Source organism: Giraffa tippelskirchi, chromosome 2 (genome assembly GCF_054371585.1).
Source record: "Giraffa tippelskirchi isolate mGirTip1 chromosome 2, T2T-mGirTip1v1.2.pri, whole genome shotgun sequence".
Taxonomy (NCBI): domain Eukaryota; kingdom Metazoa; phylum Chordata; class Mammalia; order Artiodactyla; family Giraffidae; genus Giraffa; species Giraffa tippelskirchi.
The window spans coordinates 2210771-2281762 of NC_137276.1; the positions used below are offsets into that span (position 1 = coordinate 2210771).

Here is a 70992-nt window from a genome sequence, read left to right on the forward strand (position 1 = left end):
TTAAATGTCAGAAATTGAGACTATTATAACAATCTAGCTAGCGTCAAAGACAGTTCTGAAGTTGTTTCCTCATCTGAGAAGAATCCAGGGCCTCTGATCTATATGCTGCACTGGCAATGCTCTATTAAAAGCAGCTCTATGATTTCCGGATCGGGGTTTGCTGGTCATTCTGCAGTCTTGCTGTGCAAACCCCGACCTGCCTGACATCTAGCCTGGCACATGGCCACACACTGGGAGCCAGCCTGGGCTCGGAGCCTCCTTGTCTGCTCTGGGAATTTTAATCCTGGTTCTGTCATTTGTGACAACTCCAGTATCATGCAGGGATGTCAGGGGTGGGGGCACAAGGTGAAGTCTGGAAATGATTGGATGCCAGGTCTCACCTCTCCAGGGAATATCTCCATGACGTGGGCTCCATGGGCACTGATGCCACCTCTTGGAGATGGAGAGAGAGGGGTGGGGGGTGGGAGCCCCGGAGCGCACGTCGCCATGTGGCGGGCACACCCTGGAGTGAGGAACAGAGTCATCTGTCCAGAGTCATCTGCGTCATCTGTCCCCTCTGCCGCCCGGCTGTGCCCAAGCCTCAGCCTGTGGCCACGTCCAGGAGCAGACTGTGGATCTCTGCAGACACACACTTGCCGCAGGCTTCCTCTCCTAGAGCACGTGCGCTCTTGTTCACTCACAACCCAGCGGAGGATGAAGGGCAGGGGCGTGGGCTGAACCTCAATGCAGACAGCACATGCAAAGCCACCTTCCCCTCCGATTCCATTAAACATCATCCGGAAACCAAGTCTGGACCTGATGGCACCTCTGCTATAGAAGCTCTGCTGATCCACTTCAGAGGCCACTCAGTAAGGACCTGTTTCTCACTGCTCACTAGTGGCAAGCTGCAATTGTTCTACCTTATTTGCAAGGGCAGGGGCGAGAAATGAACACGTCCTAAATGAGAACTCTTACTAGAGAGCAAACACGACTTATTAAAGACAAGATGCGGGTGGTCGGACACAGTCACCCAGCTGCAGAGAAGTTGCCAAGGACACGACCGAGGGATTCCTCACTGGTGCATGGAGACTCGGAGATGCCAGGGACCAGCCGTGCCTGCAGGAGGCTGTAATCTCTCAGGAGGTTCTTGTCGGGTGACTATGGCAATAACATGTCTTCAAAGTTGAATTAAGCTGTCTTTATTGCCAGTAACTTCCCAGCATTCCTGGTTTACTCATGCAAATGAACTCATCGGTTCAGGACAAGATAGCCACCATCTAGAATCAAATAGTTGTTTCTAAGGGTTAAAAGCATTTCTAAAATCTCAAGACTATGACAAAGCCCCCAAAACAAGTACTTTCTATTTTTTAATTAATGAACTTTCTTTTCAGAACAATTTTAGATTCACGGTGAAATTGAGTGGAAGGTGAGCCCCCTGCCTGCTGACTGACACGGGCACAGACACCCCCAAGTAACACCCCACCGTAATGGTGTGCTCACTGAGAAACCTGCGCTGACAGACACACCTTGGTGCCCCAAGGCCTGCAGTCTACGCAAGGCTTCACTCTTGGTGCTGTACATTCTGTGAGTTTGCACAAATGTGTGATGGCATGCATCCACCATCACGTTTGGTTTTCAGAAGCCACACTTGCTTTATTGACAGAAAAAGCTTTCTAGGAATTCCTGGGGCTAAGTCACCCAGAACTAGGCTGGTCTGACATATAAGGAGTCAGGCATGGAAAGGGGCATCCTGGAGATTTTACCACAGAGTGGGAAGGACACGGGTGTAAGGGCACCAGTCCCGGCCCCCAGGAGAGGGAAGCCTTCCAAGGCGTGAGGGTGGGGAGAAGGAGGATGGTGCAGCAGGCAGAGTAGCAGCTCCCCAAAATGTCCGCGTCCTACACCCCCAAACCTGTGACTGCACCACATACAGCAAAAGGGCTTTGCAAGTGGGATTAAGAATCTTCAAAAAGGTAGGTTATCTCGGATTATCCAGATGAGCCCCCAAGTAATCACAAGGATTCTTACAAACGATGAATTTTCCCAGGTTCCGCACGTTAAGTGGTCACTGCTCGATCATAGGCAGCCTCTCTCTCTCCTCCTGCCAGGCCAGCCCGGACCTGCTCTTACAGTCTGGAATCACCTGGGCCACGTTCCCTGTTTTTGCCCTCCCTCTAACCTGTTTGTGGGTCCTCGGAAACAGTGTTATCAAAGAAAACGGAGCAGTTCTAAAGAGGACAGGGCCACCTGATGCAAAGAGCTGACTCATTGGAAAAGACCCTGATGCTGGGAAAGATTGAAGGCAGGAGGAGAAGGGGACGACAGAGGATGAGATGGTTGGATGGCATCACCGACTCGATGGACATGAGTTTGAGTAAACTCGGGGAATTGGTGATGGACAGGGAGGCCTGGCATGCTGCGGTCCATGGGGTTGTAAAGAATCAGACACGACTGAGTGACTGAAATGAACTGAACTGTGGGGAGTAGACAGTAAGCCATGTACCTCCAGGGAGGTGATGCAAAGGCCCTCAGGTAGGGATGTTCCAGGAATGTCAGGTGTGGTCTTTCACACAGTTACAACCCTGGAGCCTTAAACAGTGCCTGACACATCATAGGTGATGATAAACATTTGTTGAAGGGATAAACAAAGTCATAGACACTCAGGAAAACTGTTGAATGAAATGAACGTGTGCTGCCTTCTAGATACAGGAATTGGAATATATATGCCAGTTCTGGCCCAGAGGCCTCAGAACCTTGAGGAAGCCACAGCCCAGATATGGACAAGACTCCAGTGCAATGGAAGGCAGGCACCACAGAAGTGAATCCACTCCCCAGAGTCACAAGAGAAATACCCAGCCTGTGTCGGAATGCGGAGTGTTCCTGGAGTCTTGAAATATCCGAAAAGTAAGTAAGTGTTAGTCGCCTAGTCGTGCCCGACTCTTTGCGACCCCATGGACTGCAGCCCACCAGGCTCTTCTGTCCATTAGATTTTCCAGGCGAGGATACTGGAGTGGGTTGCCTTTGCAAATGACAATTATTGTGAGTAAGTGAAGATACGATCTTGTTTGTCTTTCTGCTAAAGAATCCAAAGACAGAGTGTGCTCCCTGAGTGGACCTAGGAAGCGAAGGTCATTAGCAGTTGGGGCTCCAGAAAGAATCTGCGCGAAGGGAATGGTCACCTGTGCCCAGCATCCTTGTCTGCTCATCCCTGACTTGCCAAGAAATGGAGTTCCGCCTGCCTGTTGGAAATACGGGATTCGGGAAAGTAATTTCAGCAGTATTTATAGGCGGCAGCGATCTGATCTACTGCCATCCATCATCTTAGAAATAGCTTCGTGAAGCTTATGGACGGGCTGGAAATTGACATGAAAGCTTCATTTTTTTCCTCCAAAATATTTGGTCCAGTGGACTCTCTTCCCTTATAGTTCTGTCACCACATCTCGGGATCAGAAGGTCATTTCAAGTTCATAACTAGAGTCTTTCTAGTGAAATATTTTCCTCCAAACTCTTGCCCAGGTAGTCTTAAATATGTTATTTAAAGAAAAGCTTAAAGTAACAAAGATTTGCAAATTTATTTGCATAGGTCTTAGCTGAAACACTCAGAGAAAAAGGAAGTGAGAGGAAAGTATTGAAACACACCCATCTCCAGGCTGAGGCCACGCGTCTCCCTCCCCGGGATTCCGCCTGCCTGCCGGGCTGGTTCACGGATGGGTGGCTGCTGCCTTCAGTGCGGGTTTGGGGATGGAGTCACACCCCAGGGCCCGTCTGCCAGGCCAGGGCGCCCGGGGCCTCGGTCTCGGCTCCTGGTGGAGAAGCGATCCTGTCACCAGGCCGGGAGGGCGTGAGAAGAGCAGCAGACAAGACCGCAGATACTGCTGCCACCAGACACCCGTCCCCACGTCTGGGTGGCCGTCCTGACAGATCAGCCTCTTCTGTCCCAGGCTGGAGGCCCGGCCTCTGACCTCGCAGTGGTGGGGGGGCTGCGCTCTCCCCGGGGGTCTCCAGAGGGGGTCCTTCCTCCCTTTCTGGCTCCAGGGGGCCCAGGTGTGTCCTGGCTGTGACCCTCTCACCTGGTCTCCGCCTCCACCTTCACAGGACCACCTCCTCCGCCTCTGGGTCTCTCATGTAGATGCCATCACTGGCCTTCGTTGCTGTTTAGTCGTTATATTGTATCTGACTGTTGGCGACCCCACGGACTGCAGCACACCAGGCTTCCCTGTCCTTTACCATCTCCTGGAGTTTGCTCAGATTCGTATCCATCGAGTCGGTGATGCCATCCAACCATCTCACCCTCTGTCGTCCCCGTCTCCTCCTGCCCCCAATCCTTCCCAGCATCAGGGTCTTTTCCAATGAGTCAGCTCTTCACATCAGGTGGCCAAAGGATTGGAGCTTCAGCTTCAGCATCAGTCCTTCCAATGAATATTCAAGACTGGTTTCTTTTAGGATGGACTGCTTTGATTTCCTTGCAGTCCAAGGGACTCTCAAGAATCTTCTCCATCACCACAGCCCAAAAGCATCAATTCTTCGGGGCTCAGCTTTCTTTATGGTCCAACTCGCACATCCATACCTGACTGCTGGAAAAACCATGACGTTGATCACTGGCCTTAGGGCCACCTTAAAGGAGTATGATCACCTCTGGAGACCCATAGCTACTTTTGTCTTCAAAGACCCTTTCTCTGAATAAGGTCACTTTCGCAGTTTCCAGGTATCAGAATGTGGGCTCGTCTTTGGGGGACCACCGTTCATGGGACTGCCCCAGGATCTCACACTTAAAGACTGTGGTGACTGCGCTCCTGGGGGTGCCCACCAACTCGAAAGAGTAGCATTGGTCCTTCAGGCCGGGGATGCTGGAGGGAGGCTTCCCAGCTCCAGGTCACAGTCACAGATGGATGATGGGGAGGATTTGGGGGCGGACCTCACATGACATTGTGGAAGTCAGTGTTGGAGGCAAGGGGGGGGTCATGGATGAGCCTCCCAGCCCCTTGTCTCTCAGAGAGAAGGCAAGCATATTCTCTAGCAGGAGCGGCTCACTGCGGCCCTCAGAGCTCATCTTGCTTGCTTGCTTGCTAAGTCGCTTCAGTCGTGTCCGACTCTGTGTGACCCCATAGACGGCAGCCCACCAGGCTCCGCTGTCCCTGGGATTCTCCAGGCAAGAACACTGGAGTGGGTTGCCATTTCCTTCTCCAGTGCATGAAAGGGAAAAGTGAAAGTGAAGTCGCTCAGTCGAGTCCGCCTCTTAGCGACCCCATGGACTGTAGCCTACCCGGCTCCTCCATCCATGGGATTTTCCAGGCAAGAGTACTGGAGTGGGGTGCCATTGCCTTCTCCACTGGCCTGTTTTAAATACAGTTTCACCGGAAAAAACAGTCACATCCTTCCTTCAGGCACGCTGCTTGCACACTAGAAGGGAGCTGAGTGGTTGCCACCAAGACCCAGCAGCCTGCCAACCGAAAGCGGCACGGTCTGGCCGCTTACAGGAAATGCTTTCCAACCCCTGACCTCTGACCTATGAACTATGATCCACTACCTCTGCGACTCAGAAGGCCTGACCCCCCCTGCCTCAGCAGTACCTGCCCCCACAGTACCTGTCTCTGCAGTACCTGTCCCCGCAGTACCTGCCCCCACAGTACCTGTCTCTGCAGTACCTGTCCCCGCAGTACCTGCCCCCACAGTACCTGTCCCCGCAGTACCTTCCCAGCAGTACCTGCCCCCATGGTACCTGCCCCAGCAGTACCTGCCCCATAGTGCCTGTCCCTGTAGTATCTGTCTCCGCAGTGCCTGCCCCACAGTACCTGCCCCTGCAGTACCTGCCCCCATGGTACCTGCCCCCATAGTACCTGCCACCGCAGTACCTGCCCCCACAGTACCTGTCCCCGCAGTACCTTCCCAGCAGTACCTGCCCCCATGGTACCTGCCCCAGCAGTACCTGCCCCATAGTGCCTGTCCCTGTAGTATCTGTCTCCGCAGTGCCTGCCCCACAGTACCTGCCCCCGCAGTACCTGCCCCCATGGTACCTGCCCCCATAGTACCTGCCACCGCAGTACCTGCCCCCACAGTACCTGTCACCACAGTACCTTCCCAGCAGTACCTGCCCCCATGGTACCTGCCCCTGCAGTACCTGCCACCGCAGTACCTGCCCCAGCAGTACCTGCCCCCATGGTACCTGCCCCATAGTGCCTGTCCCTGTAGTATCTGTCTCCGCAGTGCCTGCCCCGCAGTACCTGCCCCCACAGTACCTGCCCAGCAGTACCTGCCCTCATGGTACCTGCCCCAGCAGTACCTGCCCCATAGTGCCTGTCCCTGTAGTATCTGTCTCTGCAGTGCCTGCCCCCATATTACCTGCCCCGCAGTACCTGCCCCCATAGTACCTGCCCTGCAGTACCTGCCCCAGTAGTACCTGCCCCCACAGTCCTGACCCTGCAGTACCTGCCTGTCAGCACCTGCTCTTTTCTCCCCTCTTCCACCCTAGGGTCCCCTCTCCACCTACCTGCCCCCCAGGGGCCCTCCCTGTGTACCTACAGGCGTGCACACCTGCCATGGGGCCACTTCCTGGGAAGCTGAGGGTCGACCCTGAAGAGTGAAGGTGTCACAGGTCCTCCAGGGGGAACGCTGGTGCTGGGAGCTCTGAGGAGCGGCCTCCGGGCGGGGGCAGTGTGCGCTTGAGGGGGTGGGCGGTCTGAGAGGCCGGCTGGAGTGGGGAGTGAAGGGGAGGCCTGGGGCCGGACCAGAGCCCAGGGCGCCTTGAGTCCCAGGGGAGGTCTGGGGACCCGGCTCAGGCGGGAGGCGGTGAGGCACCGCGTCCGGGGTGCAGTCAAGTGCGGGGCCCCCGTGGGCCCGTCTGTGCCCACAGTCCCTGCTGGCCGCGCCCCCGTCTCTGTCCCTGCTCCTCTCAGGGGGATTGCTGGGGGTGACCACTCACCACACGCACGATCTGTTATCTCTGAGCTCAGTGTGCAGTTCACCCTCCTTCACCGGGTGAGCCTTTAGAGGGTCCAGAGGACACAGAACCTTTACTGTCGTCCGTGCGTCCAGGGCCCGGGTCCCTGGGAACGGCCCCGGGGCGGTGCTCAGCGGGTGTGAGCACACGCCGGCCGCTTCATAACCTGCATCTGGGTGAGAGCATGAGTCGCTGCAGCTCAGACTCCGTCCCGAGACCCGGGAGCCCTGAAGGGCCAACCCCAGCGAGGAGGGAGCTCAGCTGTGTGCCTGGCGCAGAGAAAACTGACCATCATCCTCGAGACAGGGAGCCCAGGATTTCAAGGATTACCAACTTTCTTGCTGTGCAGATTCAATCCTTTTGTAGGGCCATTTGCAAAGCCAATGTTAAGGCAGCCTTTCCATGGGTGAAATTTGAATTTTCTGTCTGTTCAGCTGTGGCAGGAGCCAGAATGCTGGTGTCCAGGGGGCTGTCCCCATAGGGACCCCCCCAGGGCCAGCAGGCTGAGGCCAGCACAGCTCAAAAGCCAAAGTCAGGGCACAACGAGAATTTACTTTTGGTTATAAAAGCAACATTTCGATGGGGAAAAAAAATCTTAGAATGCCAGGCCGAGAGTTCCTACATTCTTCGGGACTGGAGCTGCTGCCGTCCACACATGCGGTGCCTCTGAGAGGTCATCTGTGTGGACAGCTGTTCCCGGCGGTTCCCCAGCCCCAGTGGGACGCCAGCCTGGGGCTGAGATACAGGCAGGCAGGGCCTTGCCTGTGGGCTCGTGGCTGCTGGTCAGCTCAAGGGAGGGGACAGGAGGGAAGGGTCCTTTTTATGTTCATTTCAAAGGAATGTTGGCTTCTCTTTCAAATCATCTGAAGATTGTGCTTCTAGACTTGGAGGAACCCATGTCGAAGGATCAGCGAGGCTTGCTTTTTTTTTCAGCTAATCATTATTCCACGTTTCACACATAATTGGGGACCCTCTGCTCCTAAACTTTGCTCTTGGCTTGTTCTGCACAGACGTGGGTTTCTCTGAAGCTTCAGATCAGCGCATGGAGTGAAGACCCTGGGGAGATAAGCAGAGCCCTTCAGAAGACTCCACAGCTGTCACGGAACAGCTGTCTGGAAGCAGTGTGCAATCGGCGCCAAGGTCAAGAGCTTAAACCAGGGGTTCCGTCTCCAACATTCGGGCCCCTTTGATGCTCCTACATTCATCCTTAGAAGAGCTGCCTGTTAGTCAAGTCCTGCTTCCTTGTCTCCCATTAGGAGATAAATGCTGAAAGATTAGCTTCCAAATACAGTCAAAGGGATCCGTATCCTTGTCATGTTCATGAAGAACACTCTGCTTCATTTGAAAAAGAAGCCATATTCTTTGTCCTGCGCCCAGACTACTCTGTCACCCCTGGCAGGTGGGTGAAAAGGATGCGTGTGTGTGTGTGTGTGTGTGCGCGCACGCACACACACATGGACTTGCACCCGTGTAGGAGTGGCCCCTGGTCTGCAGGGTTGTATTACACAGTCCTCTACTAGGAATGGTTAGAACCTGACGGAATAAGGTTTTTTTTTTTTTTAGTGTTAAGATGCCTAAATTAGGAACCACGTTACCTTTAAAAGGTGACAAGTCTGCCCTACCCGGGGCTCCCTGGTGGCTCAGGGAAAAGAAGCGGCCTGCAGTGCAGCAGATGCAGAAGACAAGTGTTCAGTGCCTGGGTTGGGAAGATCCCCCGGAGGAAGACATGGCAACCCACTCCGGTATTCTTGCCTGGACAGAGGAACCTGGTGGTCTACAGTCCATGGGGTCGTAAAGAGTCGGACACGACTGAAGCGACTGAGCACACACAGAGTGAGGCCCCGTGGTTTCTGTCCGTGGCATGTTGACCTTTAGGGCTTCCCCTGACCCCTGGATTCACTCACTTCCCCAAGTCTCAGGGTGGAAGTTGACCTGCAACCACAGTTCCCCAAAGGCGCCAAAAACATCATCAATAGTCCCTTCGTTCCTCTTCCTCTTGTTTCCAGGGCAGAATGCGGACCACACTCCTAACAAGACCAAGCTTAACCAGAAGTGCTGCTCAAACTCACCCCTCGATAACGGCCCCGTCGCTGGGGGTGGTGGGGGCCTCAGCGTCCTCGCACCTCCGGGCCAGGCTTCTGCCTGCTTGGAGTCACTGGAGACGTGTCTGCCAGGCCTGGCATCTTTCACTGGGCTTGAGGCTTCGTTCCTGGTGGGGGACGGCAGTCAGAATCGAATGCTGACGGCGCTTCAGGAGGTTCTTTGGAAACTTCTATTGGCTAAGCCGTGTTCTTTAGCAACTGGAAGATAATTGAACAATTACTGAAAAGGAAACCCCGAGTTCCCAGGGACCAAGCTCACGGTGATGCCCAAAGACTCAGTGAACACCTGTGCGGCAGGAGCACGTTATCTTATTGTTATATTTTTTTATGGCTGTGCACGCCTGTGGGGTCTTAGCTCCCTGACTAGGGAATGAACCCATGCTCCCTGCAGTAGAATCGCAGAGTCCTAGCCACTGGACCACCAGAGAAGTCCCAAGAATCAAACTGCTCCGGTGGACCAGCGTGGACCACGTGGCTTGGCCTGTTTCTCGGGAAAGAGGCATCATAACCAGAACCACATCGGTCGGGGAAGCCACTCCTTCGAGCTGCCAGCACGTTCTCTGTCCTGGGATCCTTCCTCCCCATGGAGAAGCCTGGCTTCCTTCTGAGAGGCCTGGAGTGCGGACGTCACAGTGGCCAGTCAAATGCTCTGGTCAGTTTACTCACCTGGGCGCTGATGGTCACAGCACACCTGGTCCCCTTGGGCCACCACGCCCTGGGCACAGTACTGCCGCACCCCAGCTTCTCCTCTGAGCTCCAGGGGCGGCTGGGAACATCCAGTGGCTGAGCACTTGGCGGGCTTCCACGCCCAGGTCACCCCGGCCTCAGAGCAGCACGAAGCTCGCAGGGGTGGGGAGGCCGCCCCTCACTCTCTGGCTTTCTCTCTGGGGCTTTCTCAAGGGGCACAAAGTCCCACAAGCCATCTGGGCCGACGGGGGCTCAGGGCTGGTTTGTCGTGGTTGCAGGAGGAGAGGGCGGCCATGGAAGCGCAGCTCCACTGGAGACCGATGGGGCTCTCTGCAGTGGGGGACCGACACTTCAGAGCAGGAGGTGGCCTTGGCGATCCCAGGGCAGCTAGTCCTCCCTCTTGGGCTCCAGAAGTGGGTCAGAACCAGGCAGGTCGGCCTGGCACAGCCATGCCAGGGGCCCCGTGCAGACTGAGGCCCTGCTCTAGAGCCATGACCACATTTGACTCCAGGCAGCAGAGCATTAATCACATGCAAGTTTTCCTGGGTTGGGGGCCTGGACGATGGTAGGGGTCACATGCCTAGAAGTGGCCCTGCAGATGAATCCCAGCTGGGCGACTGTCCCCCCACTCATTGGGGGCTTGCAGGGGGCCTACCCGTCCTTCTCCCGCCTCCTCGGCCCCCCAGGACTCCGTGATGGGGACCTGATGCCAGCAGGCCCTCCCATCGTCTGACTGCACAACCAGCCGTCACCCACGCATCTGCGAGCATCTCGTTTGTGACGACTTCAGAAGTGTGGTTGCTCCTAAAACAGACCTAGGCCTGAGTGTGGGGTGCAGTCAGAAAGACAGAGGTTAAGTAATTCATCCCTTGAAAATGAATTACAAGGTGATGGTGCCGCCAATAACACGGGCGTCACGCAGGGGTCACAGGGAACCTCGGTCACGAGCGTGTGTGAGTGTGCGGTGTGGCGTGCCCGTGCAGGTGTGAGGCGATGCTTCTGTGTGTGCAAGTGGAGGTGTGCGTGCGTGATTTGTATGGGTGTCGAGTATGCGCAGGTGTGTGGGGAAGGTATGTGAGTGTGCACACAGGTGTGTGGTGGCGCATGCTTGTGCGAAGTGTGAGCAGGGAGGGAAAGAGCCCCGGAAGCCAGACTCCCCTTTGGAAGCAACACGGGCCTGCGGGCGCAGCTGGGCTGGGGCAGCCGCCGCGAGCACTGGTGACGTGAAGGCGGGGCCTGAAGGGGGGCGGCTGGGGGCGTGGAGTGGCTGCAGGCCAGGCACGCAGGGCAGGGGCTGTCAGGGCTGCGGACCGCACCAGCAGGGTCACCCCCGCCCCACCCCAGGGCCCAGCTCTGCTCCCTGCAGTCCTGCCGGGGAGACCCTTCCCTTCTGTGGGGCTGCCTCTGGGACCAGAGTGAATCCTCGTGAAGGGAAACAGGCCGCATCCCTGAACCCCAGCTTTATGCATGTGGCTCGAGTTTCCTGTCCCCGGGAGGTTTCAATGATTGTCATTTCTGTATTTTTCTGTCTTTTTTCTTTCACGTTTCCTACTTTTCTTTCGTGTGTCTACTGTAATGGGTCATGATGAATGACCTTGCAGTCTCCATTTTGTGCAACTGCCCTATTATTCTTAGGAGAGATCAGTAGAATTGGAATAGTTAGGTTAAAGGCTACAGATATTTAAATATGTAATTTCCATTTGTCAAATAGTCACAAGACATTTGCCACAATTTACATCCCTGCTAGCAAGGTGTAAGAATTTCCCCTTAAACCTTCCAAATACAAACAATATCATGTTTGTAATTATTGCCAGTTTGATAAGAAAGAACCATTTCCTCGTGGTTTGAATTTATATTTCTTTGACTTCTGATGAGGCTGAGACTTGATGTACATTTTCCATTTTATTAGATTGTTTTTATTTGCCTGTATAATGACTTAGAGCAATTTTAGCAACTTAGAGCAATGACTCATTTTAAAAACCGTATGTGTGTGCGTGCTAAGTCACTTCAGTCGTGCCCGACTCTTTGGGACCCCATGGACTCTAGCCTGCTAGGCTCCTCTGTCCATGAGATTCTCTAGGCAAGAATACTGGGATAGGTTGCCATCTCCTGCCCCAGGGAGTCTTCCCAACCTAGGGATCAAACCTGCATCTCTTGCATCTTCTGCATTGGCAGGCAGGTCCTTTACCACTTGGGAAGCCTCAAGACAGTGTAAGTCATACTTAAGGGTCAGGGCTCATGATCAATAGAACTGGCCAGGATCTCAGTGGCACTAAGAGCTGAGAAAGCTTGGGCAAGACCCTTCTGTCTCGGTCTGTGATAGAATCACATAAGATGAAATGTGGTAACGTGGAGAAGCCCCAACACAAAGTCAAGTGCACACCAAGTACTAAATAAGTAGCACTGTTTATTGCTGGGATGTTTATAAAAGTATCCCATAGATTAGAGGAATGCAGAAAGCTTAGGCATGAAGCATGAAGCCTTTTCAAAAGCAGGTTACGCTTATAGCATCCAGATCACAAAATTAAACCCTGCCCATGTCCAGAAGACCTGGTCACACCCGTTCTGGTCACTACAGTCGTCCCCTCATCCCTGGTGACCACCATCCAGGTCATCATAATTCATTTTACATGATGTCAGGTTTTATGCAAAAGGGACCACAGGTCATCCCACTCTCTAATGCTGCTATAGCAAGGCAGACCGCCTGAGACAGCTGTGCTGGCAGGTCATGCCTAGGTTGTCTCATGCCAGGCCCCACTGAGCCCAGCTTCCCAACATCTCAGCCCAGGCACGTGGGCAGAGAAGCTATGTCATAACTGGTCGCCTGTCCCAGCTGCTCCGGCCTTGGCCATTCAACCCATAGCAGCCTTTGCTACCTTTCCGGGGAGACAAGCCATCGCCACTGCTTATCCTGAGTCCCGACCCCTGATTCGTGAGCGTCTGCGATGGCTATTTTAACTGCTAGGTTCGCTGGGTTTTGTTAGGCAGCAGCAGGTAACTGAAGGCAGGGCTCCAAAGAGGGAGGCAGAAGCTGCCAGTCCTGTGGGCTGGCCCCAGAAGTCACCTCTGTTGATTCTGCTTTTGGAGGAAGCAGTCAGCAGTTCATGGGGACTCGGCGGGAGGGGCGTGGACCCCCCACCTGCTGGTGGATGAGTGTCAGGGACTACGTGGCCACCACTCACAGCCTGTCTGTTTTAAATCTGGCTTCCTTCATTGGACACTTTGTGTGCGGGTCTGTGCGTCCAAGTGGGGGTGAGAGTGAAAGAGTTAGTCGCTCATTCCAGCTCTACTCTTTACAACCCCATGGACGGCAGCCCTCCAGGCCCCTCTGTTCGTGGGATTCTCCAGGCAAGAATACTGGAGTGGGTGGCCATGCCTCCTCCAGGGCATCTTCCCGACCCAGGGATGGAGCCCGGGTCTCCTGCATTGCAGGCAGATCCAAGTGTGGGAGGGCACTTGTCACCTTCTCCAGAGGTCAGGTCTCCTGTTACCTGTCTGTGGTGCGGTTTTCCAGCCCTTCTGCAGCCAGTGGACATTTGGGGTGTTCCCAGTCTGGGGGTGTGTGGGGAGGGCTGTGTGACCATGTATGTCTTGAGGGAACAAATGCACACATCTCTGTCCCCTGAATACCTAAGGGGAGAATCGCGGGGTGTCCCTACGACGCTCGGCAAAGCTGTGACACCAGCCCGGACGTGATGAGGCCCCCAGAGCCTCAGATGCCCCCGACCCTTTCCCCGCAGCCTCCCCCAGGGGGAGTCTGCTGTCCCAGTGTGATTCTAATTTGCATCTCCTGATGAGTATTAGCTTTGAACACGTTTTTACGCTTAATGCCAGTTTTGTTTCATCAGTGTCAATTTGGATAATCAGATTTTGTAACGTACCTGGCCTGTTTTTAATTGTTTGACCTGTATTTTTCTTCCTGACTGTAGGAGCCGTTGCTTTATTGTAACCATGAGGCACTTTTCATATCATATGAATGTAACTATCTCCCACTACACTACAGCCTGATTTTCCACTTTCTTTTTTTTAACTAACTAATTTATTTTAATTGGAGGCTAATTACTTTACAAGATTTTCCATTTCCTTAGCGGAGTTTTTTGACAGTGAAAAGTTTTATTTCAGTGTAGTCTAAATTTACCAAGTTTCTCCTTGATAGGAAATGTCTATTGTTTCATTTTAAGAAATCTTTGCCTACTCGATACCCTTGAAGATTTTCCCAATGTTATCTTCCCAAAGCTTTACTGTCTTATCTTTCACAGTTAAATTTCAGGTCTACTTGGGGCCTATTATTGTTTTTCTGTGGATAGTATGCAGTAGGGGTCAATATTGGAGATATCCCTGGATCCATCGTTACTATTGAAAACGACCAGCCCTTTTTCGGTCTTCTCTGCAGTTTCACCTTTGTTATAAATCACCTGAAAAAGCAAGCTGACATCTGTATCTGGGCCCTATCAGCGTTTCTGTCTACACCACACAGTCTTCATAACTCTTGCTTTGTGATAGGTCTTAATATCCAGGTAACTCCATCGGTAAAGAACCTGCCTGCCAATGCAGGAAGTGCAGGAGACGTGGGCTTGGTCCCTGGGTCAGGAAGAGCCCCTGGAGAAGGAAATATCACCACACTCACCACACTCCAGTGTTCTTGCCTGGAAAAGTCCATGGACAGAGGAGCCTGGCCGGCTGCAGCCTGTGGGGTCTCAAAGAGTCAGACACGACTAAGCACGCACAGCATCCGGCGGTGTAAATACCTCAGATTTTAAACCGTTCTTTCTTTTCCTCACAGCCCATCCATAACTCTTTGCATGTCCATGTCAACTTTAGAATCAAATAGTTAACTCACACAAAACAATCTTGCCGCTGTTTGCAGTGAGCTGCATTTTCAGTTTGATTGTGCTGTGTTTGTCCAGTTATGGGAAGTCTGGGGGCTCAGATGGCCAAGAGGCAGCCTGTAGAGCTTTTCTGGGGGCTCAGATGGTAAAGAATCCACCTGCAATTCCAGAGACCTGGGCTCAATTCCTGGGTCAGGAAGAGCCACTGGAGAAGGAAATAGCAACCCACTCCAGTATTCTTGCCTGGAGAATTCCATGGACAGAGGAGCCTGGAGGGCTACAGTCCATGGGGTCCCAAAGAGTCAGACACGACTGAGCGACTAACACTTTTCACTCGTGGAGTGATTCGGGGCCAGAGCCCTCACGCCTATTCTGTGCCCTTTTCTTTAATACTTCCTGGCTTACAGGATATTTTAATACAGTTTGAGAAAAGACAAGAGATTTCATTTGTAACTTGAACATGAATGCAACCCTGTCTGTGGTATATGAGTGTGTGTGTGTATGTGTGTGTGTGTGCATGTGTATGTGTACACATTACGTGTGTGTGTTTCCCCCAGCTTGGGGAAGGGGGTAATTTTCCACCCAAACAAAGAAGATGATCATCTTTGGCTATTAACTTTTATTGATGATTTTCAAAACGTAGTTTCCTTGGCAACCAACAATTTTCATATTTTCGAAACATAAATCCAGACATTGTGAAAGTAATCGAGACTCTTTCTGCAGAAGGCGTTATATTTTAAATAATGGATGCCTTCTATCTGCAGAGTTGTGCTGAGCAAGACTGGCGATGCCCTAGCGGAAGTCCTGTTGTCCACCCTAGAAATTCCCTTCTGGTGGGGACACACACACACAACCCACACACACATACCCGGCACACATGTGTGCTTTCATGTTTACACACTCTCAGGTCACCTACAACACGCATGCACATGCCAGACACACACACTCGGGCAGGCACAGCTCCAGTATAAAAAGGCTCGGGGTGTGGGTGGCCGTGGGGTGCCACCCAAGGGTGGCAGGAAGGCGAGCTTGCCAGCCTTGGAGCCAGCAGACTATTGGGGTGAGGAGCTGAGGTCTCTGCTGAGTGAGGGGTCGGTACTTAGGGTCAGTCCCACTCGGGATCTGAGGGGCCCGTTCACCCTGTTGGGGGCAGGCGGCCTGAGCTGGAGACCCCACAGCTGGCCCCTCCTCTCTGCAGATTCCTCACGGGGGCCAGGAGTGTGCAGACTCCTTGGCCCCAGCTGTCCTATCTTGTGAGGAATAACTCCCCAGGGGCCACGCAGAGCCCAGCTCAGATGGAGACTGCTCCCCAAAACATTTGCTCATCTGGGAAGCAGGTTGGGTGCCACAGCACATGAATTATGAATATAATAAAATGGGGTTTTTACATAAACGATGCAATTTCGCCACCAGGTGAAACTTCTGAAACCACCCCCCCGCCCCGCCTCTGAGCATCCTCTGCACTCCCCCACCTCCCGCTCAGCCAGGGTGGGGCTCTGACCCACAGGTTCTACCAGCCAGTCCCCCTCATGGACAGACCCGTGTGATCCTGAAGGCAGCTGACCAGATGGAGGCTGTGCGTTACCCAGAGCAGGTCTGACACCCACGCCAGCCCCGTGTGCGGGGACAAGCCCGGAATCGCGCTCTCCCCTTGGCGGGGGCACCCCCACCGCCAGCCCTGTCCCCCAGGCTCCATCATTCCCCCCGCCCCGCCTCAGTGCGAGCAGACGCGTCTGAGCTACGGCAGCCGCTCTCCGTGCTGCATGCCTGCTGCCAGCACCCCGTGTGTCTCTCCCACTCCTGCACAGGAGCCAGCATGGTCCTTGCTCGGAAATGCTGATGCCCCCCAGGATGATCACCCTCTGGGCTCCCAGCACTGGGTCTCGGCGCTGCCTGTGGAGCCGCTGCCGTGGAAAGTGCCCGGGTGAGTGGGTCTGGCTCTGGTCAAGTGTGACCGCAGCAGGAGGGCTGTTTCAGGGCCTGGCTGTGCCCTGGGCCTGGCCGGGGGCCTGGTTCACCGCAGGTGGCTCCGTGGGGGGCTCAGGAGAGGCAGGGTCTTCTGCACCGGCACAGTCAGGGGTCAGCCGTGGGCTCTGCAGGCTCCAGGGTGGAAAGTCCCAACGGCGATGACAGCCGATTTCCATCCTGATGCTTGTGTGAGCATCACTCATGAGAAACGTGGGGTCACGCCCGCCCCCATGAGCGCTAAGCCTCAGGGACCCCGGCTGTGGCCCCCCCAGTGGCTCACCTGCAAGGCAGGCTTCTGTTCACCAGGCTGCTTCTGGGAGCTGCAGGCTTGGGCCACAGCTTGCCCCAGGCGTGCAGGCCCTGTGCACTCACACCCCCCTTCCTCCCAGGAGAGGATCCCATCCCCTCCCCCAGCTGCCCTGAGGGGGATGATGGCTAGATGCTGAGCGATGATGCCAAGGGAGCGCTCAGTAACCTCAGCCATCGTTACCGGGTCAGCCACTTTCTGACGCCTGCGCATCCTCAGACTTGAGCAGGGAGGGCAGGTCAGCCTCCAGCGGGGCTCGCGGCCCCTCCATCCCTGGACTGCCAGCTCCACCGGCTCCAACATGAACTTCCTGGGCTCCGGGATGCAGTTTGTGGTCCCAGAGGTGACACGCTGCAACAGCACTCCACCTGCCTCCTTGAGCCGGAAACTGCCCAGGTGTCTAGGGATCCACAGTCTCCAAAACAAAGGACAGAGGAAAGGCCTGGAGGGGCCTCGGGAGACAGGCGGGCCTGAGAGAGCAGGCGCTCTAATCAAGCTCCAGGGAGGGGTTTTGATTATAAATGCTGGAAGACTTTAGATGAGTAGCTTACTGGCTTTGATTTAAACATCCCCTTGCTTTTATAAGCTTCCCCTTCCCTAAACAATAAGCAATAAACTGATAGTATCATTTACATGCAAATTAATGTGAAAAACAATGTCTATGACTTTTCATTTTTGCTGTTTAAAGTTTTTTCAAGTAAATTGAGACTGATGACTGAAGTTAACTTCATTTGATTTCTTGGAAAATATGGGCTTAAAAAGAAAAGTAAAAGGAAGTTATTTTCTACCTAGTAGCAGTTGAGATGAGGCATTTCAAATGTAAAGATAAATATTAAAATATAACTAATTATAATTTATGAGAAGTAATTAAGACAAATGTAGCTATTGAAGACTTAAACATAAACAGAGTTTATGCAAAAGTTGGGAAACACTGAATAATATTGCATATTTTATCAGAGACCAGTTGAATGAAATTGATTAAATATGCCCTTGAAATTAACTATCGATCATGTTTAAATTGCTGGATGCAACCCAATTTATTTCCCTAAGGACTCGGACTAAATTTCATAACTTCAGCAATTTCTAAAACCCCTTTATTTATTATTTTACTGATAATGCAGTGTACTAATGTCAGCATAAAACTACATAGCATGGAAACTATCCACAGGCTTATTTAACTGAACGTCAGCTTTGGTGCACGGATCAGAATATTTGTGGTCCAAGAAAAGGCTGAGGACGGAATGCATGCACCTGTCCTTCCGCCTGGTCTGTAGACCCACTGAGTCCCCAGTGTGTTCCTCACGCTTCATTTTGAGAAGGGGTCACACGTTGCTATGATGTGGAGCTCAGTCTCTGGAAGTCGAATCATCGAGTGTGCTCAGGCCCTTGCATTTACTGCGTTTAGGTTCCTCTTCATGTTCCAGTTCGTCTTCATGGTCCACTGTCCTCTTCGGGAAACTTTCTTTCCTTGGACAAATCGCTGGAGTCCCAGGACCCTCTCTTCAGGCATTTAGTGGGAGGCACTCAGATACAAGTTCATGTCAGGATGTCAGACCCACCGTGATGAGGGTCTGGGTCCTAGAGTCTGGAAGGGACCACGCGATGGGCTTCCCCTGGTCCCCCAAGAGAGAACAGCTGAGTGGCTTTGGTTTGGGGACCATGGGCAGGCATTGGAGAATAAAGTCGCTGTTGTCAGCTCCGGCCTCAGATGAAGGTCCCTGCTCCACTGGGAGGCCCCTGTCTCAGCATTACTGACGCACAGAGGGGGTTCCTGAGGACTCATCAGTAAAACCCCTATGTCTGCCCAGCATTTTCCTGCATACAGCGGTTAACCACTCACGTTCCTTGACTCATGGGCCCTCTGCTAGACGTGTCTCCTTTAAAGGGACACGGATGCAGTCCACTCTTAGCCAGGAGCTCTTGCATAGCATCACATGAGTTCAAATTAGCCAAGCAGCCACAGTTCTGGATCCACGGTCACGGCCATCTCTGAATGCTGCTTTACCCTTGTGTCGGACAGTTTCCACAAGGCAAGACGCGGTGAGGCCCGTGACACTGGCTGGGAGCAGCTGGCATGTGAGAGCCTGGCCTCGAGTTCCCAGGAGTGGTCACAGTGGTCACAGGGAAGAGCCACGTGACCTGCAGGAAGGTCGCGGGATTGTGGCCAGGACTCCACGCGGTGGGTTATGCTGTCCCATTGGAGTTTTCACACTACGGTGAGTCTTGTTTTCCATCTAAACTATAAAGAGCTTAACCAGGAAGTGTGGGCACCGAGGTTAGTGGTTTTCAAAGTTTTACCTAGGACCGCTTAAACACAAAGCCTTTCATGGACCGTAGTGGATGAGAGGGATGGAGGTGGGAGCCAGCTCCACGGAAGTCAGGGTCGGTGTGGAGGGTAGCGGGGAGAGGTCACCCCCACACTTCTGGTCGACTTGGGAGCCCCACAAGACCCAACTTGATAACTGTCGGATGACCTCTGATGGTTTCTCAGCTCCGGGAAGTGACGGTTCTGACAGGCAGCATTTTGTATCCTTTATCGTGTCTTTATTTCCCGCTAAGGAACTGAACACTTGCCTCTGAAGTGTTTCTTTCTGAAATAGTTATTACTTAGAATTTGAAGAATATTCCCCTGGATAAATGGGTAAAGCAGGGGAAATGCTGATAATTATTTTCGAATGTCAAATGTCTGTGGCCATTGTGAGTATATGTATTTTAATTATTTATTGTTTCAAGAGAAGCCATCTTAAGACTTAGAAATTTAAAACAACCATTGCATTTTTGAGCAGTTTTGTGAGTCAAGAATGTGGGGTAGACTTGGCTGTGTGTGTTTTCTCTGCTGGAAAGGGTGTTGGCTGGGGTCTGAGCAGCGCCCCGTCAGTGACTCTGTCTCTCTCTGACTCTGTCTGGCTGGCTGGCTCTTTCTCTCTGTGTCTCCCGACGTGGGCTCCCATCATTAGAGCAGGAACTCACGTGGGGTTTGCACTTTTCACAGTCCAGTTGCCTGAGATGGTAGCAGGTGCCCTGTTGGTGCAACGTGAGCAGATGAACAGGTAAACACACCCAGATTCCAGGGGAGACTCAGGGGCACTAGCCTCTGCTCCTGACAGGTGGCCTGGCAAGGCTTCCAACAGAAGAACGGACGTGATGGGAGACAAGGCTGCAGTCAAATTTCAAAACTAAAATCTGCCACCTCAGGCACTCATTCCACTAATAAGCAGAGCACTCAGGTGACCCCGACGCGGACGTGGAGCCCAGAGCATGGAGACCAGGGAGGGCGAGCTGGTCAGGAGCCAGCTGTGTGGAGAGAACGTTCCACACGCCGAGGGAGGCGGCCTCAGGGCCAAGGAGCCACAGCTGCTCCTGAGACGCAGGGACAGTGGCTGAGTCCCCCACGGGCGTGCCAAGGGCCCCAGGGAGAGGTGGGGATGCTGGGGGTCAGCGCACGCGAGGACGGACTCACATGCTTGCTCAGGGGCAACTTCAGCCTGCGGTCCCCCGAGTCTGAAAGCAGGTCCCCAGTAAGAGCAAGACCAAGATGGTGGGTGGCAGAGCGAGCTGAGGAGCAAAGGCCAGAGGGGAGCATAAAGGAACAACAACAGGTACGATTCCTGCCGAGAGACTGCACTCCGGAGGCGGAGAGGGAGCGGGGCCACGCAGCGCGCACGCAGAGTGCCCCTCCCCGGAACGTGTGCTCACACAAAGGAGAAGGGCCCCAATGAGTCCAGTGAACCTCGGCCTTGGTTTGGACGAGGGCCGGGGAAGGATGTCACGCAGCGGGCCGGCACGGGACGGGGTGAGCGCCCCCTCTGCAGGGCATTCTCACCAGGTCACCTTGAGCTGGGGTCTGACTCCCCTCGGCCAGAAGCAGCCAGCGTTGCTCAGATGGCCTCCTCTTCCGCTGCTACTGAGGGTGGGGGGAGGGGTTGCTGGCCCAGGTTATGGGGACACCCCCCCGCTTATTCGTTTATCTGTCACCAGGACTCGCAGCCCAGGCAGGAGGCACCACCTGCCAGAGCCAGGACGCCCGGGGCAGCATCGGTCCTAACACGAGGGTGGGTGCCCCTTGGCTCTCAGGGAAGATGTGATGGTCTTGTTTCAATGATTCCACAGGTGGGCAGAGAAACCCACAGTTCTGGGATCAACATCAGAGCTGTGGCCAGAAAGGGGTAACTCAGAAAAGGCCTCCTGATTAGAGCAGGTGCCTAGCATGCCTCTGTGAGAAGGGACAGCCTGTGGGCTCACAGGGCCCCAGCTTCTCTGCTGCTGGGTCAGGACCCAGACTGTACACCGTGGGGTGTGAGAGGTGAATTACCACGCGCAGAGCCGATTTGCCGCCCTCCACTCCCACGGGAGAAGTCTATGTTGTTAGTCACTCAGTCACGTCCGACTCTGAGCGACCCCGTGGACTGTAGCCCACCAGGCTCCTCTGTCCATGGAATTCTCCAGGCAAGAATAATGGAGTGGGTAGCCATTCCTTTCTCCAGGGGATCTTCCTGATCCAGGGATTGAACCTGGGTCTCTTGCATTGCAGGCAGATTCTTTACCATCTGAGCCACCAGAGAAGCCCCAGGAGAGAAGTATTTCCATCTATAAAGACATTCTTACCAGGCTCAGGAGAATCATGAAAGCACAGTTTTTGGTTTACGGACTGAAGCATAGTACGTTAATTAGCCTAAATAGCAGAGAAATTGCAGCTTCAGCACAAGGCAAAAACCCTAGTGAGACTGTTATTAATATTTAACATAAACAGTTTTGAAAATATCCTAGACACCAAGAAGAAGAAGGAGATCTCCATGCTGCATTTGTGATGCAAATAACAAGTACTCTGATGCAACGTGGAATTCCTGGGTGAGGTGGACAGAACCTCAGGCCCACATCCCTCCAAGCTGAGTACAGGGTTGTCAGGAAGGGCCCAGGTCTCTGGGGGATCTGCACATCCTAGCTGCTCCAGTTTGCTGGGGGCAGGTCTCCCACTCTTAAAGCGATCAAAAAGGAAGGACAGACTGTTAAGGGCACATTTTACTTTCTTTCTAAGTAATGAGTGAAGCTGTGAGTGTCTGGGAGAAGAGTGCCCCTGCAGTTGGTTCTCTCTGAGGAAGGGGAGTGAGCTGGAGGTGGGGTGGAAGGGCAACCAACCCCATCAGAGGGACCCCACGCCCCACCGTCTAGAAATAAAAGGTTCAGACCCGAGTGAATGCGACACCCTCCATCTTCAAGGAGATTGCAAGTCCTTTCTGATGGACGCTTTCCTTGTTTGCAGGCCCTCTTGTTCTCCAAAGGTGACTTTGAATCTCTTTTCAAGTGTGCATTTACCATGATGACTGTGTATAAGATGCTGCTATTCTCAAAATGTCTGTGTGAACTGCTTTCCAGCTAAACTCCAAGGATGTTTGCTTGTGAATACCAGAGTCCCTCTTCCTTCTGGACTCCAAAACAATTCTTGGAAGGTTCTGGTGGTGGGTGGGTGAGTGTGCAGGGTTGGTGGCCCTCGCTTGTCCGCATGAAAAATAATCTGTTAAGAGACAAGTTTGAGCAGTTTTCTGCTCAATAAGGGAAGTGAATTCCCTTTTTCTCTCTAAAGGTGGAATTTCAGTAAACGGCTGTGTTAGTGTCCCAGGATTGTCGTAACAAATGATCTCAGCTTGGGAGTCTTAATAAAAATGTATTCCGTCACAGTCAGGAGGTCACGAGGCTGGAATCCAGGTGTGGGCAGGGCTGGCTTCTCCTGAAGCCACTGCCGGAGAGTCACCCCAGGCCCCTCCTCACTCCGGGGCGGCCGGCAGTCCTTGGCTTTCGGGGGCATCGCTCCCATCTCTGCCCGCTGCCACCGGGCCTTCTCCTTCCTGAGCATGTCTCTGCGTCGCTTCTTCTAGGGACACCAGTCACAGTGAGTTAAAGGGCCCCTGCTCCCGTGGGCCCTCACCCTAACTAATTACATCTACTTCCAGATAAGGTCACATTCTGAGGTTCTGGGTGGAGGTGAATTTACAGAGACGCTATTCATCCTGGTGTAACAGCAAATGTCATATTTGCGTAAGTTCTAAGCCTGTGGCCTTCTTTCCACAGCAGGGAGCACGCAGGGTGGAGGGGTGGGGACTCTCCTGCTCACGGGGTCTCCTCCAGCTGGTCCCCTGGGGCCTGAGTTGTGTGCACCCAACTGATCTACTGTGTGGGTGGCGCCCAGAAGTCCTTCTACTGGACAGGTTGCTCAGAAAATTCTTATCCTCAGAGGAGTTTGAGGAGCACTCAGAGATGCTATTGACTGGAAGAAATCCTGTCGATGTCTGAGTAAATGAAGACTTCCGGAGAGAAAAGATGAAACTTTTCCACACGTGAGACTCAGTAGGTGCTGGAGGCGTCTGCTCCGGGCAGTCCCCAGCTGGTTTCGACATTCTACACCGGCTGATAGTCAGCCATGAACTGTGACCAAAGAAAGGGACCTACATGACCACGAATCAGGGACCCCCATGAATAAGCAGACCCCTGTCCTTCCAGGCTCGGGGGTTCAGGGTAGAATCTAGAGTGAAGGCCTGGGGAAGGGGTCACTGGACAACTGTCAGGCATGGGGGCCTCCAGGCACTGGGAGTGGAAGAGGCTCCGTGGACACTGGGGGAGTGGATTTGGGGGTCCCACCAGCAGACCAGCTTTGCCATGACCCAGAGTTGCAGAGCAGAGGGGGCCACAGAGGAGGATCCGGGAGAGAGCGATGTCCCCAAGAGGGTGCGCTGCCCATCTGGAGGTGTGGACGTGGAGCCACTAGGTCATCACCTGTCGGTGCCCCCTGTAGCCCAGCCAGCAAGGCCAGGGCCTCTGTCACCGTGGCTGAGCACGTTCTAGGTCTCCGGGTCCTCTGTCTCATCCATGGCAGAGCACACTCTAGGTCTCCGGGTCCTCTGTCTCCATCCGTGGCTGAGCACACTCTAGGTCTCCCGGGTCCTCTGTCTCCATCCGTGGCTGAGCACACTCTAGGTCTCCCGGGTCCTCTGTCACCGTCCGAGGCTGAGCACGTTCTAGTCTCAGACACTACAGAGATGCTTTCGCTCCAGCACAGGGGGCTCCCAGCACAGACGGCACAAACCAGGGGACAGAGACGTTTACTCACCTGCCTGAGGACGCAGATGTCTGCGCCCTGGGGACTCGGTCTCACTCTCAGTGCATTTGATTCCTGTTTTGCTCTGTTTGACACATGGCGCCCCTGGGGTCCGCCAGGCTCTGCAGCCTCACTGGAGAAGAAGGACCACTTTCAGCCCTGCTTCCTGGGAGGGGGCGGTGTTAATACGTGAAAAGTTCCAGGGGCTGAGTGTTAGCTGATCCTCCTCGCTGCCAGGAACGTTTCTAAAGGCCTCCTCCTGTTCCTGGATTCTTATCAGCTGTCTGGCGGAGGTCTTCTCATTCACCTTCCAGGTCCTTTCAGGGGCAGGAGAACAGGACACCTGGGCATTTACCAGGGCACGTCTCTCACCAGCCCCTGAGAAGCCACCCAGGAAGGGCCGCGAGGGCAGGCTCTGGGGCAAGGCCACCTGCGTCCGACCCACAGCTCTGCACCTTGCCACCAGGCACGGTGGCCTCGGGCACACCATCTGCACACACCTCTGTTTGCTCACCTGGAAAATGCTGATAATGGCTCATTTCTTGTGTCATTTTTGAGAGAGTTGAAGGAACTAAGAGTGTCCCTTGTGGCTCAGACAGTGAAGAATCTGCCTGCAATGTGCAAGACCTCGGTTCAATTCCTGGGTTGGGAAAATCCCCTAGAGAATTCCATGGACGGAGGAGCTGGGCGGGCTACAATCCATGGGGTCACAAAGAGTCAGACACGACTGAGAGACTGACCCTTTCACACTTACACTTTCAAAGCAATTAAAACACAGTTCTTGGACCAGGGGCCATCATATTGCCCTTTTCAATAACTGTTGGATAATTCTGTCACTCCACACCCCTGATGTGTGTGGACCTCTGGTTGGAATTTATGATTTAACCTGTTCACTCCCAGTGCTAAGTGGGTTACATGTGACTCATTACAGAATGGAGAGGAGGAAGCAGCACCCGGCGGCTCCAACACAGGCCTGTCGCTCATCCAGAGACCAGGGCGAGCACCGCTTTCCTAACGGGGAGAAGAAACCCTTCAGCATCATGTTTCCAAAGACAGTTTTCTCTCCTTTTCATTCAGCATGGCGCATCAGGAGGGAAAACGGTAGCTCTAGGCCCACCCCCCCACCCCTGCACATGAGCCCACCCCCCACCCCTGCACACAAGCCCACCCACACCCACACCCCACCCCTGCACACGAGCCCGCCCCCACCCCCCCACCCCTACACACAAGCCCACCCCCCCACCCCTGCACACGAGCCCACCCCTTCACCCCTGCACACAAGTCCACCCTTCCACCCCTGCACACGAGCCCACCCACACCCATACCCCCACCCCTGCACACGAGCCTGCCCCCACCCACACCCCCACCCCTGCACACAAGCCCACCCCACACCCCGCACACCCCCACCCCTGCACACAAGTACCACAGATGGACTTTCCACCTTCATAATCCTTCCCAACACATGACTCCAGGCTTCACTTTCATGAAGCTGACATGTGAGTCAAAATCAATTAGCTCCTCTAGTCTGGAGCTTCTTTTTCTTAGTCTATTTCCACATTTTCTACCTCTGAACCCATGGATATTGGAAAGAAACCCTAGGGAAGGTATTAAAACATCAAGCCTGCTGGAGCACGTGTGCCTGACTCTTGGATTCACAGTCTCCAGTGCGGAGAGCATCCTGTCTCGAACTTAACACCCAAGGGGCAAAATAGATTCAGTCTGAATGTCTTGGCTTCCAACACCCACGATGTCCACAGATCTGGACACTGATGAAGCCAAGATAAAGTTATTGGAAAGTTTCCTGAAGCAGTGTGCTAAAGTAATCTTACAACCAAAAAGATCTTCCTTGTTGTAAAATAACTCTACCTTTGACGGTGGTGGTGGTGGTGTGTGTGTGTGTGTGCGCATATGCATGTGTGTGTGTGAGTGTAGGACCGGCAGGTGGAAGCAGGGGTCTCTAGGCAAACGCCTGCAAGAAGTTTAGATGATTCCAGAATTAGTAATGAGAGCACCAATGTGCTTCTGGAAAAATAAAAATTGTATACTTTCCCTCATGGAGACAAAATTTTTCTCTGTGCTATTTTCCTATGATTTCTGACTCTGTCTTGTGAGCAAATATACAGGACGTACTTACGGGTTATTTATTATAAATGAAGTAAGTGAAAATACTCTGGAGAAGAAAGAAATATGACCCCCAGGAAGAACCAGAAAATTGAGCTTTCCACAAACGCACCCACGGCCGGTGCCTCATCAGCTTCCACATCTCTCTCTTCTTCAGCCGCTGTTGAAACTGACAAGAAGGTAATTAGATTCTGCTCTTTCAAGAGCCGAAGACTCATTCACTTCAGTACTAAGGTTCCACGGTACCTAGGCCTTTCCTGAGACTCTGCCTGCCCTGTGTCCTCACAGCCTTCCTCCACCCTGACCCTGTCTGGCCACCTGTCACCTGGCAGCGGTGGGGAGAGAGGGGGCCCAGGAGAACTCTAGGGGTCTGCGCCGTGGAGGAGCATCCCAAGTGGGGGCTGGACCCCCGGCTGCCTGTGGCTCTGGGCCTGGACCCTCGCTCTCTAGCCCCCAACACCCCCAAATACATGCCCCGGGCAGGCCTGGCCTGGCTCCACTTGGGAGGGAGCCCCGGGGCCGGCTCTGCAGATACAGCGCTGGGAGGCTCCCTGCACTCATCCCCCTTCCCTCTCTCCATCAGCGCTTGCGTAATTACTCCCTCTGCATGTTTGTCCTGAGTAGTTAATACACAGTTCAGTTGGAAGAAGATGCTGCATTTTAGCTTAGTTTTTACTGATCTTTTCCAAGTGTTTGTCTTTTAAACCAGCATGTTGGAGAACATTTTCCCTGATAAGATGCCTCTCTCCTTCAAGTGCTCAAGTGGAAGCAGCAGCCCACAGATCAGGTACCAACCTGCCCAGTAGAAATGGGTTTGCGGGGGTCCACACTGCCCCTACCAGTCGCAGGGCAGACAGTCTCATTACAGACCAGGATTCCCCTTATGGCGGGCAGGACCCCGCCCGCCGTTCCTCCACCAGCAGCCCAGGGTCTCCCATTCATGGTGGGCAGGATGCCTATTCCCAGAGAACTCAGATCCACCAGCCCAGGGTGCCCAGAGCCTGCCCACCCCCAGGCTGGCCCAGACCCCCAGACACACCATCCCCGCCCGGAGGGGTCCCTTTAAAGCCAGAGCCTCAGCTGTTTGCAAGGCTCCTGGTGATTCACTACAGTCTGGAGTCTGCAGTCTGTAGGCCAACTATGAAATCTTATTCAGAGTACAACCACGGGGTGCTTTTCCTTTTTACCTCCATTGAGAATCAGCTGAAAATTCAATTACCATGTGAAGAATGAAAGGAATCCACTCTTCCTGGTCTTTGCCACCACGTCTGGGAAAACCGCCCATCTCTCCGTCCCTGGGCAGCAGCTTATTCCACGGCCGGAGACAGAGACCAGGTCACAGGGCTGCTATCTCCAAACGGCAGCAAAGCCCCCCATCAGCCCAAGAAGAGAGCAACTGGGAGAAGTCAGTGCCCATCTGCCCACACCCTACACTGGCTCTTGAGGGTAAACGGGCCTGTTGGCAAGCAGAGCACAGACCAGCAAATGGGACTGCAGGACAAGGCAGGCTGGACGGTGGAACTCTTGTCTTGACAGTTGACAAGCAGGTGTTTTGCCAATTATCTTTCAAAGGACACTCTGTCTGTGCCTTTGGGGCTGAAATTACTCAGCTTCCCATCACGGTCTCACCCCAAATCCTGTTTCCTAAAGAGCCCATCATTATTACCCGGCTTCCTTGCCTCTAGCCCTATGACGATTTCAGATGGCCTTTTTCTATCACCATGAATATACTCACTTATTTACAGTTACCTTCCCACCAGCACACAAACCCCACGTGGGCAAACCCAACACCACCTCTTCATCTTGTTCCCAGAACGGAGTAGACAAGAGCACTACCCTCATACGTGCAGCTAAACGGAGTATAGAGAACGGTTATAGGTCTTAGTGATCTTAAAATTTTTGTTGCTGTTGTTCAGTTGCTAAGTCATGTCCAACTCTTTGTGACCCCATGGACTGCAGCACACAAGGCTCCTCTGTCCTCCACTATCTTCTGGAGTTTACTCAAACTCATGCCCATTGAGTTGATGATGCCGTCCAACCATCTGATCCTCTGCTGCTCCCTTCTCTTGCCCTCGATCTTCCCCAGCATTAAGGTCTTTTTCATTGAGTCGACTCTTCGCATCAGGTGGCCAAAGTATTGGAGCTTTAGCTTCAGCATCAGTCCTTCCAATGAATATTCAGGGTTGATTTCCTTTAGGATTGACTGGTTTGATCTCCTTGCAGTCCAAGGGTCTCTCAAGAGTCTCCAACACCACAATTTGAAAGCATTAGTTCTTCGGTGGTCAGCCTTATCTTAACATATTCACATGTTTTAATGTGTAACATACAAGCAATATGTAATATTAAAGTTACATATGCATACATTTACTCATGTCTTTCAGCATATATGGATATATGGGTTTCCCTGGTAGCTCAGCTGGTAAAGAATCTTCCTGCAATGCAGGAGACCTGGGTTGGATCCCTGGGTTGGGAAGATCACCTGGAGGAGGGCATGGCAACCCACTTCAGTATTCTTGCCTGGGAAATCCCATGGACAGAGGAGCCAGTGGGCTACGGTCCACGGGGTCACAAAGAGTCAGACATGACTGAGTGACTAACATACACATATCCATTCAAGAATACATATACAATTCATTCATCTATTCCTATGGATATTATTGAATAACTGAATTTTATATAGTCTTATATTTGCCAAGAGAGAACGGCTTTCTATATAAGAAAATTTTTATAAAGTATTCACTTATATGAGTGCCAGGTCTTAGTTGCAGCACATGGGACCTTCACTTGTTTGCATGTGGGCTGTTAGCTACGGCGTGTGGCATTAATTCCATGGCCCGGGATCGAACCCGGCCCCATTGCACTGGGAGCATGGAGTCGTAGCCCCTGGACCACCAGGGATCTCTCTGTATGTCAGGCATTGATATACATATTTGTTATTGTTTAAATAGTACACTTACTTTCAGAGAGAGCTGAGTTACAGGGACACCGAGTAGACAGTGCTCTGGGAGATGCTGGATGCGGAGGGCCGTGGGGGTGGCCCTCACGTGACGGGTGTTCTGGGCCACAGGTCTGCAGCTCCCTCTGGAGAGCCATCACCTGGATTCTAGCTGAGCCCTCCACAAACCCTCCGAGGCCAACACTCCTCAGATTCAATATTTAAAAGGTGGAGGAGGAGAAGGAACAAAAGCCTGGGCTGTGAATCCTTTCAACAAGCAGTGGGCAGCCACGTTTGGACGAGCTTGTAAATTAATGCCCCGATTGCTCCCTGTAAAAAAAAATTGAATTACAGCTCTTGGAACATGTCTCTGTTCCAGCCAGCCTCATCTGAGACATGAGGCCCGTGGGTGAGCACGCCCCCGGGACTGAGCCTCCACACTCACCGCCCTCGGGCTGGGCAGGAGCTGCCAAAGGCACCAGGTTCCTGGAGGGCCAGGCTGCGCTGACAGGGACGGGGCCAGCACCTGGGCCGCGCCCAACGCCAGCACCACAGGCGGCAACTCCCCTGACACTCACAGGAGCCCCAGTGGTCATCGTCACCCTCTTCTCTTTACAGGTGGACAGACTGAGGCAGAGCGTGGTCGCCTGGCTGGAGATGTAGGAGCCAGACGATAGTAGATCCAGGATTCGAACTCAGGACACCTGTGCGTCACCACTGCAAGCCAGAGGCCTGGGGCACACAGTGGATCCACCAAGAGGCTCAGGGACCCACGCTCAGCTCTTGGGTTCACAGAGCTCCTCCTTAAATCACTTCCAGGGCTGAGAGAAGCCTGGGGCAACGGCGATGATTTAGGCTGCCCATCACCTCGTCCTGACACTCAACACTTGCCGGGTAAGGAAAGCCAGGCTCCTCCTCTCCTCCCCGATTCCTCCAGGAGCAAAGGCCTGACCGCTCCAAGGGTCAGAACAGGGGTCTCACTGGCTCCCCTTTGCTGTTAGAGCCACCGCGTGTGGCAGGAAACATCCCAGGTGTGCCCTCTCCACTTGTCGCCTCCCTTGGGCCCTGAGTCAAGCCCTCAATCGCAGCCGTCATGGTCCCCCACCCCTGACTTCTCCTCAGCGCCCAGCAGCACACACACCAGCTCAGGCTTGAGCCAGCGAGCAGGGCAGACTCACACCCCCTCCTCACCTTCCTCAAGTTCCAGCCTGAGCCCTGGCCCTTGACCACGAGCGATCTGGGCCTGCCTGTCCACCCTCACTGTCCCCAGGCTTCCGGACTCCTCAGGAGCTCCACGGAGATGAGAGGGAACCGTGGGCAGGGTGGGCTCCAGGGAGGGCTCAGCTGGCTGGGCTCCCCACCCTGCACACCAGCTGGTGGGCCTGGGCCGCCTTCTCCTCTCAGCAGAGACGTGACTCCGGGGGTGGGGCAGAAGAGGAGGCAGGAGCTCACAGCTGCACGCGTTCACGTCTGCAAATGCCCCACAAGGAGGCAAGGAGCGGGGGTCCCAGCAGAGAGGAGCAGGGCGTCTGCCTCCAAGAGCTTAGACCTGAACTACTCCGGAGGGAGCACACAGCCTCGGGGTGGGATCAGACCCAGGAAGGGGACAGGTCAGGCTCACAGGCTGCACCCCAAGCTCTTGGGAGATGGAGGCTGAGGACTAGAGGTGGGGACTCCCCATTCTGGGGCCAGGGAGCCCACAGATTTGAAGACAAAGCAACCCCAGTCAGAGCAGAAAGAAATCGCCCCCCTGCTGTGACCACCAGCAGCCTTTTCTACACGTGCGGCTGTGTCCCTGCTCCGTCCGCCAGGGGTGCCGGCCCGGGGCTCAGCTCAGGCAGCCCGCCCCCCGGAGGATGCAGCCGCCACGAGTGGAGGGCGCAGTCTAGGTCTGTGGGCCTTCCTGCTCCCCTCCTGGGGGGAGAAGAGGCCTCCGGTGGCGATCACAGAGCAGAGGCAGAACAAGCAGAGGCCGGCGGGGCTGTGAGGGCGTCAGACCCCTGGTCTCCATTAGGAGAGGGTGGTCAGCCACGCCGGGAGGGGCTGGGTGGGCTGGGCGACTGCCCAGCATTGTGCCGGCCACTGTCTCCCAGCAGCTGGAGTGGGTGCTGGGGAAGCAGACTTTCAGGGTTTGCCAACGGCTGTGGTGTAAACACTCCGGGCGAGGCTGACTTCATGTCACGACAGGCTGGCCTGAGTGTGGAGCAGGATGCGTGAGCAGGTCCAGCACACCTCGGGCAAGCCCCGCCCGTCTGTCCTCTGCCCCAGGACCAGGCAGCCTGTGGCCGCGGATGTCACAGCACCCCGCGCCCCGGCCGCCGGGGTCCCCACCCCCAGGGGCTGCAGCTCTCAGCAGGGCCCCCTTCCTTCGACCCCTCCCTGCACCCCAGGGCTGCCCTCTGCCCATGAAAGCTCACTGAGGGGTCGCGGGTGCCGCTGCAGGCCTCCAGTGGGTCTGTCTGAAACACCTCCATCTACATGAGCTTTAATTTTCCTGAACTCGGCGAGTGCTGAAGTGAAGCCTGGACCCCAGATTTCTGGCCTCGCCCCGCCTGATCCCACCAATCCCGTCCTGGCCAGTCGGAGCGGCTGTGGACATGCCCGGCCACCTCCCGGGGCCAGAACCTGCTGCTCCAGAGGCTGAACAGACACCAGCGGGCCCTGGGCCTCGTGCTTCACAATCTCAACTCCTGTGTTGTTACAGCGCTCCAAGAGGAAGCGCTTTTATCTCTGTGTTTAAGGGACAGTTTTTATCTCTGTGTTTAAGGAAATGGCAACCCACTCCAGTACTCTTGCCTGGAAAATTCCATGGATGGAGGAGCCTGGTAGGCTGCAGTCCGCAGAGTCGGACACGACTGAGCGACTTCACTTTAAGGGAGAGAGAGATTCACCAGGCCAGGGAATCTGGCCCTTTCTCATGGCAGAGGGCAAAATCTCAGCCTGAAGGTGGGTCTCCCGACCTTGGTGCTGCCCCCACACTCTCTGCTAAGGGCCCGGAGGGGCTGCAGGCTCCCGGGACAGGGAGGGGGTGCCTGGGGACTGAAAACTCGGAAGCTTGTCCTGAGCAGGGAGTGTCTGCAGACGGCTCCTCTGTGGTCCAGTGGTTCTGTGTGTCGTGCAGGGGTGGCTGGGAGTGTGGAGCTGATCCACAAAGAAATAAAGAGCACGAGGTGGGAGGTCACAGGGCAGAAGACCCTGGGATGAGCAGACGTCTCCAAGAGAGGAGGCCCAGAGCCCGAGGCCAGTCTTCCACTCCTGGCTGAGGGCCAGACACTCCCAGGGGCCAGCAGAGAAGAGGGGCAGCAGGAGAGGGGATGAGTCAGGGTGGGTGACCAGATGACTCAAACCACCGGCATGCCAGGCTTTCTCAGACAGGTGGGAGTGGATGTGTGGGTGAGAGGCAGGTCCCAGCCCCCCTCAGAGCCCCCCAGGCTTCCTCCAGAGCCTGAGAGTGCAGGGCAGAGGAGCGGGGCCCCAGGGCCCTGTGGGCTTTGAGGGATCATGACATGCTGGCCCAGTTCGACCAGAGAAGATGAGCCCTGACTGTGAGCGATGGGCTGTCTGGATGGCGAGCCCTCTGCACACAGAAGCCTTGCTCACCCTGGAGAAGAGCAGACAGGGACACAGAGGGCTCGGGCCTGGAGCCGAGCAGACCCTTTAAGAAACAAAATACAAAACAGGGCAGTCAAGGAAATATGAAGAAAAAGAAATCACAGCACCTTTTAAATTTCCAAGTGCTGGGAAGGCCACCAATATGACAAAATCCAGGGAAAAGCACAACTTTTTTTTATTAATTAACAGCCCCCTGTAACCTGCTTCTCCTGGCAGCACGCTCTCTGATCGCCTTTTGAGTGGCAATTCTGTAGGCTCATTTCCTAGGGAGATGATGGTCTTTACTCTAGCACAGCTCAGTGAAATGTTCACATTATCATCACTGATGCTTAGAAAGATTTCTTTCTTTGTAGCTCAATGCCGGTAATGTCATGCCGTTTTTTTTAAGATGGTTGTCAAACCGGAAAAATACCTCTTGAGTGTCTTTCGGGTCATAGCGGTGCGGTTGGTGTTGGTGCGGTGAGTCCTGGGGCAGCCACGGAAGATGCTGGGCCGCCAGCCCACGTGCAGCCAGGATGCCAGGCTGAGAGGGGGGACGGCAGTGCCCAGGCCACAGCGTGTCCGCGGCCACCCACACCCCCTGTTGCCCTCGGCCTTGCAGAGGGAATCTGACACCGGACGCTCCGGCCCGCTTGGGTCCACACGGCCAAATAGGGACAGACTCTGTGCTCACGGGGTGCCCGCGACATTGCCCAACAATCCGTTTATTCAGAAACATTGATAGATTAAACCATAATTCTAACCGATTTTGTCGGGCTTCCTGATGCTTCTGCCGTGACTAGGGATCTTTCATTGTTAGTCACTGCTCTGCTGGGACCGAGGTTCTCCAGCAGCATTGTCTGCCCCACTGTCTCCTTGGGCAGCCGTGCAGAGACCCGAGCTGCCCTGGGCACCGAGGACACACGTCCTGCCAGCAGGGAGCCACGGGGAGATGCGGGTGCCCTGCCCGCCAGAGGCAGGAGAGGCCCCCGACCGACCGCAGGGTCAGGGGAGGCGGGCGGGAGCTGACCGAGGTACGAGAGGGTTCTGCGTGGACCCCAACCAGGCCACTGGTTCAAGGACGCCCAAGACAAAGAAGCCAGGAGAGGAGAGTGACCTAGAGCCCACTCTAAAGTGCATGGGTCATTGCTTAGAGGAAAGCAAGACGGAAGCAAGCTCCAGGAGGTGGGAACAGCACGCGGGAAGGGCTGAGCAGGAAGCAGACAGGTGCCCTGGACAGGAAGTGACTGATGGATGTCAAAGGGGCCGCTGCATGGTGAGTGGGGTGGGCAGGGGCCTCTGTGGGGCCTTCTCTCCGCCTTCAGGGTGGCGGGAAGCCGTTGCAGGGCTCCAAGCTGGAGGCGGGTGGTTCCCTGAGCAAGTCCAAGGGAGACCCGGGTCAGCGTGGAGGATGGGTGAGAGGGCAGGCCATGGGGCCGGGTGGGACGAGGCAGGTGTCCAGAGCAGAGAGGGTGGTTTGGGCCATGTGCAAGACCAGGTGGGAAGTGGCTGAGGCCTGGGAGGAGCCAGGGGTCTCTGGGGAAGGGTCTCACCTAGGCGGGCCGCCCAGGGTGCCCTCTCCGCTCACCTGGTCACTGACCACAGTCTTTGGTCACGGGGGTCTTGTTTCTCCCTCTCACCACGTGAAAAATAGCACAAACTGCACCCTGGCCTCCCGCCACCCCACGCCGTGAGACGCACACGTGGGCTCAGGGCTCCAATCTCTTCCTTACAGGCAGACAGGCCCCCGAGAGCCCCTCCCGGGGAGCCTCGGGCAGGCAGGCAGTGGCAGGCTCCATCCTTCCTGCCCCGAGGATGAGCCGGACTAGCCTGTTAGTTAGCCCCTGTCTCCTTTGCAATGTTCCTTAGGGCAAGAACCCAGCCGTATTCATCTTCATACACAAGAGCCTCTTCAGGGGTTGCTGAGATATCCCCATTTTACAGATGAGAAAATCTTTCTTGGAGAGAGTGCCCTGGGCCAAGTCCCAAGGAAGGCCTGGCAAAAGAAGATGCAAGGACTTGGCTGGTCCTTCTGGGCAATGTGCTCGTCTCCAGCCAGAAGCTGCTCTGCCCTCTTCCTAGGACTGTGCCGCTGTGATGCTGGGAAGATCCCTGGAGAGGCCTACAGGCTCCAGTGGGGGCCCAGGCTCCCACTGGCCCTCGCCCAGGTGCCCCGGCTATGCCCAAAGACAGTTCCAAAGGGCCGTCCTCACCAAGGGGGCCGTGCATGCAGCTGTGCTTTGGGGTCTGGGAGCAGGCTTGGAGCCTGGACATAGAGTCTCTGGGTCTGCAGCCCCAGACACTGTCTCACAGCTTCCTCTCCTGCCCTGCCTGCCCGCACCATGCCTGCCAACCTGGTTAACCCAGGTCCACCCTTGTGATGGTCGGCTTTATGTGAGTATAGCTATGGTACCCGGTCAGGTCACCAAACATGAACCTAAGTGCTGTTCAGAGGATTTTGCAGAAGGTTAACATGACAGTGATTCGACTTTAAGGAAAGGTGATGAGCCTTGACAACAGGGCTGGGTTTCACCCCGCCTAGGAAAGCCTTAACAATAAAAGCTGAGGTTTCCTGAGGGAGAACACATCTTCAGAAGTGCAACATCAAATCCGGCCTAAATTTCCAGGCTTTGTGCCAATTTCAGACGGGCCCACTTCCGCCGTCCCGGGAGCCGTCCCTTTAGAAAGACCTTCTGCTCCCTGTACATCATGGTTCTGTCTCTCTGAGAGCACCCACACACCCAGGCTTCTCTGACAAACACACCTCTCCCTGTCTGCCTTCTAGGCTCAAGGAGGAAACAGACTAAAGGAAATGTGGTGTGGACACTTGCCAAGAGGGCCCATCAACGTCACATCTTCCTCCAGTTAATAACTGGACATGTAACAGGCCACGAGCCTGGCCCATATCTCAGAGTCCAGGATCTGAGTCTAAACTGCTACACTGGGTTGAATAATGCCCCCCCCCACAACTATGTTCAAGGCCTAATCCCTTGAGCCTGCGAACAGGAACCTCATTTGGTAAGAGGGTCTCTGCGGATGTGATGAGTTAGGTAACCTGGCTTTGGGCGACCCCAGTAGCATGACTGGCCTCCTGCAGGAAGAGGAGGACCCGGACACAGACAAGAGGCTACATGTCGATGGAGGCGCAGACTGGAGTGACGTGTCTACAAGCTAAGGGTCCTGAAGAATCGCCAGAAACCAGCAGAGCCTGGGAGAGGGACACGGAACAGACTCTGCCTCTGAGCCCCCGGGAGGAGCTGGACTGCTGACACCTTGACTGCAGGCTCCCGGCCTCCAGGCCCCTGAGAGGACTAACCCGGTGTGTGGTGCTGTTACTGCAGCACCAGGAGACTGATGCCCTGTCCCTGAGACACCCTCCCTGACTGCAGGGGTGGAGAAGGGCTATCTACACGCCCCCAGGCATGCGCGCTCAGTCGTGTCTGACTCTGCGACCCCACGGACTGTAGCCTTGCAGGCTCCTCTGTCCATGGGATTTCCCAGGCAAGAATACTGGAGTGAGTTGCCATTTTCTTCTCTGGGGGTTCCTCCTGAGCCAGGGATCGAACCTGCATCTCCTGCATTGCCAGGTGGATTCTGTACCACTGAGCCACCTGGGAAGCCCCCACCCCAATCAAAGATAATAATATTTTACAGGCACCCACCATCCTGCTGTTGAACTCTGAACAGAGACCTCATTCGAGGTCAGAAACACCTTCTTCCATAAGAAGAACTGCCATCATGCAGAGACTCTGACTTACAAGCAACAACCACCTCCATCCGTGCTGGGACCCACAGGGACCCCAGAAGTCCTCATCCTGGCTCATCTCTAACGTCAATTCTGGGGCATGTGCAGTGAGTACAGGAAGACCCATCATCCCCTCGCCAACGTGCTGCCGCAAAGACGTCCCCATGCCTGGTCCAGCTGCCTGTCCATCGCCGGATCCACATTCTGGGCTAAAGGAAGGGGGTTCCTGGAAGCCCTAATTTCCAAGCCAGCTAAGCCCAAGCCTCCTGAGGAGGACTCCTGCAACAGGAATTTGTGTCATATATTTCTGCTGGAAAAATCCACTCTGAATGCTCTCAGCCTAGAGTCACCGGCACAGAGATGTTTAATTTGTGCGAGGACCTGGAGCCGCGTTCGGCAGCTCCTGGGGGAAGAACTTCACGGCTGTCTCCCCATCGCTCCCTTTCTTGCCGTCTCTCTATCTCCAGGCAAGAGAAGGCTGACAGGCGAGTCTTTTTCTACCCACAGCTGCAATTCGACATTAATAGCATGAGCGATCTGCAATCAGCCTACAATTGTGTAGCGCCATGATAGAAAATGGGATGAAGCCGAGGCCAGAGCGCCGCTGCGTTGAGACTGAGCTGGGCTGTACTTGAAGACTTCTCATCATAGAAGTTTATTGTGCAACTTATTGTTTGGGGGACAGAAACCTCTGCAGGCCCACTAATCAATTGTCTGAGGTCCCCAAACCCTGCTTCTGTGGCTTTGAAAGGAATCGATGCCCCCGGGATGGAGACGCTGAATCTAAAAGGAACGCATTTGAGTAGGAACAACAGACATTTTCGAGTCTGTTCCAGAAAGATCATCTGGATGGGATTGGTACACACTCGGAAAATGATAGGAAAGTCTCGGTCTTCTGAAGGCGTGGAACCAAACGAGACGCATGAAATGAAATACTCGTGAGGTTTGTTTTCTGTTTACCCACTCCAGCCACCCTGCCCTGTGCCCGTAGATGCTCTCTGATCCCAGTCGGGGTTCTGCCAAAGGGGTGGGGGCAGCAGGGGGTGTGAAGCGGGGGGTCATGGTGCTGCTCCCCAGTGCCTTCCTCCAGCCTGAGCTCGAGCGGGCCAGCCTCGCTGTCCGAGCCCCAGAGCCCCCCTTTCTCTGCAGCTCCCCTTTTCTCAGCATCTCTTCTCTGCCCTTCCTTGGGCCCTTCAGCTAACTGGGGGCTGTCTGCGTCCCACACGCCTGCCCCACGTGCCTCTCAAGCATCCCTGGTGATCTTATTTTAATGTCAGCGGCAGTGTGACCCTGTGGATCTTTGCAGAAGCCTAACTGTTGGGAAAGCACCTGCCAGTCACCCTGGTCCATGACATGCCGGTCTTCACGTCCGCCCTCTGGGGAGCGGGTTTGTTTCTGCTCTAGAAACCACACTCCCACTGAGTTATGGAGACTCAGAGGGAGAAGGGGGTGGTCCAAGTCCCCGGGAGCCATGGGCAGGAGACTAAAGACGCCAAGTGGGGCTCGCAGCCAGGGAAGGGCGGCCTCGTGCCAGAGCTAATGGGACTAATTGTTATTTCTCAAAGATTTCAAAGCAGAAGCAACTCTCCCCCAAATTAAGGATATAAACGCTGCACGTTCCTAAAGACTCATGTCTCAAGCGCTCAGCACATATTCTCTGAATCCTACTTGTGTGTCTGGCGCTGTTCTGGGGTCTGGATCACAGTGGGCAAAGCCTTCTCAGCCAACAGGGAGCCCACCATTCACTGCGGCATCTATGTAAGAGCTGGGCACAGAAGAGGGCCTGCAGCTGGACCCTAGGAGGATGCCCCCTGAGCGCAAAGGCAGGGGTCACCATCAGCCCAGCTCTGAGCCCCTGTCTCCTGGGGCTGCTCCCAAGTGCAGGCTCAGAGGCCCTCTGAGAGGTTTGGGTCCAGCCCAGCAGGCCTGGGAATCTACATCTCACCATCAGGTGAGTCACTGCTGTGGTATAGCAGCTCGCTCAGACAGAAGCTGCATTTCTGTGTCTGGCTGTGCCCTGACCCTGGGAATGCAGGCCCCTGGAGGAGGCTGGGCTGGTCTCACTCTAGCCTTCTGCCCTGCAGAGCTTTGGCCAAGGGTCCCAGGATGTCAGGGCCTCTGTGATCATCCTACTGGACGGGTGGACTGAGGACCACTCCAGGCACAGACCCTGCCATCTTGGGGTGACGCCAGCCTCACACCGGCTACTAGGCCCCCAGCTCTGAGGATCAGCCGTCACTCTCAGAGTCCCCCTCCTCCAGCCGGTCTGATGCCTTAACAAGGCCAGCTGCCTCCCTGACAGCTCCACCCTGCCCAGTCCCGTGGCCCGGATACTGTCCCAGGGCCACCCCGATGCCTTCTCGTCACCTCCACCCCGGAGAGGTCTCTCCCAAAAGGGAGGCAAGTCCCCGCCTGGCGCTGGGCCTGAGCCCTGGGGGTGTGGGCTTCCCGCTCCCGTGTGCTGTGTCCGAGACATGCCCCATGGAGGCGGCACGGGAGGCCTGCTGGCCGTCAAGGCTGCTGAAGACCCAGCTCCTCCCGTCTCCCTGCACCCGCCAGTCCCTGATTCCTCCCCTAGTGCACTCTTTGTCAGCCCTGAGCATCACTCCACGTTTCCCCCATGCTCTGACCTGACATGTCCAGGCTCACCTGAGTCTGGGTCCAGCTTTGCTTCTGTTCTGTCCAAACAGCGAGCATGGTGCCCAGAAAGCGCAGCCTTGAGCCCCGCAGGCCTGGCCCCCAGGCAGCGGGCACAGAGCAGGGCAGTGCTCGGAAACGCGGCCTCTGTCTCCCGTTCCGCTGCCACACAGGCTGGGGAGCCCGTGGCCCCTCCTGTTGGCCCTCAGGGATGACATCTTAGAGGGAAACCCCCCCCTCAACCACCGCGCTTAACTGCATGGCAAGAGGACCTCACAGAACGTGGTTTAGAGCCAACCAGTCTCCACGGCTCTGGACCCACGATCCGCTCGCTCCAGGTTGTAGAGGATGGTGAGGTCACCACCGAGGGACAATGTTGAGACAAAGAAGACGCAAGTCAGTGCAGAGTCGGTCCTGCCCCAGCGGCCGCAGCCCCGGTTCCCTCTAGATTCCGGGTAGACTCTGCCCCCCGATGTGGCCGTGGTACTGAAACATAACCCTGGTGGGACAGGCGGGCACAATGCTGTCCAGCAGACACGCTCTGGGTGAGTCTGGGGCCCCCCTTAAAGTGGGCGGCAAGCGGGACCGAGACATACCAGAGCCCCCCATTCCTAGAGAGTCATACGCAGGACAGCTCGTGCCGGGACGCAGCTCCAGGCGAGCGAGACCTCCCGTCACAGCTGCCCTATTCCTCAAGCAGAGTGTCCCCTCTCTGCTTCCAGCCGCCACACGACACTAACCAGAGGCGGCCGAGAGCTTGGGAGGCGGTCAGCGGTGTGGAAATGCCGCTCAAAGCCCCATGCGCCCCCTCCTGCAGAGACAGATTTCTCAGCCAGCTGCAGGCAAATCCCTGGCCCTGCTCCCATCACCCAGGTGCTGAGAGGACTGTGTCCCCCACGCCACGTCTGCCTGAGCCCCCAGGGTGTGACTCTTGGAAAGAGAGCCCTGCAGATGCAATCAGTTAAGGCGGGGGCGCACTGGGCTAGCCTGGGGCTCTAAGCCGAAGGCTGATGTCCTTGAAGGGGAGACACACCCAGAGGGAAGGCTGGGTGGCAGGGAGGCAGGAGCCGGAGGGGCGCGGCTGCGAGCGAAGACCATCTGGGACCCCAGCTATCGCAGGAGCCTGGCGAGCAGCAGGGCTCCCCGCAGAGCTCAGCGGGGGGCGGAGGGGCAGCCGGCAGACACGTGGCTTTCGGGCTTCTGGCCTCAGAGCTACGAGAGGAGAACCTGCTGCTGCCCCCAGCCCCTCGGCTTGAGGTGTTCTGTTAGGGCAGCCACGGGAAGCTGCTGTCCAGACGCTGCCCAAGGGTTGGGGCGCTGCCCACGTTATTTACAGGGACATCTGGGGAGGCAGGAGCCCTCCCCAGGTCACAGTCAGGAAGGAAAATCCCACGATGAGCCTTCCGGGTCCACAGTTTCCAGGTAGAGCCTGTGTGTCCACTCACACCCATGGAATGGTGGATACTGGAGCATCCAAGAACCAGGCAGATGCTGGTCAGACATTGTATGCAGAGTGCATCACGCAAGAGGTCCGTCTAATCAAAGCCATGGTTTTCCCAGTAGTCATGTGAGATGTTGTACCCTAAAGAAGATGTGAGAGTTGGACCATACAGAAGGCTGAGCACCAAAGAACTGATGCATTCGAACTGTGATGTTGGAGAAGACTCTTCAGAGTCCCTGGGATAGCAAGGAGATCAAACCAGTCCATCCTAAAGGAAATCAACCCTGAATATTCATTGGAAGGATTGATGCTGAAGCTGAAACTCCTTTGGCCACCTGATGGAAAGAGCCAACTCATTAGAAAAGACGTTGATGCTGGGAAAGATTAAAGGCAGGAGGAGAAGAGGACAACAGAGGATGAGCTGATTGGATGGCATCACTGATTCAATGGACATGGGTTTGAGCAACTGCAGGAAATAGTGAAGGACAGGGAAGCCTGGTGTGCTGCAGTCCATGGGGTTGCAAAGAGTTGGACATGACTGAGTGACTGAACAACAAATTGGGGAGTGAGAGCCTCCCAAGGTCACAGCATGGAAGGAAACTCCCACGATAAGCCTGTGCTTCTGGGCGGAGCCTGTGTGTCCACTCATGCCCGTGGGACGGTGGCTACCGGGGCATCCAAGGACCAGGCACCAGACCCCGCCCTGACCCTGACCTCTCAGCAGAGCTGCCCGCCTCCTGGCCGGAGACCTGCCTGGGCTCTGATGCTTCAAGCACAGGTCAGGAGCAGGTGTTTGTGTCCTGCACTCACTGATGACCCACGGTGGCCCGATGGCCTAAGTGGCCACGGGGTCAGGTGTTTCTTTTAGGCAGCAAAGCGAATCCGAAATGTGCAAACCCACACAGGGTTAAGTGCAGGGTCAGATGATGACCTTGAGGAGCCCTCAGCCCTGAGAGCATTCACAGCACTCAGCTTCCACCCCAAATGCAATTTGGAAAAAACACTGAACTCTAAGATGGGGGCTCTGATCTTGCCCCCAGAGGATGTTAAGAATTTTTTTTTCCTGAAAACTCAAGCAGTTGATTATGCCACAGTGTATTTCTGGTCTTTGTGGACACCCTGCAATGAGGAGTCCTGGGTCATGGTGACTCTGACCTTTGAGGGACCCGGCACTGGACATGGAAACAGGAGCCCCCAGACAGACAGAAAGGAGGACGATGTAGGCACCACTGCCCAGGGCAAGGCCTATTCTGGAAGGCCTGGAGGCAGGCGGCACGGCCGGAAGGACCCTGAATTCTCAGCGTGTCCCAGGTAGAAGCAAGCCTTGCCCTGATCTTCAGAGTCAGGGGCCAGCAGACTGGGGAGACAGGGCCCCCAGAGAGCTGTGGAGAGGGGAAGCAGGCTGCGCCCCTGGCCCCTCTGTGCCAGGTCTGCCGGGCGGTCCTCAGCCAGAGCTGCTGGGTTTGCCTCTGACTGGTGGCCCCAGGATGGGGGGGTCACCAGCGAGAGTTTGTGCCAGGCTGAACAGGGTTGGAGCAGTGTGGATGTCAGGCCATGTCCTGGGCAGGGGTCTGACCAGCAGAGACACATCCATCTGAGCACAGCACAGCCCAGGCCAGCCCCCCTCATGGGGGTGTCGACCTCTGGGTGAGACCATCTCGGTGAGCGTCTGGACCATGCTCTGACAACCTAAGGAGGTTTTGCCTTTAAATAAGGCTCACGCTCATTCCCACCAAATCACACTGAGCCTCACACAGAGAGCAAGCTGAGAAGATGCTCTGATGAAGGGATGTCCAGCTGCTGTCGGTCGGAGACGGCCCCTCCCCTCTCCTCCCCCAGTAGCCCCACAAAGCCCCAGGGAGCCGGCTCCCCACTGAGGTCTACAATGGCTTCGATGGATTCTGAGCTGGAAAGTGTTTGCTCTCGCCTTTTCAGGACCGTGGACTCTGTAATATGAGCCAAAATAGGAGAAAAAGAAGGATGGCATTGCCTGTGCTCCCCCTCCTGCAATTTCTACCCTCCTCAGGGAAGGAGCCATTGCAGGAATTACTAACATGCTCCAGAAAATGAGCTGTTAAGAAAATGCATTTAGGTATAATAAAATGAAAGGGGCTTGTTTCCCTCGCCAGAGGAATTATACAGAGGGACATAAAAGTGATGTTATGACATAACCTTCCCGCTAAACATGTCTTGCCCGACAATGGCATCAGGATGATCTAAATGGAGCAGGAAAGCAAGCTGAGGAAAGAGACCAGACTGCAGCCTGGAATATTTCAAAAGACCAGGAGTGTGTGCTTGTCGACACCAGTATCTTCTCAGAGGATGCTGGGCATCGCAGGGGAAAAGCTGATGTCACGACCAAACCTCTGCTGCCTGGGGAAAACCGCTAGACGTCAGGGCTACATGCAGGCTGACACACTCAGCTTAGCAGGCCCAGAGGCCTGGAGGCTTTGGGGGAAACGGAGGAAGCAAGGAGCCTGCACCGGATCGCTCTGCCCGAGCTCTCTTCTCATCATCCTTTGCTGGCTTGTGGCCCCGGGTCGGAGGAGGTGACTGAGTAAGGGGACGGGCGTGCCAGGCTGGAACGCAGCCTCCCCACTTCTCAGCACCCGGTCATTTTGGCCAGAGTCCCCATTTCTTTGATAGGACGTGGCTGCAGCAGGCGCTGGGCGGGAGCAGGTCTGCGTGGAGCACGGACCTGAGAGGTCAGAGTGCCAACTACATGTAAAGCAGATCCCACCCTGCACACCTCACCCGTCGGTTCTGTGAAATCCGTAAGAACAGTTTGTAAGTGTCTGAATTGACCTCTTGAGCTGTAAACAAACGTGAGAACATTCCATTCCTTACTCAGTTACCACCGGCGTGACACTGTGATTGCTCAATGATGTCTTCCCCAGATTCACCTGCTTTGTTTTTCCTTTTTGTCCAAGGTATGTCTCTAGAGGTAAATGGATCTGAATTCATTCTGCATTTTCAGCAGGGATTCTTTTCATTTCTCCTTAAAAAAAAAAAAAAACAAACCAATGAACTGTGCACTGTAAGTAAGGAGGAATGAAATCCTTTTTTTTTTTTTATGATGATAATGTTTAAACCTTTTTCCCTTGATGAAGCTCTTATGGTAATACACAAGCTCCCTTACAAACACATTTCTCATATTTTATGCAACTGGTTCTAAAGTTACAATATTTACAATGCGCACACACACAGATTCCCTCATTACATTCACGGGTAAACTCAGTTACCCAAGAAACGGTGCAAACAAACGGAAGGACGGAAGCGGAGACGGTGGCAGGGAGCCAGATCTGGGCATCGGGGCCCCTTTGCGGGGAGAGCAGGGGCCGGAGCCCTGACTGGTGCCTCGGGGGAGGGGGAGAAGGGTGGAGGGGCGGCACCCTTCTGCCCGGCCTGCCCCCCATCCCCAGGACCCTGCCCCCCATCCCCCGGGACCTTGCCCCCCATCCCCGGGACCCTGCCCCCCATCCCCAGGACCCTGCCCCCTCCCCCGGGACCCTGCCGCTGTATTAGAGGTAATCCCAGAGGTCATCCCAGACGGCATCGCCCCTTGCTTGTCCTACCGCCATCCCCCAGGGAGAAGGGCAGAGAGCAAAGGGCGCTGAGGCCCAGCAGCCAGACCCCTGGGCACAGAGCAGGAGAGAAGTTGGGGGAGCCCACCTTACAAGAGAAGAGGAAGCCTCCAATAAGCTTCCCAGCCCCCAGGATTCTCAGGCTAAGCTGTTTGTCTGTAGCTGGCAGAGGCCTCTCTATCAGGCACACATGGTCCCGCAGAGCCTGGAGCATCCTGGCCTGGCCGTCTGCCTCCACGGCGGGGGCTGAGCGTGGTGGGTGTGGCAGCACTCTCTCCAGGCCCAGCGGGGACCACGGGGCCTCTCTGGCGCTCTGGATTCAGAGACCCTCCTGCCGGCGCGGATGCTGGCCCCAGCCCTGGAGGCTGCAGATGCCTCCAGAGAACCGGGGTCCCCAGAACCTCCCCGCGACCCTAGCTCCGGTGTCATGCACTGCTGAGGCGGCTCCTGCCCCCCTCCGGCTCCCCGTGGAAGGCTGTGTTCTCGGCCCCCCGGCAGCCACTGGGGAAGGAGGGGGAGTGAGGCTGGAGGGAAAGCCTTGGAGCAGCAGAGACGACTGCTGTTACCCAGTCAGCAAGGTCACCGCCCGCCCCTGCCGTCAGCCTGGCTCCACACCCCACCGGGGGCTGGGACCGTCTCGGATGGCGTTTCTGTTTTGGACCCAGGGCACTGAGTCGTTAAAGACAGGCCTGACGTCCTGAAGTTCTGTCCTGAACCCTGGGAACGCCCGTCTCTCCATCTCAGCTTCTCCTTCTGGTGGCTGGCCTGTCACCGCCCAGCCCGGCTTCGCGATGGGCACAGGACCATTTCTGTGCTGGCTCCGTCGCTGGAGGAGGAACATATCTGCCTGAAAATCCAGGGCTCAGGGCGCAGGCCTCTAGTTAGACCTAACACTCTGTCAGCTCCAGAGCTGAGTGAATTCCTGGGACGTGTCGGGACATCTGCACGCACATGGCCCATGCACACGTGTATGTGCGTGCACACACACACACAGATGTGTCTGGCTGCCGTGACCATTGCCGGTGCTTCTCAGGGAGGAGCAAGCAAAGCAGAGGAGGATCCCAGACGCCCCTGCCTTGTCCCGCGTGTGTGGGGGAGGAGTGGCCCTGCTCTGTGCTGGGCATTCTGACAGACCATGTGGTTAGGATCCAAGTTCATGGTTGCCTTCCTGCAAGCCTCCCTGATTACTGGGAGAGGTAAAGGGCCAGGACAATAATCAGCCCAAGGACGGCCACAGGGCAGGTCTGCTGGGACAGACAGAGGCCACAAATCATATTCTAAGCATTTGGAAGTTAGACATCAACCTAACAAATTACACTATCCTATGTGTAGTTATGTATGGATGTGAGAGTTGGACTATAAAGAAAGCTGAACACTGAAGAATTGATGCTTTTGAACTGTAGTGTTGGAGAAGACTCTTGAGAGTCCCTTGGACAGCAAAGAGATCCAACCAGTTCATCCTAAAGGAAATCAGTCCTGAGTGTTCATTGGAAGGACTGATGCCGAAGCTGAAACTCCAATACTTTGGCCACCTGATGCAAAGAAATGACTCATTGGAAAAGACCCTGATGCTGGGAAAGATTGAAGGCAGGAGGAGAAGGAGACAACAGAGGATGAGATGGTTCAGTGGCATCACCGAGTCAATGGACATTTGGGTAAACTCTGGGAGTTGGTGATGGACAAGGAAGCCTGGTGTGTTGCAGTCCAGGGGGTCACAAAGAGTCGGACACGACTGAGTGACTGAACTGAACTGATGTCCCTCTTCCTGCCTTGACAAGTATACTTCACGTGGCAGCACGAACAAGTCCATGTGAACCTGTGGTTTATATATTACTGAAAGGTGGCAACATAGCAAAGAGACTGAACTGGTCAGCATGCGTGCTGGAGGTGTGGTCCACGACCAGAACCAGTGTGGAGGGGGAATTCTATACGGGCGCCCAGAAGGCAGTGCCCACGTCTCCATGCAGGCTCTGGGGAAATGAGGCCGGAGCCAAGCTCAGCCATGAGTCCTCCTCTGTCTGCACCATTGTCATGAGCAGAGGGAAGACGCCTCCAGCCCTGGACAGATGAGGCCGAGGTCAGGACCACATCCCCACAAAGATGGTGCTGATGGCCCAGGAGACAGAGCGGGCCTTACATCAGCCCCGAGGGGGCTGGCCATCTCCCGCTGGGTCAGAGCATCGCCCTTGAGGACACAGTGGGGACTCAGCACTCACCTCTGGGCGTGTCCTCCTGGGGCCGACCGTCCGCCTCCATCAGCATCCTCACTGTGGGGTACTCTGAGCTTCTGTGGCAGAGTCCCCTGAATCAGCAGCAGGGTCAACTGGATCAGCAGCAGGGCCCCCGAATCAGTGGCAGGGTCCCCCTGAATCAGGAAGAAGGGCCCGCCCTATGGGCATCGGGGAGATGCTGCGGGCTCCTCGGACCCAGCCGGCCGGGGCGGGAAGACTCTGCAGCCAAGAGTGAGCATGTCCGGCTCCACTCCACAGGGTGCGGTGCCCCTGGAGCTCCCTCGCCAGCAGGAAAGGGGTGACGGCCCCTTGGTGCCCTAGCTCCTTCCAGGGAGGCCACGCTATCTCAGCAGCGGGCCTGGGTGGGTCCCACAGGGCGGCCTGCAGCATCTACCTGGACATTGCTTCTCCCAAGTGTCCTGGCCCCACAGCCTGGGGCCGGGGGGAGGGTGGGGAGACCAGCTGCAGGAGGGCGGCTCAGAGCAGACCAGCTGGTGGGAGTACCCTGCTCCCTGCGGGGACCCTGGGGCCTTGGATGGACCCTGCCTCTTCTGCACCCCCCCACATGCGTGGAGGACCCGCCCGACTGGGGTGGGCACTGGTGTGAGACAGAGCGGAGCCGCCCCCCAGGGTAAGCCCGGGGAGCAGATCTCAGATACTCACATTGCTGCCCCCCAGAGAGGAGCCTCCCCTCCCGGCCCGGCCCCGGCCACTCCTCCTGTTGGCGCCCTACTGGCCCTCAAGGCCCCACCTCAGCGCTGTCCCTGGGCCCCCGAGCCCCTTTCCCAGCACCCTTTCCAGCCCCTCCAGGTGTTCCCCAACCCCCTCAACCACCCCACCTTGTCTTCAGCCCAGCAAAGCAGCCCTACTGCTTATACCCCTTGCAAATCCAGGTGAAGACACGCGATTCCTCTTTGTTCTCAGCACCCAAAGCCAGAGATTTCCACCACTGTGTCTATCGAATCCCAACCCCTAAGCAAGGCCCTGGTTGAGCTGTGGGCACAGCAAGACAAGGGCCCCTGAGACCACGCCCTGCTCCCTGAGCACCTGTCTCAGGAGCTGGACATCCGCTCACTGTCCTCGGTCACCATGACTCAGAGTGCGGCCTCTGCTCCCTCCAAATCCACTCTACCCTACCGCTGACCCCAACAACTGATCCCAACTCTAGACCAACCAGGTGGGCAGGGGGCCAGAGGCATCTGTGGAGGTCAAGTGATCATGGGCAGCCCCCCCCCACCACGCACAGCCTTCTGCAGGTGATACAATTCTCCAGCCCCCTGGGACATGGGACATGGGGCCCACGTCCCGGTGACAGGGAGCCAGGCAAGTGAGCCGCCCTGCTGGCCTGGCCAGCGCCATCTAGCACCCCGTGCGCCTCTTGGCTGGGCAGGCTGACTCCGCCCATCAGATTTCCGCTATTGATTAGAATCTGAGCCTGACGCATCTTAGGGCCTGCTCCTCACAGGGCAGAAACACGCTCATGGCTCCATCTGCGTCTCCAGCAAGTTTGCAGGTGAGGAGGAGGAGCCCCGGGCATGGGCCCGGCCCACCCTGAGTCCCAGCTCAGCCACGTGAATAAGCCTCTCTGGGCCTCACCGTCCTCATCTGTAAAATGGGGATGACGTTTGCAGCCTTCACAGGGGCGTTCAAGGAAGGCATGTGAGGCCTTACTGGGCGTGTGCTGAGTGCTCCGCGTGTGATTTAGAGAAATGAACAGAAACCCGATTCCACCAGCCCACAGCAGCCATGCCCTGACAGAGCAGGAGCTGCAGGCGGTGGGCCTGGAACCGCTGGGGCTGGATGTGCAGGGCGGCCGTAATCAGCGAGGCCAGTGTGGTCAGCGGAGCAACGTCCCCAAGGATGTTCTCGCCCGGATTCCTGGAGCCTGTGAATATCCCACCTTGCCTGGCGAAGGGAAAGGATGGATGCTCGTGGATGTAGGTGGCTGATTAGAGGGTCTCGAGTCGGGAGATTGTCCCGGATCACCCAGGTGGGTCCTTCAATGGAGAGGAGGCAGAAGAAGGAGAACCAGGGACAGGGCAGCGTGAGGATGCGACCCACTGCTGCAGGGAGGGCCTGCGAGCCACGGAGCACGGGTAGCTTCTCTGAGCTAAAAATCAAGAAGCTGGGCTCTCCTTCAGCGCCTCCAGAAGGAAGCCCGCTGATGCCAGTGTCAGGGAGTCCACTGTGGACTCCGACCCCAGAACAGTGAGGTGATGGCGGTGCACAGCTCGAAGCCACAAGCCTGTGTCCTGGGGCCCTGTTAAGCTGCGCTGGGGAGCCCTCACCATGAGAGCCGGTTCGGGTCCTCCCCCCCTCACCCTTCCCTTCCCTGCTGGGGAGCCTGCACTCAGCATCCCGGGCTCGTGTCTGAATTTCAAACACACACGTCCTAGGGTGTGGTCTCAGCCCAGACATTAATTACATGTTTCCCAAGCCTGAAAGAACATAGAAGTCTGCTAGGATTGCTGGCTTCCTCCTAAATTATAGCTGCTTTATATAAACACACCTTTTATGCCCAGAAATCCTTCCAGGAGGCTGCATTTCTAGGCAGAATAATGTTCATTTGTCTAGAATTTGAGAAGACTAAGGGATGTGTTTCTTTCTTGCCCTTCAGTTTTTCTGTACAAAGGACCACAGTCTCCCTGGTCTCTGCTTCCAGACGCACAGATGTGGGCTGTTTCTTTGTGCTAAGTAACACTTACCTGAACAGCGACAGGCCCGAGAAGCTGAGGATGAGACCTTGAACTGCAGATGGACTTCAAGCGCCCTTGAGAGGCAGCAGGACTGTGCAGCCCACGAATCAAGTTGCCACGTGCCTCCCTTGTTTGAGACTTCTCCAGTGGCTCAGATGGTAAAGAATCTGCCTGCAATGCAGCAGGCACAAGAGACCCAGGTTCAATCCCTGGGTTGGGAAGATCCCCTGGAGAAGGGAATGGTACCCACTCCAGTGTTCTTGCCTGGAGAATTCCATGCATGGAGGAGACTGGAGGGCTACAGTCCATGGGGTCACAAAGAGCTGGACACGACTGAGTGACTCACACATTCCCTTGATTGAGGTGACTGCGGTTTGTCTGATGGTGGAATGTAGTCTCCACCCATTTCCTCCAGCAAGTCTTTTAGTTTGAAGGAGGAAGTTGCAGAGATAGTACTAAGCGGCCCCATGAACTATTCACCCAGTTTCCACAGTGGTTCCATCTTCCACAAATGCAGGACAATATCAAACCCAGGAGTCTGGCCTGGGCCCCGAGGGTGAGGCTCTAAGGCATCACATCCTGTGTGTGGACGCATGTTGTCTCCACCACCATCGAGATCGCGAACACCGCACCAACACGCGGACGCCCCCACGCTCCCGGCCTATCGCCCGCTTCCTTCCCTGTCTTCTCCTCCCTGACGTTCTGTCACCTGGGGAATGTTACATACATGGACTCATGCAGCACATGACCTTTCAGGGCTGCTTCCATGGGATGTACTTGCCTTTGAGACCCGTCCAAGTCGGTGTGTCCATCTGTGATTCATTCACATTATGGCCAAGCAGTATATGGTATAATTATTTTCTTATTCAGGGGCATTTGACTTCCAGTTTTCTGTTTATCATAAAGCAAACAACTCTAAACTATTGAGTACAGGATTTTGTGTGGTCATAATTTTTATTTTCCTGGGAGAAAAGGCTCAGTCATACGTAAAGGTGTCATATAGTCAGCTTTTAAAGAAGCTGCCGAAGTAATTTCCAGGACTTGAGTGACCTGGTCCCTACATCCTCACCAGCATTTGGCCTCATAATTTTGTCTTCAAACCCACCCCATCCCTGGTCTTTTAGCTCAATAGCAGGTTCTAGTCGGGTTTTTTTGGATCTGTGCTTCTTGGCATTTTGGGGTTTCTGGTTTCTGCTCTGTTCAGCCTGGGGCACACGAGGCTGAAGGAAAACCCAGGAAACTTATCATCGAGTTATTCCTTGGGTCTTGGGGGTCTCTGACTGGCCTGTCTTCTTCTCCCTGTCTTCAGGGTCTTCCTATGTGCGTTCAGTGTGTGATGAACAGGGATTTTCATGCACATGCTGAACGGAATCCTGAGAAGTATCACCCCCAGTCTTTCCAGAATCGCGAGTTCCCATTTCCATGCAGAACAGAGAAAACGCCTTCCTAGACCAGTCGCGCGCGGAGGGCAGCCAGCTGCTGCTTCCTCTGGCTGGGTTAGAAGAGACCGTTTAAGGTCAGTCTGTTCATCTGAACACTGGTTAAAGATGCAGCCTGATCTGCCATCTGTATCACCCAGCACACAGATGTTTTCTAGGGTCAGTCAGCAAGATTATCGTCGCTATTATAGTTAGAGAGAGTTTCTTGATGACCAGTAGATACTGGAGATGGTAACCAGGCATGGTTAGTGAGCATGAACAAGTTACGCTTCGCAAATTCCACATTTAGGCTCCACACCGCCCACCTCCTCTCCCGTAGTACGGCCTCTTTCCTTAAAAGCTTTTTCCAGTTGAAATATAGTTGATTTACAGTGTTGTGTCCCTGGAGAAGGAAATGGCAACCCACTCCAGTATACTTGCCTGGAAAAATCCCATGGACAGAGGAGCCTGGTGAAATACAGTCCACGGGGCTGCAAGGACTCGGACACGACTGAACGACTGAGCCCAGTGCTGTGTTAGTTTCAGGTGCGTAACGAAGTGATTCAGAGATATATATACATATATATATACACGCGTACATGTTGAATCTCAAACTCCTAATTTATCCCTTGCCCTCTCCCCTTTGGTAACCATAAATTTGTTTTCTGTGTCTGTAAGTCTATTTCTGTTTTGTAAATAAGCTCATTGTATCATTTATTTTAGGTTCCAAGGCCTCTTAATGTATGAATTCTCATCAAATTCACTGGTGGAAGCATTCACTCATTTAATCATGTTTTGCAAAATGAAAGTCTTTCTCGTGGAATAATTTTATATTTTCCAAGACAGTTCAGGAAGCGCTTGTCACTCCCCACTGTTCCCTTTGTGACAACATTCTACACTTAGAGGTTCACTCTTTAACTAAGAAATCCACACGGATTCAACACAGCCAACAAAACTGAAGGCTCTCTGGATTCACCAGCTTTTCCGCTAACACCCTTTGTCCGTCCCCGGACCCCACCAGCACCGCCCCCCACCTCTAAGCGCTTGGTCGCCGCGCGACCTCAGGCTCCTCCCATCTGCGACCTGCTCTCAGTCACTCCTTGTCTTTCCCTCCAGCACTTGGCAGAGACCCTCCTGACGGTTGCGCCCCACCTGGGGCTTGACTGATGTTCTATCTGACGCTGACGCTGGCCCACTGGTTTGGGGGAAGGGTCCCGGGAGGCGAGGAACTCTCTTGACACGGCATAGCAGGGGGTGCTGGACTCACACAGCTGCCTTATCCAGGAGACACAAACCCTGCTGGCAAGGGTGAGGGGGGGTCTGCTGGGGTCTCCCCCGGAAGTTACCATTTCCCTACTCACGTTCCATCCTTTGGAAACGAAGTCAGTGGGTCCCTCCCACACTCCCGGGGGAGGGAATTCAGCCCCACCTCCAGGGGGAGAAAGCGGCTCCGTCTTGTGCTCGGAGGTCTTCTCTGCGGAAGCTTTGTCCCCGTCCCCTTGTCCCCTGTTTATTTATTCATTGCACTTATTTCTGTCCGAAGGACGTCAGTGAGGACAGGCTCGTGTGTGTCCATTTTATGCTGTGCATTATCATCGCCAGTTCCCCCAGCCCCGGGGTCCGCACAGCACTGCATGAGGTCAGCTCTATTAGCACCCGGCCGCGTGAAGGCCCGGCTCCCTGTCCGGCCTCCTCTGACACCGTCCTCCCTGCCTCGCTTTCAGGGACAACAGCTGGCTCTCCTTTGGGGGACCTCTCAAAGTTTCTGCCGCTGAGACACAGGCCTGGGCAGTGGTGGCTCCCTCGCTGGGTTCCCAGACGGACTCAGACCTGCTTCTGGCCACCACCCCCCGCCCCGGTCTGGCCCTGCCCCCCGGCCTGGCCCTGCCTTCCTCCCCGCCCGCAGTGTGTCCAGGGGAGCTGCTGCTGGGGACACCCATCTGCCCTGGCCTCCTCTCCAAGTCTGGAATGGGGAGTGTCTGCCCAACGTTGTCTCGGTTTGGAGACAGAACAATGTGCTTTGTAAACAATAAACTTCGAACTCTGCGGGCAGAAGGCAGCCTTTTCATGGAAAGTGAAAGTGTTAGTCGCTCAGTTGTGTCCGACTCTTTGCCATACCATGGACTGTAGCCCACCAGGCTCCTCTGTCCCTGGGATTCTCCAGGCAAGAATGCTGGAGTGGGTTGCAGTCCCTTTTCCAGAGGGTCTTTCAGACCCACGGATTGAACCTGGTTCTCCTGCACTGCAAGCAGAGTCTTTGCGTCTGAGCCACCAGGGAAGACCTTTAATAGGACGGATATTAAGATTTCCTCTAACTGTAGATCAAAGGCCTATGGGGCTGTTCACACAAGGCTTGGCTAGAAGGGACTTGACCTTGGAGCCGGCTAGTGAGAAAGCCCTCTTAGCCCCTGGGCTAACAGCTTTGCTCCTTAAAAGGGGTCCACTCACTGCCTAGGATCAGAGTAGATGAACACAGACCTGATTCCCTCTTAAATCAAAGAATTCTGTGTTGGCGTGCGTGTTCCATGAGTGTACAAACACTGCTTTTCAAATATGAGGGAGACAGGTCCCATATGTTGAAACATCTTAAAGTTCAAATACATCAGATGCTATTTATCTGCTATTTAATGTTTAATGAGGAGGAAATAGTTCTCCCCCCGAAGCAAATCAAGGCCAGAACAACAGTCTTGCAAAGGTCAGATTGCACCACTTTGGTTGATTTGATCTGTCTTTAAAGTCACATTGTCAATGCTTCAAGGGCAGCGGAGGACGTGGGAGACAGGTGAAAACTGATGGGGCATGGGGCTGGCTCACAGGAACGGGGGCTGCAAGCCTCCTGGGGTCCCAACCAACGCCACCGCCACCCTTCTTTAGGCAGGTGATGGCGTGGCAGCCTCCACGCAGTGTCCTCGGCGAGGATGGCTGCCTGAGAGCTTCCAGACTCTCCTGCTCACAGCTCCTGTTTCCATCTGCCCCACAGAAAACCCGAAATGTCCCATCAGTGCCCGGTGGTGTGTGGGAAGGTGGATACACCTGAGGAGGTATGTGGTCCAGACTCCGGGGGGTTGGGGGACTCCTGGGGCTTGATCTGCAAAAACAGAGCTCACCCTCCATGGCCACTGAGTTCCGTCTCTTCCTTGATTCCATGGGAGGCTGGGACCTCAAGGCCTCTTCAACTTGAATATGTAAACTGGGGAAATGCGTTCACAAAACCCTGCTCTTTTCCTGTTCAAATAGTCTTCTGTTCAAACCCTGAGAGAGTTTTCTAACATAAAGTAAGAAGTACAAGAGAATGAGAAGTAACAGAGGATCAAAGCTGCTCTTCCCGGGAGAAACTGAAAACAGGCTGACAGGGAGTGTGTGTCGGCAGAAACTAGAGGGGTGCAGGGGGCCTTTCGCACATGTCCAGCACACGACGTTCAGAGATGGCAGCCTCCACGGGCCTCACTGAGTCTCCCTGCCTCCTCACACTTGAGGTGGTCGAGGCTGTCACATTAGTGAAGCATCGTGGGGGAAGTTTTGTAGATCAGAGTCAAAATGGGCCGGTTTCTGCAAGATGATACGACAGGACACAATTGAGTATTATGCTTACCTTGTTTCATGAGATTCAGGCTCGCCTGTTTCAAGGCTTTCTCTTTCTATTAAGCACAATTCAATTAAGCTACTGCCATTTAGTTGTTTTCAGAGGTCACAGTAACACCTAAGCAAACTTGAATAGACGAGATGGCCACTCAGCCGCCTCGGAGGGATCACTGATGTGGTGTCAGGACAGGCTACAGCACCGCCATGCCTTTGGTCACTGGCAACAGGAACGAACCCTAGAGAAGGAGAGATTTTCTTCAGAAGGATTATTACATGCAGTGGGGATTACTCCAGAGGAAGAATCTTGGACCATGAGATCCGCAGGAGTTTCTGAGGACAGGAAGAAAGCGATTTTCTTTTATGGGGGGGAGTGATCAACGCTAGAAAGAACTGGATATAGAGGCATGGTTTGATGGGACAGTTAATCAGGGGATGTTCTTGGGAATAAGCTGTTCATGTTCCCATATTCAAGGACTGATAAAAGTTCAGGGGCTGGAGGAAAGAGAGAAGCCTGTGTTGGGGAGAAACAAAACTTTTGTCTACCTTCTTGGGTTCTGTACCTGGGACGTGTGAATTAAACCCAGGTATAGCTATCCTTTTTCCTCCTGTTAACAGGAGGAAAAATATTGTGTATACAATGTGGGAATATTCAGGAATGAGTAACTCAATAGGGAGGCTAGAACTTAGGGTTCATCAGTTCAGTTCAGTTCAGTCGCTCAGTCGTGTCCGACTCTTTGCAACCCCATGAATCGCAGCACGCCAGGCCTCCCTGTCCATCACCAACTCCCGGAGTCTACCCAAACCCATGTCCATCGAGTTGGTGATGCCATCCAGCCATCTCATCCTCTGTCGTCCCCTTCTCCTCCTGTCCCAAATCCTTCCCAGCATTAGGGTCTTTTCCAATGAGTCAACTCTTCACATGAGGTGGCCAAAGTATTGGAGTTTCAGCTTCAACATCAGTCCTTCCAATGAACACCCAGGACTGATCTCCTTTAGGATGAACTGGTTGGATCTCCTTGCAGTCCAAGGGACTCTCAAGAGTCTTCTCCAACACCACAGTTCAAAAGCATCAATTCTTCAGCACTCAGCTTTCTTCACCATCCATCTCTCACATCCATACATGACTACTGGAAAAACCATAACCTTGACTAGACAGACCTTTGTTGGCAAATTAATGTCTCTGCTTTTAAATATGCTATCTAGGTTGGTCCTTCCAACAAGTAAGCATCTTTTAATTTCATGGCTGCAATCACCATCTGCAGTGATTTTGGAGCCCCCAAAAATAAAGTCTGACACTGTTTCCACTGTTTCCCCATCTATTTCCCATGAGGTGATGGGACCAGATGCCATGATCTTAGTTTTCTGAATGGTGAGCTTTAAGCCAACTTTTTCACTCTCCTCTTTCACTTTCATCAAGAGGCTCTTTAGTTCCTCTTCACTTTCTGCCATAAGGGTGGTATCATCTGCATATCTGAGGTTACTGATATTTCTCCCGGTAATCTTGATTCCAACTTGTGTTTCTTCCAGCCCAGCATTTCTCATGATGTACTCTGCATATAAGTTAAATAAGCAGGGTGACACTATACAGCCTTGACATACTCCTTTTCCTATTTGGGACCAGTCTGTTGTTCCATGTCCAGTTCTAACTGTTGCTTCCTGACCTGCATACAGGTTTCTCAAGAGGCAGGTCAGGTGATCTGGTATTCCCATCTCTTTCAGAATTTCCCACAGTTTATTGTGATCCACACAGTCAAAGGCTTCAGCATAGTCAATAAAGCAGAAATAGATGTTCTTCTGGAACTCTCTTGCTTTTTCGATGATCCACCGGATGTTGGCAATTTGATCTCTGGTTCCTCTGCCTTTTCTAAAACCAGCTTGAACATCTGGAAGTTCACGGTTCACGTATTGCTGAAGCCTGGCTTGGAGAATTTTGAGCATTACTTTGCTAGCGTGTGATATGAGTGCAATTAGGGTTCATAGACCTCATTTAATAGGTTAGAAGGAATGGGGAGAAAAAGCTTTAGGGGAAAAACAAAAAGATTTCTTTAGGAAAGAAAACTGGGTTTTTAGGAAGACAAATGAGAAATAAGAAAGTTTGCAATAATGCTCGTTTGTGTAGGTCTAAGTGGTCCTTCTTCAAGGCCATGACTCTCCGCAGAGAGGGGTCATCTCATAGGTTTACTTTTGACCATTCTCCTAGAAGCAGGCTCACCCTAAGGAGGGAACTGACGGCAGCCTCATTTCCCAGAAGTTGCTGTTTTCCAGCAAAAAAGAGAAGCTCTAAGAGGCTTCTTTCTGCATCTATTATCCTCAAATGTTTTAGTTTTCAATAAGTTTCTTATCAATCCTGGGGTTCCCAGGGGGTTCCCACAACTGACTAACATTTGGCCAAGTAGGTGTTTTGTCCAGATTGGTCAATGGGGACAAACAGTTCCGAGAATCATTGATGAGGTAAAGGAGGGGAATTTGGGATCTGGTTCTGGGCTTGTAGCAGTAACCGGGGGCTTCTGTGAGTCTCATCGAAGTCAAACGATCAGGGTGGGTCTTGGCGTCAGCCTTGCCCCAGAACCAAAAAAGGCAGGGTGCTTTGATCAGCCAGCATGGTCACTGTCACCTTGGCCATTTTAGCAAACATTTCTGGTCCCATGTGCTCCCCTGACCCAACAGAGACCCTGTGGGTTCCAAGATGGGGCCAGGCTCTGTGGGTATTTCATCACTGGCTTGGCTTTTCACCCCCCTACAGGCAATGCCCCTTTTCCTGCCCAGGCATGGGGTGGGCACACCCACTCTGTTCCAGGGAGCCAGGTCCAAGGCCCAGCATTATGGCACTGGGGAAAAACCCCACACAGAAAACGTCCTTAAGCCTTTGTCAGTTTATCTGATGAGAATTCATTTTAAGAAAATGGGAGAGAAACAAGGCAGGACGTCTTCCTCCTGAGTGTATCCATAACCGACCTCAGGTCCCCTGCAGCCAGGCCAGTGTGGCGGCTTCCTCGTGTGGCTGAGGCTAGCGCTCGTCCAGCTGCGGGACCCCGTCTGGACCACGTCTGGAATAACATGACTCACCCACACGTGCCCAAGTTCAGGCCGCGGGGTCCCGGCCAGACACGGACGCTGCAGCCGTGGTCCTGGAGCAGGGGGCAGAGCAGCACGGGCAGCAGCTGCCCGCTGCCCCTAGACGTCCCCCCACCAGCGACGTCCTTACACACATACTCCCAGGAGCAACGTGGCCAGGTCACGTCAGACACGTGGCCCCACTCGTCAGAAAGCCTTCCAAAGGGTCCTCTGCAGAGAAGGCAACAGAGTGCCAAGGGGGAGGGTACCTTCTAGAACCTTCTGGGCAGTGACCACAGGCGTCTGAGGCTTCTTTCACTCCCACTGCGCCCCGGCGGTTGGCGGACAGGCACCCAGGCTCGAGCGTCAGCGCATCCTTGTCGACCCTACTGGTTTGAGCTGGGTCCGGACACAGGGTTTGTTGAAGTTTGATCGCATGATTTAGAGAGAACCTGGGACCTACAACCACTGCTTTAGGCGCTTGTTACTAACAAGCATGGCTTACTAAAATGCAGAATCCCAGGCTCCACCCCAGACCTAAAGTGTGAAGAGACGTCCTCGGGTGCTTGACACAGTGAAATCTGAGCAGCCCTGCCCTGAAGCAGGTGTCGGCTGCCTTTATCTGTAAAGGGTCAGATAGCGGGGACTCTAGGCCTTGAGGTCTGTGCAGGTGGCCTTGCAACCTCTCAGCTCTGCCCTTGAGGTGTGCCAGCCAACACAGATGGCGTGCAAGCGCAAATGATGAGTGTGCACCGAGCTCCAAAAGAACTTCGTTCACAAAGACAGGCGTGAGTTTGGCCCAAGGGCTGTGGTTTGCTGGCCCTGAATGTGAGGCACCGCCATCCTGATGACTTTTGCACACAGCAGAGATGTGACGAAGTACTTCTTGTCCGTACCAGCACATGTAGGTGGCAAATCTCAGCAGACACTGTGGTCCCCTCCCAGAAGGGCCCCGAAGGAGGCTGGCCACGGGGCAGGCAGAGGGGACACAACAGCACCCAATCCTACCCTCGCCCGGGATCAGGGGTACCCTCACCTGCTTCTCTCAGGTAAGCACCTCCCAGGCTGGTTTCCCAGGTTGTCGAGGAGGAGTCAGGCTTAGGGTGCGAACGTGGGAGACTGACGTTGCGTCTAAAGTCGGACACTGACTGGCGGTGTTGTCCAACTTAAGCCACTGGAGATCCCTCTGGGCTTCAGTGTCCTCAGCACGGCAACGGGGTGTTAAGGAGGGAAAAGGGCTATGGATGATGGACAGTGGTAAGCATTCCAGGGATAACATGCTCAGTGCTATTTGGGAATACACTGTGATGCCCTGTGATTAAGAGATAAGTAGGCTGTGATGTGCAGGGTTGTCACAGGAGATCAAAAGCCGTCGGAGGGCTGGTGGTGACGCAGAAGCAAGCGCTGGGGAGAATTAGCTGTGGCTGGATGGGAGTTGATACCCTGGCAAGGACCAGAGGACAGGTCCTCAGCCTCCTCTAGGATCTGATGTCCTAAACTCCCCCAGGGCTCATGGCAGTGACATCACTCAAAGGTACTGTCTAGTACTGGGCTGATTGTGTTCACAGAGGGATGTGCAGGCATGTGGTGAGGCTGGGAAAATTATGCAGGACTGTTGGGTGTAAAGAGCTGGGATGAGTGGGGAAAATGGACTGTTGAAGTAGCAACCCCAGGACCAGGCTGGGTGCCCGTTCCAATGCACATGTACCCGTTTCTGCCCTGCAGGGGCCCTGGGTTCTGTGATATTCCTGCCACTGTGGACTGATGTCATGTCTTTTTCTGGATTCTGAACCTCCCATGTCTGCCGGACCTCCTCTCCTGCGATCTTGTCCTCTGCACGGTCTGCCTTCATGCTCACTCTCACGGTCCCCTCCTACAGCTTGTCATTGCTGACCATTACCATCCCCCCTAGCCCCAGGTTCAAGCGTCTCTGCCCATGCCTTCAGCTGCCCGCGTTACCCAGGGTCCGAGGAGCCCACACGCTGCAGGGTCTTCAGCCCACTGACTTGGCCACAGCCTCACCCCCTCTCACTCCACTTTCCCCTTTACAGGGACTGCACTTCTTGGTAATCTTTACCATCACTCTGTGCATAGTGCCAGCTCTCTCATCTCTGCCTGTCTCTGCTGCACTAAATTACAACCCAGGTTAAATTCAGTTCTCCACCTATTTCATGTCAACTGCCTGCGTGACTGGAGAAAACTCAGGTCTGTGCTAACTGGACCTGCAAACTCCAGGGGGCTTCCCAGAAGGCCTCAATATTTATTCACACTGTATTATCCTTCCCTCCCACGTGCTGCCTCCAAAACCCGTCCTGCCTCTTAAAACATCCAACACCTCCTTTGTCATGTGTGCCCCCAGCTCACCTCACTTCCCGTCTCACCGAGTAGAAATAATCAGAACAGAATTGCATCGGCTCCCATCACAACCACCTATCCATCTGAGCGTGTGACCATGGACTTTTTCTTCCCTCCAGATACAAAGCTCAACCCCTTCTCCCCTGCACGAGGTCCTGCCCTCTCTTCTCCTCAAGGACGTCACTATAGCAACTCTCCCCGCTCCCGCCAGCACCATCAAATCCGCCCTCGCCCCGGACCACCGTCAGCACACCGGGAGGCTGGGACTCCCCCGCTGTAAACCAAGAGCACGGCACGTCTCTCACCCTCTTCCTCCCGCAGCTCCTGGTCCAGCCCCCCTCCCCTTCACAGCTCCAGAAACACCGTGTGTCCTCAGGGCCTCTCTTTTCTTTTGAGCTCAATTCAAGACAGCTTGGCCACCGTCTCTCTGCGGATGCTGCACACGTCCTGATGAAGCCGAAGGAAATGAGAAGCCCCGATAGTAGCAGAAGCTCCCCGACTTCAGAATGTCCGTAGACCCTGAACAAGGGGTCACGCTGGGTTCCCTCCTCAGCACCAACTCTGCACCAGCAGCTCACGTGGGTTCCGCCCACCCAGTAACACACCCCGAACCTCTCCCCCTCTCCTCTCCTCCACTGGACCCAACTCACAAACCCAACCAGCCTCCTCCCCGCTGGTCCAGTCCCTTCTCCCCGGGACAGCGATGACTGAATGGGCCTGAGCCGTAAAGTGACGGCACTAAAATGAGCAGGAGACGCGTCGGAGCCCCACGCCACCTCCCCATCACACCAGGACCCGGCTCCGCGCCCCGCGTGCCTGACCTCGGCCTGCTTCTGCGCCCGCACCCCCATGCCATGCACCCCCAGCCCTGACGCCCCAGCCACCGCCAGCCTTCTCTCCTTTCCTCGAGCAAGCCGAACCTGTCCCCACCGCTGCCCCTCTGGTTCTGTGCGTCCCTCTGTTTGGGACGCTCCTCACTCACACGTCCCTGCAGCCTCCCCTCTCCTCACTCAGGTCTTGGCTCGAACATCCCCACTTCATGAGGTTCCCTTCACACCCATCCGTGGGTACCCCTACCCATCACTATCCATTACATCCATCTCTTGCCTGTTCCTGAGAGCGCTGGTCACCATCTGAAATATCTTGTTTATTTTCCATGACTTTTTTTTTAATCCTTGCTTGGATGTTTGGTCCATGAGAGCAGCTACCGTGCTGTCTGGTTGAATACAACACCCCTCAAACCTAGATCAATGCCAGCCCAGCGGGCCTTCAGTAAGGACTTGCTGCCACAGTGGATAATAACAGCGATTACTTCCTGCCCTTCTTTGAAGGGTTGCTTCCTGTGTGTGTGTGTTTCTCATATATTAACCCTTAATTCTCACGACCATTCTACAAGGCAACACCTCATTACTCCAACATGATAAGAGAGAAAGGTGACCTGCGGGCAGGCGTGTGATTCACCCACAGCAGCAGAGCCAGGCCGTCACACAAGCAGAGAAGGAGCCCAGCTCTCGCCGCCACTAGAACACATGCTGTCTCCACAAACGTCACTTGAGACTAAGGAAGGGTATCACCAAGTGTTTGGGCATAACTTTGATTTTCTTTTTCTCCCTGAAGCATGGAAGACAGAGGATGGTAAAATGGTCTCAGCCTCAAAAATGTAATGGAACAAAGCATACCAGGGGAAAATAATTACAATTTTTCTCCAAACGGTTCTAAGCATAGTTACTAGGTCTTCCACTATACTGATCAAACAGAAGCAAATACATATTATGATATAAAAGTGGCATTTCCTCTTTAAAAATTCATGCTTGAAAATGCTTTTTAAACTTCTTTTTAATGCTGTTTGGCATTATGAAGGGAGAGAGCAGTAAATCGATGTCACACTCTTCCTCATGACCAAGAAAAAGTAGTTGTGTTGAGCAGTCAGCCGCGTCCCCAGGACCATGTAATTATTTCCCCAGGAACGCTCGCGTTGACAGCTGTAAGAGTTGTTCTGTGTTTTATCATGCTAATCAAATAATGCCTTGCAGATACCAGTGGTGGCTCAATATTTTAATCCAACTTGCAAAGCATTGTAGACTTTACTTCATTAAAAAAAAAACCCACTGTCAAAAAGCACAGCATTATGCAAGGGATTCACCACCCAGACCTTCTCGGTACTTTGCAGACGTTGGGACATCTTTGATGCGAAAGCAAATACGTCTATCACCCAGGTGGACAGAAGAGGTTAAGGCTGAGGGAAGCGTCCTCATTCTTCTCTGTGCTTCTCCTGGGTTTTCAGTGCTGTTTAACAAATGTTGGCTGTACGAGGCTCACCGTCACCTGCAAACAAGGGCCCGTCCGGTGACCGCCCCCTATTTGATGTGCCAAGGCGAGGATCTGCTGTAGCCTGAGAATGGCTTCCTCAACGGACCTCGTCAGGAGCCAGCAGACACATGAGTCCGGCATTTGGCTCCGAGACGGTGTCTGCAAGACCTCCCCAGACAAATGTATGTTCGCGGGTCCTAAGTGCAGGGAGCCAGGTGGGCTAATGGGGGAATGGACAGGCTCCCCATCCTGAACAGATGGCTCTCCGTTCACGGTCTCCACCCTCCCCGTCCCCTCTCTCTGACGAATTTCCTTCTTCCCCACCAGGACGCATTAGGGTCGGTAACGATGCCAGTCAGTAGCTTCAAAAAGACAAATCAACACAAATTCCTTTGTAACCAATCTTTCTTTTTCCTATCAGAGGAAGTCAGATAAACCCGTCAGGCAGAAGGAGCATTACGCTCTACACATGATTGCCAGAGTTTAAAGGTATCTTCTGGTTATAACTATAAAGGAAATTGCCCTCATATCTTTCCATTTTGGGGGGACACATTTCTGTAAGAACGCAAAATTGGCTCTTAAGGCACAGGCCTCCTTGATTGCTAGGAACGGGTGATTTCTGTTCCTAATTACTAAGTTAATTACCTCTGAACATAACGGCTTGTTTCCTCAACAGATAAACCCTCCTGCTTCAGACAAGGTGAGGGCTGCTTGCTCTCTGGCATGGACCATCCTCACCGTTCCTTTACTCAGAAATAACTTTGAGCCAGGCATACTATTTATTAAAAGTACCACTTTATTTCACTTATTCCACAGTGGGTTTTATTTTCTTTCCTTAGAGTCAAACTTTGATATTCTTTTTATTCAATTTTCCTGACATGAGGGGGGTCTCACCCATCTCATTGCAATGTTTGAAGACTCGAGTATTTTATTGCTCTTTCTCCTCAGCTCCAGCCGTGGGCTGTGGGGGAAGCTTCCAACTTTTTTAGCATCGTTTCTTGACCACTTGGAGCCCCAGCAGCGGGCTTCCCGTGAGGGTCCCCGGGGCGCCGTCTCCAGGAGGCTGTGTTGACAGATGGGGCTCCATCCCAGGAAGCTCAGAGCCCGGTTGTGTTTCTGACCCAGGCTGAATGACCTGGGGGAGGACATGGGTGACCTGCTTCTCCTGAGCCCACGTGGAAGGTGGGAGCTGCCCGAGGTGAGACTGCGGCCCCCGGAGGTGCTCAGACGCAGGGGCGAGCAGACTGCAGAGCCATGTTCCCCCCACGTGCAGGCCCTGTGCAAGGACACCCAGCAGGAAACGTCCCCCAGGGACACGTGGTGGGAGCTGGGCCAGCTGTAGGGTCAAGAGGCAAGTACACACTCCTGGCCACAAGATGAAGTTGGGCAGGCCCTCTGCTTTCTCTGGGGTGACCCGGAACGGCATTATTCCCAGCTCTGCATTTCCACCAGCCCACATATACAGAGCAGTGGGAGGACAGGGCAGCTCAGAGGCGGGGTCCCAGGACAGCGCCCCAGGACAATCCCTGGGGAAACCAGCAGACGGCAGACTCCTCCACTCGCCCTCCCCCGGCACGGACCGCCCGGGAGGACTTTCCTGGCGGGAGGAGCTCACACTGTGGCTGCTTCCATGGGAGCTGCCAGGTCTCGTTCCCTCGGCCTAGACAGACCACCAGTCTCAGGGGCACCCCCCAGAGCCCCCATCACCATCTGTGCTTCCGGGAAACCATCAGCTCCCGGCCACCTTCCCCATCTGCCCGGGGCCTGTCTGATGAGGCTCCAGGGACGCCTCCATATGCCAGGGACCAGCCCCAGCCTTGCAGGAGCGTTTCAGCAGCCGAGGGCCTGGAGGATGCCGGTGACGAGAGGCCGTTCTGCTTGGCCCCGCTGTGCTGCTGACACCAATCACTTCGCATCCAGGAAGGACTTGGGGCTGCATGCTTAAGGTTTTTTGTTTTTGTTTTTTTATAATTTCGTAAGTTCTCCCAGCGGAGCTGTGATGGGAGCAGCTCACAGTCTCACTCTATCTGCCTCTGTGTGTGAGAAACACTGACAGAGAGTTGAAGGGACCGTAAGCGACATGCAATGGAACAGGCACCCGCTCGGCCGCTCCCCCAAGTCAGTGATCCTCACGGGATCCCTTCTTCCCAATGAGGGGGCCCCCCGCCCAGGCCCCGTCCCCCTGGATCTGCGAGTGAATGGCTTGGGGGTGCAGACGCCCCCTCCTCCTCTTTTCCTCTGGGCTCTGACCTTGGAAGACCTTCCGGATCCTGAGAACGACCCTTAGCCCTTAGCGCTGTGGGCGTGTAGACCTCCGCACTCCGTGTGGGGTGACAGGCTGCAGTGGGAGCTGATGGCTGGTCCAGGCAGGACCTGGAACCAGGCGGGACACTCAGCCGCTCCAGCAGCCAGGCGGCAGAGGTGAAATCCCTGGACAGGAAGCATCTCTGTAGTTACAGCCCCCAGCATTTACCCTGTGCCTGCAGGGGCTTAATTACTGAGAGCTGAGCGAGCTAGGGCAGAGGGGCTGCTCCTGCCCCGGGATAACCCCCACCCCCCGCCCCAAGGATGCCTCACACTCCGTCTTCAGAGAGGCAAACCCCCGGGTCTTCCGACGCCTCACCGGCTGTCTCCCAAGGCGCTTTGATTGCTCCCTGCAGCCTCTGCTCTGCGGCTCCGCCTGGTCCTGATCAGCAGGCCATCAGCTCACGCCCATGGGGACGGCCCTGCACGGGTGGACGCGGGGGTACCTGAGGGCCTTTCCACCCACAGCACTCAGAGACCCGTGGGCAACTCTCACTAAGTGCCCACCGTGTTCCCGACATGGGCTACTGCCGGGAGGGGGGCCCTCTGAAGGTCACTTGGATCTCCCCAGGACATTCGCAGCCTCCTGCCTGTTGAAGTTTAGGGGCAGAGGGATGCTGGAGGCAGGGGACAGAAAAACGCCACCCCCACCACTGACCGGAGGCCATCAGAGCCCACGTGTTAACACACCAGCTCTGGGAGGCTGGGGGTGGTTACGGAAATCACAGGGTGTCTGAGTCTATTCTGGCCACTGTAACGAGACACCCCAGCCTGGGTGGCCTATGTCGTTCGGCTACTCAGTCGTGTCCGACTATGAGGCCCCGTGGACCGCAGCACGCCAGGCCTCCCTGTCCTCCAGCCTCTCCCAGAGTCTGCTGAAGGGCTCAGCCTGTTCCCTGGGCTGCTGTCCTCTCCAGGGCTCCACTCGCATGAACTCTCACCTCCTCACAGCATCACGCCGGGGTGTGTGGTGTGAATCTGGGGACCACACGCTGGGGCAGGGCCAGGCCCTCGCTCTCCCACCCTGCCCAGACCCCAGCCCGTCGGTGACACAGACCTTCCCCCGACACAAGCACCCCTGCACATCAGGGACCCCTGAGCTCTTGGGGTGATTGCACCTGCTTCAGTCCACACTGCTCAGCCTGCTGCTCTGCCTGCCCCGGGAACACAGCGGGCAGCAGGGCCCCGAGCTCGTATCCCCCTGAAGCTCAGACATAGGCAGGGAGGTCAAGGGAGGTGGAACCGGCCACTAACACAATCCACTTTGCGGATGGCTGTTATCATCCCGAATCCCTGAAGGGGGTGGTATCGCCTCCACCTCACAACAGAGGCACTTGGGTCTCAGATGATAAATCTCCTTTTCCACAGCCGTTCCATCGCTGAGGGGTGAGACCCTCATCACCAGCACCCCTGCCTCTCTGCCGAGACCACGAGCAAATTCACAGCACCTGCGCAGAGCGCGCCTTCAAGTTCGCAAAGCTGCACCTCCCCTGGTTCAAACCTGGGCAGCGCTGCAGGTGAAAGTTTTGGAAAAGGTAAGATCATTTCTACCCGAGCGCTCTCCTGTCCTCAGAGGGGGCAATCAAGCCCTCGCCCGATCGGGTCGGGGGTCACCCTTGCTTCGTGCGTTATTACTCAGGACAGCGTTTGCTCGGTTACTCTCTGCGGTTCCTCCTTTGCTCTCTCAGAAGAGTCTGGGCATCATCTCCCGAAAGAAAAACCTCCAAGGGAGCCCCAAGATGACGCCACCTTCCGGGTTAAACAGTCACTGAAAACAAGGGATCTGGACAGACAGGCTTCTCTTCAATCCCAGCGGACTTGCTGGTGAGTCCCTTAGAAAACAGCCTGATGAGTTGGAGCTTTAACTCCCCACCTGCCTGGGAGCCGGTATAAAAATGAGGAATGATCGTAATCCTGTGCCGCTCCACTCCATTTTAATTGAAAATTATGTCGAAGATCCCTGCCTATCTGGACCTCGCCTGTCTCCATCCTTTCAGAGTGCATGGATTTATGCGCCCGCTCTTATGAAAAGCTCTGCTATTTCCCATAAATATGCACAGGTTTCTGTTTGTACAATAAATATTACAAAGATCATAAGGAAATTAAAATGGAGCTTGAAGACGGCTGTCCTCTGATGATACACCGCACATGAATCATGTCCTCAGGAACATCTATCCCCAATCATCAGGTTTCCTATATAAATATTTCCACTCTTCAGTTCTAAATGGCAGAGGAGAGCGTGGCCCAATGGATTTACAGTTTATCAGTCAGTTTCAGGGAAGGTGGAGACGGATGGCTTCTCCCCAGTCTAGAATTTATTTAGAAACAATCAACCAATTTCAACTTTGCAGTCTGTTTTGGTAAACTAGCGTGCTGGCTGCAATTCACCTTGTTCTTAAAGAAGAGCGGATTACCTACACCAGCCGAGGACCTGCGTTCCCATGGATTAAGTCATCAGAAAGTATTTGCAGAGGCATTTTTAAGGCACAGATGTTGATCTTATTTCTTAAGCATTCAATTTCTCCCTTGGGCCCTGGGACATGGTTCTAAAGATGGAGGTGTGCGTGAAGTCAGGTTTAGAGCGTAAATTAAATGGCTCTAATACAGATGCATGAAGAGAGGATGGATGATAAACTTGAATGATAAAATGCCCAGGACCCTGGACGCCCTGTAGCCCTGGTCTGAGCAGCTCTGACACTGACCGTGCGACCAGTGTCAAGGTTGCCGGGAGCAGGTGCCCTTGGCTGAGTCCTGGGTCTCACAGATGGGGGGCCTGGACCGTCAGCCCCACAAGCAGAGATGTTGCCCCACTACTGGGCCATTTCAGTGTCTGCAGGCACAGGAGATGCTGTGTCTGGCGCACAGGAGATGCTCAGTAAATACCAGTCAAGTCACAACAATTAAACACACCCATGAAGCTCAGTGTTTGTCTAACCTGATGGAACCAAAAGCGGGAAGCATCGAGAGTCACCCCAAAGCTCTCAGGATCAGCAGCCACCTCAGGCTGAAAACCGGGTGCTTTGAGTCACTTGTCAGTAGACCCAAGACAGCACAGGTGTCCATCTCGGTGTCTCCGGGGGTCATTCCAGGCTCGGGCAGGGAGCCCCAAGGAGAGGCCCTCGAGGGTAGAATGTTCAGGAGGTGCAAGGTGAGAGTGGGATCACACACGCTGGATGACTGGACCCCGAATTCCCAGGTAATCCCCCAAGAATGTCCATTCTCCCTGCCTCCATCTACATGTTCTGACCACTGGGCGCTAGCGGCTGCTTCCCCGAACCCTGGAGGGACCCACCTGGGGCCCCTCCAGCCAAAGCTTTGGATGTCCCCCCTGGAGGCTGAGAAGGGCCTGGCTGACAGATGGGCATGGGGAAAGCCCAGTGCCCAGGATCAGGCTCCAGCCGCCCGCCGAGTGGCCACTCAGAGGACAAAACAGCCAGGATCACCACTACGTGTGAGTGGAAGGGGAGGGTCTCCAGGAGTGGAGGGAGTGTGGTGGGTGGGGTGGGAGGACTCCGGGCGGTATCACAGGCTGACTTCAGCTGGGATCCTGGGCCAGCGCCACTGCCCCCGGTAGCTTGCTGGGCTCAAAAGAACCTCCTCCCATAGGTGCCCACGACTGCCCACTGCACCTTCTCCCACCAGGGGACACAGTCCTTAGATGCCTGAGACCCACCCATGAAGGCAGACACTGTCCTCTTCCCCGAGACACCTCCGCCCTCCCCACCCCCGGGGCCAGGTGACTCTGCTATTTCCAGCAGCAATGAGCACAATGGCTTGCTGTGGAAGAGACTTCATTCCACACCTTGTCATTACTTTAAAAGAAGAATTGGTCAGGAAGCCGAGGACCCTTGGAGGATCAATGGAGAGATGACGTACAGCACTCACCCAGGTGCCCGCCAGTGCACCCCAGTTAGCATCAATGGCCGTTCTCACAGCCCAGCTCAGTGATGGTCTGAAGGGAGCTTGTCTTGTCATTTCACCCCAGGCCACACCCTCTCTGGGGGTGAAGGCACCCCAGCCAGTGGGGGACCGAGAGGCTGAGAGCTGGCATCCTGAAGCTGCTCACCAGCCCCCCAGCCCCATCCCCTGCTCCTGCCCCCAGCAGAAGGCAAGGCACCCTCGGCCACGCCGGGAGCAGCAGGACTGCATCCCTCGGGCCCTGCTCCCGGTGGGAGAGCAGTGGAGACCAAGACCGGGGCCACTCCCCTCGGGAGAAGCCTCCCTGCACCGCCTTTCTATAGGGACGGCGAGTGAGGAAGGATGGGTCGAGCCCCCAGGGAGCCTCCTGGGTCAGCTTGGGCCCCCCGGGACTGGGTGAGGCCCTCTGCACCCTTCCCCAAAGAGGACCTGCTGCTGAGTCTGGGCGGCACCCAAGCCCGTGTGTCCTGCAGGGAGGCGATGGGATCGAGTCCTTCCATGCACCCTGGGGGCAGCTGGGTCCTCATTCCCAGGACACCACTCTGTCTCCTCATCCACGTCTCTCCTGGACCTGACAACAGGACTTAACGTAACTCTGGAGTCACAGTTGCTGATGAATAGAGCTGGGCTTCAAGCCCTTACTCCAGAATCCATGTTTGATGAGCAGTGGGGACGTAATTGACATAGAACATTGTGCAAGGTTAAGGTATGCAAGGTATTGATCCGATACACTCTTATATTGCAAAATGATTGCCACCCTGCCCCCACCCCGCCCCCCACCCAGGCCCCCACCCCGCCCCCCACCCGACCCCCACCCCACCCTCCTCCCCGACCCCCACCCCGCCCCCACCCCACCCTCCACCCTGACCTCCACCCTGGCCTTCACTAACATCCAATCACATCACATAACTAACATTTCCTTTTGTGCTAAAAGCATTTGAGATCTACTCTCTCAGCCATTTTCAAGTATCTAATATAATATTCTTAACCACAGTCACCGGCTGTGCACTGGCTCCCAGAACCCATGACTCTGACACTGGCGGTCTGTGCCCTCTGACCGACACCTCCCCATCCCCACTCCACCCCTGGTCGCCACCACTCCGCTCTCTGCTTTCACGAATTTGGCCTTTTTAGATTCTACACATAAGTGAGGCCGCACAGTATTTGTCTGTCTTGTCTGTCTTATTTCTGTAAGTGATTCTTGGTGTAACCTTGTTCCTCACCTGCAGGTCAAGTCAGCCTGCAAGCCCTCATAGGGGAGGAGAAACTATATTTTCTTCTACCCTCCTAGATTCTCGGCCGAGGCCTTGCAGACTAGATTGACAAAAGGGAGGTCAACCCAAGAAAACAAACAGAAGCGCTTTAACAGGTGCCTCACGCAGACACACAGGAGCGCCCGGTGATGAGCAACTGAAAGCGTGGCTGGACCTCGGGCAGCTTCGTGGGAAGAGCACATTGCAGAGAAGCAACAAGACAGAGGAGAAGACCTGAAGCTTTTGGAAGCACCTGGCAATCCCGGGGGGCAGACGCGTGGGGAAATGGAGGGCAGAGGGGGGCTGGGTCTGTGTGGACCCCCTCGGGGCCGCTGGGCCTCCCGGTACTGGACCGCTCGGGCTGGGGCACCGTCACAAGGGTGACCAGGCTCTCCTCCAGGCCCTTGGGACGGGGTGCAGAGAGCTCCCCGCGTGTCTGCTGCTGTTCAGCTGCCTGCAGCCCAAATACACCAGCGCGCAACTGGGGCCGCCTGCTCTGCACCCCTCCCCCCGAAAGGAAGTGACTCGGGTCCCGGGAGGCCAACGGGGCAGGACAGCCAGGGGCTCACTTTCTTCCCCCTTTTAAGTGAGAAACCAGTGCAGGCAGAGGGGGTCACACGACGGGCATTTAAAATTCTCTATAAAAATACAGCTGCCTTTCACAAACCCCCTCCATCACACCTGGCTACCCAGAAGCGCGGTCTGGGTTGTGGCGATGTCTCTGTGGGGATGTTTGGCTTCTCCCAGCAGTGACGACGTAAATGCCGCTGGATTTATGTCTTTCAAGAGAATATCACTTAAAAGTAAGTCTCATTTTTTTTTAAAGAATATGATCAGTGGCGGGGGGGTGGGGGGGAGAAAAAACAGCTATGGTCAAGTTAGTTGCCCTGAGAACTAAGTTTGCAAGTGTCTATTTAAAGCCTCACGTGTAGCTTCAGAGGGTTATTTAGTTGGAAAAAAGGAATCCAAAGGCCTTTTCAGTGAAACACTTTTTTTGTTGCAGCTGCTGTGGGTGAGCCCCTCTTTTGAGTCAGCTCAGCAGGAGAAGATAGCAGTTAGGGATCAATTGCATTGATGTTCGCAGAGCAGCAGGTAGTAATACCTCTCCATTTGTACCTCCTGCTTAAATAATGGTTTGCACCTTAAAGAGGGATTTTCTTTCCACACATTAGGGAAATGCCAACAGCCCATGCAGTGCCCTGTCTGAGGTTCGGCTCCTCAACAGGCTTCCTGCAAAGTCACCGGGAACATTCCAGCTCCAGAGTGAAGCCGCAACTGTGTGGACAGAGCTGACGACACCAACAGTGAATCAGTCAGTTCAGTCGTGTCTGACTCTTTGCAACTCCATGGACTGCAGCACGCCAGGCCTCCCAACTCCTGGAACTTACTCGAAGTTATGTCCATCGAGTGGGTGATGCCCTCCAACCATCATATCTTTTTGCCTTTTCATACTGTTCATGGGGTTCTCACAGCAAGAATGCTGAAGAGGTTTGCCGTTCCCTTCTCCAGTGGACCACATTTTGTCAGAACTCTCCACCATGACCCGTCCGTCTTGGGTAGCCCCACACGGCATGGCTCATAGTTTCATTGAGTCAAGAAAGTGAAATCTGTTAATGTATTAAAAAGAAGAAGAAGAAGAGCTCTCTGCTGGGCTGGTCCTTAAGGCCACTTCCTGGTCTATGTTTATTCCGATTCCAGTGTCAACAAATAGAGAAAGCTGAGTGCACGTCCATGATCACGCTCGAAAGGAAAAGCAAAACCCCTCCCTTTGCTCTGATGGTCAGGAGGGTTGGCTGCCCTGAGCAGCGCTCCCAGATTTCAGAACCAGAGAAGGGGCAGCAGCAAGAGCGCACTGGGGGACCTGAGCCGCCACCACTCAGGGCTTCCCTGTCCACAGCAGAGGGGGACATGCCGTGTG

At 54.7% G+C, this 70992-nt stretch overlaps 1 long non-coding RNA gene across 1 annotated transcript; it reads right to left on the reverse strand.

The window, feature by feature from the left end:
• Positions 1-17886: 17886 nt before the first annotated feature.
• On the reverse strand, positions 17887-44129 carry LOC145539258 (uncharacterized). Its single transcript, XR_014077674.1, has 4 exons — positions 44042-44129; positions 43273-43367; positions 40263-40510; positions 17887-19830 (listed from the first exon to the last, which is right to left on the reverse strand). It is a non-coding gene; the product is annotated as an uncharacterized LOC145539258 (long non-coding RNA).
• Positions 44130-70992: the final 26863 nt, after the last annotated feature.